The sequence below is a fragment of the Pinus tabuliformis genome, chromosome 7, assembly GCF_031772625.1.
Source record: "Pinus tabuliformis cultivar Carrire ecotype Pingquan chromosome 7, CPIR1, whole genome shotgun sequence".
Classification (NCBI taxonomy): Eukaryota; Viridiplantae; Streptophyta; class Pinopsida; order Pinales; family Pinaceae; genus Pinus; species Pinus tabuliformis.
The window spans coordinates 618,075,994-618,148,082 of NC_142293.1; positions in this window are offsets into that span (position 1 = coordinate 618,075,994).

Here is a 72,089-nt window from a genome sequence, read left to right on the forward strand (position 1 = left end):
TAAACAATAGCAAACAAGTGTTTTTAGGGCCTACCTTTGGTCCAATGCAAGCTTGTGGATTCCCTCGCTCCTTTGATCCAAATGAGCTCCTTTTTGCGAATCTGCAAACACAAACAAGGCAAACAAATTAAATAGCACCTGAAAAGCCAATTGCATAAAACATATTTAACATGGAAGTCAAGGAGTCCATGAAACAAATAACATAAGATACTTGTTGAGAAAAATGAGTTTGATTGTATTAATTCAAAAGAAGAAGAACTTTACAACCTTTGCCTTGAAGCTGTACAAGCTCCTCCCAGGGTCCAACAAGAAGTTTCCTCTACTTTGACAAGTTTCACTCACTCCCCAATGAAGCCAAAAAGGTATGTGATCTCTCCTCTTAAGCTCAACTAGGAAGTCTTAATTTCACCAGCATTTACCCTCAAAATGTTCAGCTTCTAACCTCCCTAGTCCTCACCCCAATGCCTGTATTTATAGTGCAATGGAGGGAAGTTACTAGGTCCTCCTTCAAAGGGATAAAGCCCTCCTTCAAAGGGATAGCTCCTTTAGTCAAGGGATTAGCTCCTTCTCTTTTGGGATGCATGAACCACCTCAGAGCGAACAATCCACGTCAAAATTCCTTCTAGAAAACTCTAGAATTAACCCAAAGTGAGTTTTTTTTAAGATAAAACTTGCGCCTTTTGACTTTCACAGGGGTTCACACCTACACCGCTAGGGATAGAGCGGGTAGGTACGCAGCTTTTGTACACAGAAGGTGCGGGACCGCAGGTGACCATGAGAGAAAGTGTGGAACCAGAGTTACATTGATTTTTAATGTCTTTCTCCCATTTCCAAAGCTTGATTTGAAGAGCTGAGGTCTTAGACTTGCTTAGGAGGACAGTACAAGTGATGATGGACCCATACTGACTGCAAATAATCATGGTGACGATATTTTTGTGTAACAGATTGCCCCCTAAAGTGCGAAGTCTGTAGTAGATGAGGATTTCATTTATCATATAGGAAGAGTGAAGTAATTTATCATTTCGAGGATCATCTTGTGGAGAGCCCGGTCGGAACCTGTAAAAACATTCAATGCAAGATATATATATGAGATCATATCATCGTTGAGGTAGGCATTCCCATACTCATATCAAAACTAACTAGAAAGCTATCTACTTCTCTGATATAGGAATGATCTTGCAAAACATCACAAGTATAGACTCGTGTGAACACAGTATGGACGCAGCCATCTGTTTATGAATAGTCCACAACATAATGAATACAAAATTCCTAGCAGCCTGGATGGTGGAAACTAGATCCAGGGTCTTCATTTCTATTTCCCGAAATAGTATGATTCTATCCATGCGAATAAATGTGTTGAAGTCGAACATGGTAGAAACCACTTGATTACCAGTCAATGATGTAAACCGTTAACAAGTGTGAGAGAAACCACCAGTGATGTCAATGGATCTCAAAGTACCCAGTACAATCCATGAGATGCGAATAAATGTGTTCATGTCGAACATGTCACGGAATCCTTTGATCGAAAGTCAATGATGTAAACTGTCGTCAAAGGCGAGAAACCTACCATTAAGGCATGCAGATCTCAAGGTACTGACGATTTCTAGATCATATTTCTAGATAATGTGCTGATGTCGATAGAAAGCGATCCGTCATAGGCAAGCCCACAACACGAAATCATAGATCAAGTTGAAGAAATTTCGTTGCAAGGACTGACTCAGGGATGGTCAAGATGGATGACAGATATTTTGCGGATGAATGGCTTATTGGCAGTGACCTCTTGAACACGTAACGACACGACAGATGGCTTGGTGACAATTGACCCAAAGTTAATACCTAGAAACCGGCTGAAGACTTTCAATGTGGTTTGACCAACTGTTAGGCAAAGGATTTCCCAACCCAAGTGAATGAAAGTGTCGTGTTCAAGAGTGGTTACAAAGCATGACAAACAGACTCATTTTTCTCTATTTTCCCCCACCATTTCTGGCAAGTACCTCTTTATTTTTGACAAGCTTGAGGAGGATAACATTTACTTGATTATAAGCTCATCCTTCAGACGAGTCCAACTTAGTTTAAATTCGAACCCTAAGAAGGAGTGGTTCGTTCCTGTTTGTAATTGAACAGGTCCTTTACTGTGAAATTTTAACGAGTCCAGTATAGGAGAAACTCGGCGTTTTTCAATTTTAGAGAGTCTGAAAAAACTTAAGAAGACTCCAAGGTTGGCCTTTTTCGTAAATTTGTGTCTCCCAAGCCCAAAAAAGTATAAAATAATACTTGAGAGAACCGCTTGATCTTTTACAACCAAGGAGTACTTTTCGTTATTAGTACCTTTGACCCAAAAAAGTAAAAAAACGATCAATGACACGTCGTTTTATAACCAATATCGAATTTGAAACGACAAAAATCCGGCAATCTTTTCATGTTTTTACAGTCGGAAAAGAGCTGTAAGTGGATCGTCTTTTAATTCTGCTTTAACGAGTGTAAAATAAATGCTCGGCAATCTTTTCATATTTTAGGAGTCAGAAAAGGGCTTTAAGATGACTCTACTTGTTTTTCGTTGAAAATGATAGATTTCGCCTGAATAATCCTTTATTCTGCACAAAAACACAAACGTTACTCATACCTGTTTGAAATGGATAAAAATGTCACAAAATACCTTTTCAAAGTGAAACATAAACAAATTTGCAATTCATTTACTCAAAAAACTTATAAAAAGGGCCTTTGTCAATTCATTTTTACCGTTTGAGTTTGGGTGAGAAAATAGTGCTTTTGCTCAGAAAACTTCCTGTGAAGATTGCAGAAAATCTTAACTTTGGAATCGAACGCCATCTTCTCCAGGTAATCCACATCATCCCACTCTTCATTTTTAACCGTTTAATTTTTTGTTTAAGTCATTTATTTCATTTTTGGGAGGGTTTTTAGGCGCAAAATCCGCGTGCGGGGGGTCCGCAGGTTTACCATTGCGGACCCGCGGACCCCGAATTTTTCTCCATTGGGAAAAAGCTCGGGCTCCGCACCTTCTGTGTAGACAAAGTGCGGTCCCACGCACTGTGTCTAACTCGGATGGTGCGTACCCCGCCGCAAGGGTTTTGAACCCAAAAGTTCTCAAAAATGGACCACACAAAATATTTTCTAGCAATTTAATTTATCCTTATACTTGATGCAGAGAGTACATCATGCTAGATTGGCGTGAACGAGAGCATCAGGACGTGGATGCTGCCGCATGGAATCATCAACCTTCACTTGATGCTTTGAGGGCATGCAGACTATACAAATTCTAGGCCATTCCTGGCATGAGGGCTCAGGTGGATTTCTTACAGTGGCTGGTTGACAGATGGAGCATACAGGACCAGTGCTTCTTCATTGGCGGCCACCAGCTCGAAATCGAACCGGCGATATTTATTTCTTGAATGGTTTGCCTAAGAGAGGCGAAAACTTGACTCTGCACGGGACTAGGCTAGGTGGCTAGTCTGTCGATAGCCTCCGGCTAGAGTACTGCAACAGCCAGGCTAGAGACAAAGGGATAGACATAAAGACCATATCCTGTCCTGAACTCATGGTGATTGCGTTTACTGTCAACAGACTTTGCGGAGCTGCCGCATTACATATTGCCACCGGATCCCAGATGCGTATGGCAGTTGATTGCTTTCGAGGCACCATCTTCAACTGGTGCGATGCTGTGCTGGCCAATGTGAAAGGCCAACTGACCAGGGCCAAGAGCGGACGACTAAAGAACTTTGGTTATGGGGCTTTGGTCGTGAGTTGTGGCCTGGAGAGGGTTCCTATGTTGATCCCACAGCACCTTACTGTTGGAGCTGGGCTTCCTCGAGAGCCCAAACTGATGCGATGGGTCGCAGTCATGGCCCGTCACCCGGACGAGAGGACAGAGGTTTCTCGATTCAAACCTGAGTATTTCCAATGGATGGAAAACCAAGTCTTTTCCATTCAAGATTTCCCTTACGCTGGGATAGATTTTTGTGGTGACCCAAACATGGCTCTTCCACCAGGAGAGCAGTGGGATGACTCAGGTAAAATCCTTTTCAACATTTTTCCTATTTTTTTTTATTTTATTTTTTTATTTTCCATCGTCTCAAAACTGATAGCAAAAGTTTCAAATGCAGATGTGGGTCCACAGCGACCAACCGCTCTCCGGCCTTTCGATAGGAAGCAACCAGTTGCACCCGTGCCTGCCCCGTAGGACGAATCAGCAAAGGTTTTGGCCGAGTTGGAGGGTCATCTCGAGCGTTTGACAGGAGATATTCCCGAGACCACTATAGATGACATTCCTCGTCGACTTCAGCGCTATGTGATTGGAGTCCCGAGACCTTTTAGGAGGTTCCTTTGCAAGGTGGCCCGGGCAGTGGTTTCTTATAGAGATCATCACCAGTGATAGGATGATTGCCTATTGTGGGCACATGTGACATTTTTGTTTTTTGTACTTATCATTTTTGCCGATCACAAGGTGTTTTTCAACCTATGATCGAGGACAATGTATTTTTTGACACACTCCTAGATATATATCACTATTACCGGCTTATCTTGTAAATCATGTTATGGAATGGTTTTAAATTTACATGTATGATTATTTCAAATGTCTATTTAACATTCGAGAAGCAATTGCATCTACTAATGTATTTAAAGACCTTGGAATATGCTGATATACAATGTAATCAAATTCACGTTCCAAAAGATGCACTCTCAAAAATAATCTCAGTAACACTGGATTTCTAATGGCATACACTCTATTAAGCTATAATACAACGAGTTCAGAATCTAACCTCACTATCAAACTCCGAATTCCAAATGAAATAGATTCAGATAATAACTCAATCACTGCACTATACTCTGGAATGTTGTTTGTTGTTTGACCGAGGCTTACCCCATGCATAGAAACTAACTCATCAGAGGGCGAATAGATAACCCAAGCTGCGGAAGAGATGTTCTGTGTATTACGACAAGCACCATCAGCAAATCCAATGTATGTTTGGAGAGGCATTGACATCTGCAATATCAAGAGTAAAACCAAGATAAGCAGGAATAATGACGAAAAAACACTCTCTAAGCTAAGCACACTTTTTAAACTAAAACACACCAGCTAGAAAGAAAAAACTATCCTAACTAAAAATCTCCATACCCATTCTTTTAAGCATAGTACCTCTTCAAGTAAAGGCCATTTCTGGGTTTACCCAAAGAGTCCCCATCGAAGTCTACCAATTCATAAGCCCCTTTGGCTAGCTTTCGCTTGACAACATAGGGACCATGCCACATAGGAACGAATTTTCCAGTGCCTAATTTATCATTAGCTTGATCATACAATAACACTAGGTCTCCTTCCGAAAAATTTCGAGGGGTCACATTTCGATCATACTGAGCTTTCATACGTTTTGCGTGAGTCTCGATCGCCAATGCAGCATCACGTTGATTCTCATCTAATTGAGCTAAGTATAACAAACGCTTTTCCTCTTTGGAAGTAGCTGGAAGTAACTCGATGGCCATTTGCAGTGACGGGATTTTGCATTCAATGAGTAACACAGCTTCCAAACCATAGACTAGTTGGAAAGGAGTGAACCCTGTTGATGTTTTTACTGAAGTTCGGTACGCCCAAAGCGCTGAAAATAGCATGTTGTGCCAATTCGACCGATGAATCCCAATGATTCATCGGATCATGATAACTAAAACTTTGTTGATGGACTCAGCCAGACCATTCGCTTGTGGATAATAAGGGGTTGAACTATCATGACGTAAACCAAGCTGGCCTGTAAGTTCAGTCATCATAATGTTTCGAAAATGACGCCCATGATCAGTGATTATCACTTGTGGGACACCAAACCTAGAAATTATATGATTGAACACAAAAATTGCAGTTGTCTTGTCGTCTACCTCGAATGTAGGCATCGCCTCGGCCCACTTAGTAAAATAATCTACCACAAGGATGATATACGCATGCCCCCCGGCCGAGTGAGGGTTACATGTAATAAAATCGATACCCCATTTGGCAAAAGGACCAATGGAAATTATAGGGTGGAGAGGAGCAGGTGGAGCGCGCATCTTACGATCAAAATTCTGGCAGTTGTGGCATTTTCGGACCGCCATAATACAATCTTTAAACAAAGACGGCCAGAAGTAGCTAGCACGCAATATCTTTTGGGCTGTGGCATACCCAGACATATGACCGCCACACGCTCCAAAGTGACAGTCATTTAAAACCCTTTCAGCTTCCTCGTGAGTTAAGCAACGTCAAAAAATAGAATCCGCCCCACGGTGATAAAGTGTATCTCCAATAATCCTGAATTGTTGGGACTGGAAACGAATCTTTCGACGTTCTGACCATGAAATTTCGGGCCGAAAGGATTGGGTCTGGAGATAAACGATGATATCCCCATACCACGGATCTAAAGTGCTGATTAGAAACAAGGATTCGTCCGCAATGGGCTCCTCTGCCACAGTTTCCGTGTCAGCACGCGGGAAGTCACACATTAACTCCGCAAAAACTAAAGATTTCTTAGACTTAGATTTCTCAAATTCCAAGTCGAACTCCTACAGGATAACGATCCATTTAGAGTACTTGCCCCCTAGCAATTGCTTGGTCAAAATGTAGATCATAGGGTTGCAATCCGAAATTACCGTAGTTTTGCGTAGTAGAATGTAGTGACGAAAACGTTGGACAGCTTGAACGGTTGCCAATGCCAATTTCTCCACATGTGAGTATTTTGGCTCAATTGAGTTTAACATTCGACTAAGGTAATATATCACATGTTCCGTTCCAAATTCATCTTCCTGAACTAAGACCATTCCAATGGTGGAATGGGAGGCGGCGAGATACAAGAAGTAATCCTGGTTGTAGTTGGTAGGATGCAACAACGGTGCATGGGTCAACGCGTGTTTAAGTGCATCAAAAGATTTCTGAGCTATCTCATCCCAATAGAATGGAGTGTTCTATTTCAACAACCAGGTAAAACCCTTTGTAACCTCGGTGTAGTTAGGAATGAATCGTCGTAAAAAGTTTGCTTTCCCTTGAAAACTTTGGAGTTGGCGAAGACTCGAAGGAGGAGGCAAATTGATGATGGCTTCGACTTTCGAAGGATCGACGCGAATGCTGGCTTTTGAAACTACAAATCCCAGCAATCGACCTGTTTCTATACAGAAGACACATTTGTGTGGGTTCAACCGAATACGATAATGCTTACACCTCATAAAGATTGCTCGTAAATGGACGAGGTGATCAGCTCGATGTAATGAATGAGCAGGCAAGTCATCGAGATAGGGTTGCACAATGTGCTTGATGTCATGAAACGCATAAGACATCGCCCTTTGAAAAGTTGCACCGGCATTCTTAAGTCCAAAAGGTAACTTGCAATAAGAAAATGTCCCCCATGGAAAAATGAAAGCCGTTTTTGGTTGATCGGCAGGTAGAATGTTGATTTGATTGTATCCCCAGTGGAGTCACCATTTTGTCACACGGGATGAGTCGATCTTGCGGACAAGATAGACCTTCCTAGAATCTAAAGAAGACCTAATGACAAGCAAACCAACCAGACACTATCTTTCTCTAAATATGCTTTGATAAACAATAGCAAACAAGTGTTTTTAGGGCCTACCTTTGGTCCAACGCAAGCTTGTGGATGCCCTCGCTCCTTTGATCCAAATGAGCTCCTTTTCGCGAATCTGCAAACACAAACAAGGCAAACAAATTAAATAGCACCTGAAAAGCCAATTGCATAAAACATATTTAACATGAAAGTCAAGGAGTCCATGAAACAAATAACATAAGATACTTGTTGAGAAAAATGAGTTTGATTGTATTAATTCAAAAGAAGAAGAACTTTACAACCTTTGCCTTGACACTGTACAAGCTCCTCCCAGGGTCCAACAAGAAGTTTCCTCTACTTTGACAAGTTTCACTCACTCCCCAATGAAGCCAAAAAGGTATGTGATCTCTCCTCTTAAGCTCAAATAGGAAGTCTTAATTTCACAAGCATTTACCCTCAAAATGTTCAGCTTCTAACCTCCCTAGTCCTCACCCCAATGCTTGTATTTATAGTGCAATGGAGGGAAGTTACTAGGTCCTTTTTCAAAGGGATAAAGCCCTCCTTCAAAGGGATAGCTCCTTTAGTCAAGGGATTAGCTCCTTCTCTTTTGGGATGCATGAACCACCTCAGAGCGAACAATACACGTCAAAATTCCTTCTAGAAAACTCTAGAATTAACCCAAAGTGAGTTTTTTTTAAGATAAAACTTGCGCCTTTTGACTTTCACAGGGGTCCGCACCTACACCGTTAGGGACAGAGCGGGTAGGTATGCAGCTTTTGTATACAGAAGGTGCGGGACCGCAGGTGACCATGAGAGAAAGTGTGGAACCAGAGTTACATTGATTTTTAATGTCTTTCTCCCATTTCCAAAGCTTGATTTGAAGAGCTGAGGTCTTAGACTTGCTTAGGAGGACAGTACAAGTGATGACGGACCCATACTGACTGCAAATAATCATGGTGACGATATTTTTGTGTAACACAACCACCTAAAAAAATTGATTTAATAAGTAGTAGAATGGTGTCTCAAAATTTAGAGGAAGAAGAATACTTGTGCGAGGAATCAGGATATGAGCCCAAGATTGGAGAATCATGGTAGAGGAAGTGATAACTCAAGGAAAGATGATTATTTTCCTGGTCACCTAAAGAAGTGGTCAGGCTTAGAGAGAGAAAATAATGGGTCTGGAACCTGCTCTTCCTAACCGTGATTGCTAGATGCATGGACCCTTATCTCATATGGATAGACCTATGATGAGTGAGAAGGAGATATGACCTCCTAGAAGGGTAGCCTTCTTTTCTCCCTACTGTCTTTTTTTATCTAATTAGTTCGATGACAAATTATTCCCCATTTCCTTTTTTAATTCATGCTTTTTTAGTGATTTCCTTAGCATGTGAAGATGAAGGCTCCATTTGGTTGCAGCTATTAGTAGTCCTCAAGCACTATGAGAGACATCTCTACCATCACACCATTCAATAAGTTTTAATACAATGGAAGGAAAGACCTCTTGAGGTGGCACCTTCCAGCCTGCTAACATTCTACACCAATTTCCACATCTCAACTCTCGAGGATAAGGTTGTTCTCTAAGGGGGAGGACATGTTAGGGTCCTTGCCTCCCTAACCCTTAACAAATAGATTAATATATGGTTATATAAGAAAGGCCATCATTATTAGACAATGATGGCAGTAGTGTGACTGCAACAATTATGAGAGGACTTGCTAGAAGGTTTTCCTCCTCTAGAATGTTCTAGAAGGTTAGAAAGTAGTATATATAGAGGTAAAAACATTGTCAAAAATGCCTTGGATTACTATTGTAACTAAGATTTACTCTACTAGAGGTTCCCTCCTAGAAGAGGCATGTGAACATTATGCTCCTAATAATCAAGGTATCTTATTTTGGTTACCATTACAATTGCATTGATTATTTTTATTACTTTATACTAAATATATGGATGTTATTTGCATTTATCTTTGTTTCTATAGGGTATATTACACTTATCTCATAATACAAGCTACGGAATCCTCAAACTCTACTTATAGATCATGTGAACTCCATTTACCATTACGACGTTATACCATAGAGCTTGTTATATTAATTTATTATCATAGAGTAGAGGACAACCCCTAGGAGCATTATCAAGGTTTGGAGAGTAGAATACAAACCTTAGAAGAAATATCAAACTCAAGTTATTAGCGTTGGTTGGTATTAGGTGAAATTACATACAAAGGACATTCTCAATTCACAACAGTGAAGCCAATGAAGTCAAGAGAAGACGCTGAGATGATGGCACTAACTAAATGCATCCCTTAGAAGGAAGCTATTATAGATACATCCATAAAATAATGCACCCAGAAAATCCAATAGGCTGGACTAGAAGCTTGTGTTTAATGAGTTCAACAGATTCAATGATGTTATTATAAGAGAAGTCCCTGAGTTGGAGCTCCTATTTTATTGGTAGGATGATGGAACCAACTCAGGGATGAGTTGGAAGTCGTGGTCAGTGAGTTTTTGTGGCCTTGATTTATCTAAGCACTGGCATATATATGAGTGTAGCAGAAGATGAATCTGTAGAGTACCAGAAGCCAGAGAGGCCTAAGTATGTGGAATCCAAGGAGTCCTCTTACACATCCTCTATGCCCAGTCTCTTTGACCCTCTATGTAGGTTTATAAAGGTGGAGATCCTATTGTATGATTGGGTTATAGCTGGTAGATTCCCTAGTATATTCCAGAATCTTTTGTAACCACCTAAGTTGCCTATATATATGAGGATTTTGATGTATCCAGAGAGGTTGTATAGGTTTTATCCATTGTGACAGAGATTTATTTAGTTGTTGAAAGGATTCTATGAGTTATGGGTTCTACACATGACTTATTCTATCATGTTTCATCTACTAATACACCTCAAACAAACCTTAGAAGATTCACATACCAAATTATTCTTAATGAATAAGTGCCTTGCTCTCTTGGTTAGGGTTTGTAACCTCAAGGAGAACTTCTTCTGCCCCATCTTCCATTGACCAAACAAACTGGAGCTTGGATACACTGCCCAACAATTAATAACAACCAAAATATTGTAACACACCCCCTTACATCCTGACCGAAACTAGGTCGTTATTAGGTTGACCTAACTCCCTAGGTGCAATTAAAAGAATGGGGTCTATTTTTTTTCTTTCTAAATATATAAATCTCCAAAATATCAGAATGCTTAGGGATTTCTCCCACACTCCAACCATGAGTACCAATGAGGAAATGCATTTCTATTTATAAAGAGATGTTCAACTAATATTTTAAGGGAAGTCCACTAATCTAACCAATGGAGAAGTAAAACAAAGTTCTCTACCATTAACCAATCCAAAACACATAAATTATGGGTTGTTCAAGCCACATGTACAGTAATCAAGTGAAACAAACCCCAAATAGAAAGTGATTGGATCCAATTGCATTGTTAGAACTAGTCTATCGGAATTGGATGCAGAAGGCTCCATTTGGTTGCAGCTAGAAGTAGTCCTCAAGCACTATGAGAGACATCTCTACCATCACACCATTCAATAAGTTTTAATACAATGGAAGGAAAGACCACTTGAGGTGGCACCTTCTAGCCTGCTAACATTCTACACCAATTTCCACATCTCAACTCTTGAGGATAAGGTTGTTCTCTAAGGGGGAGGGCATGTTAGGGTTCTACCCTCCCTAACCCTTAACGAATAGATTAATATATGGTTATATAAGAAATGCTATCATTATTAGAGAATGATGGTAGTAGTGTGACTACAACTATTATGAGGGGAATTGCTAGAAGGTTTTCCTCCTCTAGAATGTTCTGGAAGGTTAGAAAGTAGTATATATAGAGGTAAGAACATTGTAAAAGATGCCTTGGATTACTATCGTAACTAAGCTTTACTCTACTAGAGGTTCCCTCCTAGAAGAGGCAAGTGAACATTGTGCTCCTAATAGTAAAGGTATCTTATTTTGGTTACCATTACAATTGCGTTGATTATTTTTATTACTTTACACTAAATATATGGATGTTTTTTGCATTTATCTATGTTTCTATAGGGTATATTACACTTATCTCACAATACAAGCTATGGAATCCTCAAACTCTACTTATAGATCATGTGAATTCCATTTACCCTTACCACGTTATACCATAGAGATTGTTATATTAATTTCTTATCATAGAGTAGAGGACAACCCCTAGGAGCATTATCAAGGTTTGGAGAGTAGAATACAAACCTTAGAAGAAATATCAAACTCAAGTTGCTAGGGTTGGTTGGTTTTAGGTGAAATTACATACAAAGGACATTTCTCAGTTCACAATAGTGAAGCCAATGAAGTCAAGAGACGATGTTGAGATGATGGCACTAACTAAGTGAATCCGTTAGAAGGAAGCTATGATATATACATCCATAAAATAATGCACCCAGAAAATCCAAGAGGCCGAACTAGAAACTTGTGTTTAATAAGTTCAACAGATTCAATGATGTTATTATAAGAGAAGTCCTTGAGTTGGAGCCCCTTTTTTATTGGTAGGATGATGGAACCAACTCAGGGATGAGATGGAAGGTGTGATCAGTGAGTTTTTGTGGCCTTGTTTTTATGTAAGTACTGGCATAGATATGAGTGCAACAGAAGATGAATCTGTAGAGTACTAGAAGCCACAGAAGCCTAAGTATGTGGAATCCCAGGAGTCCTCTTATACATCCTCTATGCCCAGTCTCTTTGACCCTCTATGCAGGTTTATAAAGGTGGAAATCCTATTGTATGATTGGGATATAGTTGGTAGATTCCTTAGTATATTCCAGAATCTTTTGTAGCCACATAAGTTGCCTATATATATGAGGATTTTCATGTATCTAGAGAGGTTGTTATCCATTATGACAGAGAATTATTCAGTTTTGAAAGGGTACTATGAGTTATGGGTTCTACACATGACTTATTCTATCATGTTTCATCTACTAATACAATTGAGAACTGTTCTACTCATGTGTATGTGTTTGTGATGTATCTTAATGATCTATATGTTCTGTATTCACTATGCATGTTGTTAGTTTTGTTAGCCTGAATTATTGTTATTAGCGGAATTGTAGAACTCAAGTTTGTTTGTTGATCTGTCCCACCCAGGGCCAGCCTTAGAAAGATGGTTTCTCCATCAAAAGGCATCCATATTGGGCCTTAGCATGATGGCCCAGACACACAGTGTCGTGATGCCTATTACAACTAGGATTATCCACGTAATTACTTGTATATTACTGCCTCAATCTGCCATTGGAACCGAGTGAATTGCTTATGCCACTTGATCAACTGATGAAATATCTCTCTCGTACTTGACCTTTGAACACCTTCGATAATTTGAGATTGGTTTTAGTAGAGTGCCAATGGACATGATATTCTCTCATTGGATAGTCTCATTTATAAGAGGTTTATTTACCGTGGTCATCTGATGTCTATCCTTGCAATATAGAACCACATTTCCCCTCCTTTAATCAAATCCAAAAAACCATTTAACTTTCTTATAAATCAAGGCATCGCTCTAATATGACGTCATCTTCTCTAAACAAACTACATGCATGAACACTAAGCATTGTGAAAAAATATTGATTTTCAATCTTCTTCCATTGATTTTCCAACTAGTACTCCTATATTGGATCCTTTCTTGCCCATCAATCAAGGGAGAAGATAGATCATATTACAGTTCAATCTAATTTAAACTTGCCATCAAATATAGAAAATTTATTATTATCAAACCAATATACTACGAAGATGTGCCAACTCAAGGTTATATCTCCACTACAACTACTATAATTCGCATGTCAAAGATGAGCCTTGGTGTGCATTATTGAAGCAGAGGTCGAATTAGATTTATAGGCATGTTGTAATTCTAAACATGTTGTTTTTAGCTCACTTCCTAGAATGTTATGTTACAGATTTAATATGCACACTCTGTTCTTTGATAACCCTACTCATATTTTGTTTGTTCATTATATGTCTTCAATCATGCAGCTAAGTTTTCCAACGTCATCTGCATTCTTCAGAATTTAATCATTATTTCCAATAAACTACAATAGAGCCCTGGTTGTTACATTTAGTGCTAAAAATCCTAACATTTTACCTTACCTGGAAGGAAATGCCTCAAGGGCTTTAGTTCAACATTCTTGGATTCTCAATTGGCACATTGTTTTTCCCTTTACTAGTTTCTAGTTGACATGTATATAAACCTACAAGATCTTGGGATTCTATAGAAGTATTGTTGTTGTAACTGCCTTGATATTTAGAATTTATTTAAATAAAGAGATTTTTAATGATCCCTATAGTACTCAACATCCTTATGCAAGTAATATTTCTAAATTAACATTGCTATGCAGTATGATTTCATGCAGATTAAAGGGTCCCTTGATGCTTTGTTGATGCCTAGCTTGTTCCATCCTATTTTAATTTGATATTTGACAACAGAGTTGTTTTCCTACTTCAAGTTTGGTAAGATTAAAGCTAATGTAGCTTTCTAATGTGTTTCATTGCTGGCCTAGACAACATAGGCTTATTTATACTACCAAAACACTTTTCATTACGCATGACATTGTGGGCACTGTGTACCATAAAAAAATCAAATTTGAGAACAAACAACCTTGCAGATTTTTCCACTTGGACATTTGTTTGGTATCGTTCTGAGAGTTTTTTCAAATTGGACCATTGAAAATAAGCATTTAATATCTTTGTCCCTGAGAATGCGATATTTTTGATAACATAATGTGGAGCATGTATTAAGTCTCTTCTCTCATAGCTTGTGAAATTCTATCTCTAAGAGGTCTTTTCCAATTTCCAGATTCGTTGTAAATTCTAACCAACCATGAGCCAAGATTTGTATTATGTAATGTGTATGAATCATGCAAGGCCCTCCCTTCTTGTAGCCATCTCTTGAATCAAGCAACTAATAACATAAGTTTCTGCTTTTTCCTTGCACCAATAAAAAAGTTCTGAGAAGACTGGCCATTCATAAGTAATGTATTTGGGAAAGAATCTAACATGACTAGTAGCTAGCACTCTTGAAGTGTAGCCCATCATAGGCCTCTTTGTATTGTGTGTTTATTAAGGGGTGAATTCATCCCCATTTGGGAGGGAATCCTCATCCATTGCACGTTTATTATTTGGTTTCCTAAATGAATCTGAATATCCAAATTGTAGAAATATAGCATCTTGTCAAAATTGTGGTTGTAAGTTTCTTTGAGTATTACTTCAAAGTCTCTCTACCACAATCACTGTTGACTTGTTTTAAATTTGCTTCCTAATCCCTTGACATCTGGATCCACTGAGGATGGAAATTATATAGATATATGCATCAATGTGTTTGAAGATATTCCATTAAGAAACATGGTGAACAACGATCTTGACCTTCATATAGTCTAGGAACCTATTGCTGGTAGATGTTGTCATAGTTATCATGCTAGATGATTGATGGATGAACCTGCATCATTGAACTTCTCCCATCTTCACAAAAATCCCAGTTTTTTGTAGTTCAATGCAATATAACACCACAAGCAGAGCATTCTTCATCCTGCTTCACTAGATCTAGAATTTTCACGAGCTTATATTATAGCCTGAAATATAAATTAGTCGAGAAAGTGTTCAACATGTAGCATGAGCTAAGAAAACAACATAGAAAACAACATAGAAACTTGTAGGATACCAAATTTCACCATCACTATGTTTTTTGCATTCACTGCACTTTCACACAGTCATCCTATTGACTGAGTTTTTCATGTCAAAATATCTTGTAATTTGTTTTTATGGTAATTTTAAATATTATGAAGTATCCTAGGACTCATGGGCTCGATTTGGACTGAAAATTTAATGTAATATGTTTGGAAAAAGATTTGGTCAAACAATCCCTAGTTTTCATAAATCAGTTCTATTTTCATTGCATAAGTTAGAAACAGAAATCCCAATGAGGAATTCGGTTCCTAGAGGTGGGAACAAACTTGTATTAACCTATTTATGATGTGATTGTAATTAAGAAAAAGGTTGGTTGGCGAGGTTCAGGAGAAAGGATGATGTGTGCTGGACTTTTTTTATATATATTTTACAGTGAATAAAGACAGAGGTGGATTTTTACAGGGATTCTTGAGTTAGTTTTCTTTCGAGATGTGCATTTTTTATTTCTAAGTTATCTTCTATGACAATCACGATTTGAAATGTATCCTCTTGTTTAGTTAAAAAAATATTGATTTAGAATTCACTTCAAATAGTGTTCTATTTGAATTTTCTAGACATCTACATTTTCTGCTAAAATGATAGTTAGAATTCATCTTGGTGCTTGATGTTTTTTTTGTCATTCTCCATTTTTCTTCAACTCGCGCTCCTAAAATGAATTCAAACTAGAAATATATAAAGATAATACCTACCTTGCCCCTATAGAAGCTTCATTTTCTCTTCATTTCATCACTGGAAACATAATCAACTAGACATTACTCCATGGCCAATGGATTTGTCTTCTTTCTTACCAGAAAATATTTGAAAATGTATACCCAACTCAACACCATACCTAGACTAACATCCGAGTAATTGAATATTCTAGGTAGAGAGAGTGATACGAACTTAAACATGAAAGAAAAAACTTATAGATATAATCATAAACATAGAGATGTAGTAGAAAAACACTTAATTTCAGTAATAGAAAAATATTGAATTATGCTTACAAACAGAATGGAAATAAGATAGCTTGGGTGATGATAGCTTATATCTGAGAAGAGATGTGGTGCTACATGCCTCTGAATTGTGTTACAATGAGTTTAAAGGGCCTATTTATTATTAGAAAACATGAGAAAACCATAAACAACCAAACCTAACCCCAGGAGGTGTAACACCAAGAGTTTGTGGGCCTCGTTGGGGTTAGTTAGGTAGACAACTTCATGGGTTCATAACTTTGTCATATTATCTTTGTTTGGCTCGTACGATACCTTGTTGGAAAGGTCTCACTGAGTACTATAGATGTTTCCACAGGCTCTTGCCTATGGCCACAAGCATATTGTGGACCCCAAAAACATTGTTTAGTGGGTCAAACTGCTACGAAGTTCAGGACCCGAAAAAACTGCTAAAAATAGTAAATGTTGAAATGAACAAGGAAATAGATGAAATTGATTTGTGAGTCTAGGTAGAATAGGAAGGTGACCACCACTATCCACCTAGATCATTCCTCCCCCTTAGGAAGTAATGGTCCCCATTTCATGCAGAGCCTCCATGAGGTGAGGAAATTTCTGTTGAACCTGGTCCCTGGTGAACAACTTGCCCTGGTGAAGGAGTTGGCCTGCTTTGAAAACTCGATATAACTACATCCTTTATTGGCGAGTGTTCTTGATCTGTGTGTACATGATATTATTAGTTGTGGCTTGTTCCATGAAGTCTGGGTTGAGCTTTTTTAGTGTAAGCTCTATGTCAGATGTGTCCAACAATGGTAGAAAGTATGGCTGATGGTGATCAACATTGAACACTAGGTGCAGACCAAGGAACGGTGGGATTCTGAGCTCGAATGAATTATCACTGACATCCTTGGTGATGGTGTACGACCCATATCAGAGTGGGCGAAGCTTGTGGTGGGGTCAAGCAAGGTGCTCCTTCTACAAATGTAGCCAAACTTTATCCCCCACCTAGAACTTGTGCGACACTCGATGTTGATCATGGAACTGCTTGTACTTAGCATTGGCTCTGTCCAAGATATCATGAAACTGTTGGCAGATGTGTTGAATGCATTAAATAAAGTTGTTAGTCCTTTCAGCTTCAGAATGAATGTGAGCCAAAATCTACTTGAGTGGCATTCAAATGGTATAGCCACATCAATGGGGCATAATAGCTGAAATCCCAACCCTACTTGAAAGGGGTTGTGGCATGTTGAGCTATGGAGAGCTCTGTTGTACGTGTTGGACATAGGGGAGAGATTCATCTCACTTGTGTGGATTCTTCGAGTTTTACATGCGTAGAATGTTTAAGATCCTCCTGTTGAAAACCTCAGTTTGGTCATTAGTTTGGGGATGGAAAGTTGTGGACTTAGTAAGTTTTGTATCCAACATTGACCACAGACTTGACCAAAATGTAATCAGGAATATTCTTTCCTCATCTGAGACAATGGACTATGGGATCCCAAAGTGTACCCACACTTGCTGAAAGAAGAGCTTAGTAGTGGCCTCTGCTGTGATACTCTTCTTGCAGCCCGTCATGATGGCCATCTTATAGAATTTGTCAATGACCATGAAAACGCAATTGTTGTTGTGCTTAGTAGAAGGAATGCCTGACACACAATCCATGGAGATAGATTCCCAAGGTCAAATAGTAGTAGGTAGAGGAGTATAGAGGCCTTGCTTATTGATGGTTGGTTTGGCAATGACGCATGCATTTTAGGATCTATTGTACTTTCCAAGATCCTGACAAAGTTTCGGCCAATAAAAATACTTCTGCAATACTGCCACTGTTTTCTCTACTTCAAAATGTCCATCTACCAGACTGTAATGTGCATCCAAAATCATCTTGGCATCCTCACTTGAAGGAACACAAATGTGTCCCAGGTGGCATAACAGTGCATCCTGAAGGTGAAATTTGGAACTTGCTTCCCTTCCAGGAGTGTCTGGTATATGATATCGAATTTTGGATCGCTCTTGTAAAGATCCAGCCACCTCGATGTCTCGTGCCCACAAGAGTCGAGCACAATGATCAATGCCATGACTAGTGGTCGACTTAGGTAATCAACGACGTTATTGGTGTTGCACTTCTTATACTTAATTTTCAAATGGAAATGTTGTAGATAGGTGGACCATTTTTGATGGCGATCATTCCAGAACTTCTGTTATGTCTGTATGAACTATAGAGGTCGGTGGTCTGTGTGGATGACCGTTTCCTTCCATAGAATGTAATGCTTCCATTAACGGTAGCCTGGGTAATGTAAGTGGGGTACTTCTAGACTATGTCTGAAAGTCTCTCACTGTGTTAAGCCATTGGATACCCATGTTGAGTAAGAATCACACCAATAGCATAGTTGGAGACATATGTCTTAATCTCAAATGGTTATTGCGGGTCTAGTAATGTGAGCATTGGTGCAGAACAGAGGCAATTATTCAACTCAGAGAATGATTTTTCTTGGGTTTTCCACAAAAAAAAGATTTCTTTCGATCCATCCTTGGTGACTTGAATTAAAGGCCAAGTGATATGAGATAACCCCAACATGAACCTACGGTAGAAATTGGCAAGATCCAAAAAATTGCGGAGCTCTGTTAGAGTGGTTGGGGCTGACCAATCCCGAATGACTTGTATCTTATATGGGTCAACATGTACACCATGCTCATCAATGATGTATCCCAGATATTGAACCTAGGTTAGAACAAAGGTGAATTTTGCCAAGTTAGCATACAACTTGTGTTGTCGTAGGGTTTGGGGGACCAGTCAAATATGGTGGAGGTACTCTTCCCAACTCTGGCTAAAGATCAAGATGGCATCTAAATACACAACCACGGATGCATTTGTGAAGGGTAGTAAGATGTTTTCGATCAGTCTTATGAAGGTTGAACGGGCGTTCCTCAATCTGAATGGCATGACCAACCATTCGAAAAGGCTCTCCTTGGATTTGGAGGTAGTCTTCTACACATCGGATGGTTTGGTAGGAACCTGGTGAGAAATTAACTTCAAGTAAACCTTGTTGAAATATTTTGTCCCTTTGAGTTGGTCTTGAAGGTCATAAATACATGGTATTGGGTACCTATTCTAGACAATGATCTTGTTCAACACCTGATAGTCAATACAGAGCCTCCAGGGCCCATCCTTCTGTACCAATACGATCGGGCTCCCATAAGGTGATGAGCTTGGCTTGATGTGCCATTTTTGCAATATTTCCTTAATCTACCTCTTGATTTCATTGTTCTTTAGAATAGAGTGTCGATAGATTGATCCATTGGGTAGCGACATGCCTAGGTTCAAATCGATGGAGTGCTTGACCTGAAGGTGCAGAGGTACCCATGTGGGTGAGGCAAAAATATCCCTATACTCCTCCATGACCTTGTCCATATGTTGTTGCTATGCATAGGATCCCTGAATGGAATCCATGGCCACAACCTTCTTATTTCCCTATGGCGAATCATAAGGAAAAAAAATTCCTGGTGTGGGAAATGATCTTATTACATTACTTTGTAGTGATTAAAGAGATGACGGTAGGTGAGGCTACCTCTGGTATCCTGTACAACTTATTAGCCAAAGTAATAATCAGAGAGCGAGGTCTAGAATCATAAACATCATGTCACTTCCACAAGTATGGTTGTCCTAAAAATACATCACAAACTTCAATAGGAGCAACGTCACACGGTACCTCATTTGTGAAGGACTTGATGTTTTAGGGAAGGCATCACTGCTCGCTAACACAAAGATCTCGTCCTTGGTGAAGCCACCCGATGGTGTACAACTGTGGGTGTGTTATAGTCTTTAGGCCCATATGCTTCACCACCTCTACTAAAATGAGGTTCTTTTGGCTCCCGTTGTCAACAGTGAACCCTTCACCCACATATGTGAGTGGAAGAGGCGTTCCCCCTTCGCTAGATTTTTAGGCTCAATCTTCTGGATCTTGGTGGTGCCCACAGTGGCACTAGGCTCCACATCAATGATTTTCTTCCCTTTGTCAGTCACCTTATTAAGTTCTGATTCAGAGTTGAAACCTACGTCTGATTCAGAAGCCTTTAGCTCAGCCACTAGTGACTACATGGCCTAACACTCACTTGTATTGTGAGTGGAGATCTTATGGAACTCACACCATTTTCTCATGTCCTTCTATGTCTTCGTGGTGTTGTTCTTTGCTTGCGGCTTTGGTGGGCTATCCTGGGTAGCCCCGCCTTAGCTTGGTCCTTTGTTCTGTGGTTTAGGGGTAGATTTTCCTTGCTTTGGATTTGCAGATCCAAAGTCCTGCTTCTTTTGTTTAAACTTTTGCTCAATCTTGACAACATATCGATACGTTGTTCCGAGCAAGGAAATGTCCAGGAACTCCATCTCATCCAAGATGTACTTGTATAGACAGTCGCGGTAGTTGAGAACCAAATGCCGCTCAATATCCTTGATACCCAGCTTTGCGTGAAGGGTATGGAAAATATTTGTCAACACTGGCACATATTGGTCCCTTCCCTGCCATAGCGTGGTCCACTTTATGTATTTGTCTTCATAGATCCCAATAGGTTAATATTATTCCTTGATGGCATCTCGCAAAGAATTCCAAGTGGGTGCAGCTGAAAAAAAGTGAGGGTTCACTCTTTTCCTTTTGTTCAGAGTAGGTTTCCTACCAATCCTTGATGTGTGGGGAGGATTTGAGAAGTGTAAAAGTAATATTTTTCTGATTGGAAAAGTCATGAACTAAAAAATATCCTTCCAAAATATTTAACCACTTATCTACGACGTTTGCTTCTATCAGGCCTTCGAATATGGGAATATCAAAGTTAACTGTACCTTAAAGGGAGTGGCGCCTCCAGAGTGGATGTTGGATGAAGATGCATCACTTGTGGGTAGTCGTTAAAGGATCTAGGTAAATTTATCCATCATTGCGTCCCTCTGTATCTCGAGATACTCCTAGAGCAACATTTTGAAAGGATCTCCTACCCCCTCATCTTCCTTTTCTTCTGCCATGGGAGGTCGTCAGGTTTTGCGAGGCTCATCTTGCAATGGTTCAACCAGATCAAGCCCTAACTCCTTATACCCTAACCTCCTTAGGGACATGCAAAGAAAAACACGGAAAGAGTAGACCGCTTTGACACCACTGATCCGAACTTAAACAATAATGCAACAACTTATAGATATAATCATAAACATAGAGATGCATCACAAAAACACTTCATTTCATTAATAGAAAAATAATGAATTATGCTTACAAACAGAACAGAAGTAAGATAGCTCAGGCAATGGTACACTATCACTAAGAAGAGATGTGGCAGATACATGTCTCTGACCTGTGTCACAATTAGGCTCAAGGGCCTATTTATTATTGGAAAACATGTGAAAACCCTAAACAACCAAAATCCTAACCCCAAGAGATGTAACACCAAGTGTTTGTGGGCCTCATTGGGGTTAGTTGGGAAACCAACTTCCTAGGGTCATAACTTGGTAATATTATCTCCATTTGGTGCATGCAATACCTTGTTGGAAAGGTCTCATTGAGTAATACAAGTTTTACCACAAGCCTGTACCTATGGCTATTGGCCTACCATGGACCCCAAAAAAACGTCATTTAGGGGGTCAAAACGCCTGTGGAAGTTCAGGACCCGAAAAACTACTAAAAAGTAGTAAATGCTGAAATGAACAAGGAAATAGATGAAACTGACTAGAGTTACTAGGTGGAATAGGAAAGTGGCCACCATTATCCACCTAGATCAAAGAGCCCTCTCTAAATCTAGAAGGGCTAGATTCTAGCTTACAAGCGATTTTGTGGTTACCTTTGATTTTCTCTCCTCAACTTAGGGAAAACTACAGAGCCCTAACATGCACAAATCTTGAACTCAATTCATTTGCGGAATTACTACCTTAGCACCTATATATATATATATATATATATATATATATATATATAGATATATATATATATATATATATATATATATATATATATATATATATATATATATATATATATATATATATATATAAACATCTCTATCCTTCCTAAGTTCACAAGTTATAATGAAGGCCTATGGGTCATGTTATTTTTATATAGTCATTCAACTAATTTATAGAGGATGTTTACATCTTCATAAAAAGGTCATTTATAGCAATATGTAAACTCAAGGTGGATACAATAATGAACCTTTTCTAAAGGAAATCATTCAAGAGCATTTATAGATAGGAATTCATGGTCTTATTATTAACATGAACTAGTTATTAACACAATGACCAAATATACCAACACGCCTAAGAAAATAATTATTAATTAATAGATATTTTTATCTCTTCACACTCAAGCAATATTCGGTTACTTAATATACCCAAGATACATTTCTCTTTGTAAATTGGATAACATACCTCTGTAGATTAAATTCTAGTAAGTTTTCACATTTACATTTTTATCCATTTTTATTAAAGTGTTTAAGAACTCATAAATAATGGTAGGAAGTAACTCCTAGTAAGTATATTTATTTAAATATTTTTCATTATCTCATCTTTTATGAAAATAATTGCTCAAATTATGGTGGGTAGTAAGTTATGGTAGATCTGACATTTCCATGATCATGAGCTATTTTCAATGAATGGTCATGTCCTTAGAGACATGACTCTTCAACACTAATTATTAGTTAATTATTCTTTATATATATATATATATATATATATATATATATATATATATATATATATGTTCATAGAAGGCTATTGGGAAGGGGAATCATCCCCTAGTTGCACTCTCCAACACATCGTACATGTCTTGCACCACATAAATTTGGATCCCACCATGGGGTTTCTTGTATTACTTGACTGGGGCTACCTTCATTGTTGTGCATTGGGAATTCAATCAATCACTTTGCCAGATCTTCCTGAGGATTCGATTCATAGAGTTTCCCTTTGGTGCTCTTGTTGAGGCTTTGGGGACAAAGTGTTGGGGTAATCCAACGAACATGTTGCTCACTTGTCAACGACCCAAATTTCTCCCATTCTACCTAAGGTCATGTTACAGGGAAAGGTGTCTATTTAGAACTGCTCTATCCCACTAAGGTGTGACAGCTGCCTTAGAAACAAACAGAGAAAAACTACTTTTGTATTTCCTTTATGAACTATAGATAGAGAGGAATAGAAAGAACCAACCTGTGTCTTGCGCTAATCCTTTGATCCAATCCCTCTCTTCTTTGATAGTCTCCAGCTACCTGCTTCCTTACTTGCCCAACTTCACAAAGTACCTGTAAGATCACAGAAGAAGAAAAATATACAAAGACATGGATCTATATTCATAAACAACTTAGGATCAGATTTAAGTTAACCATACAAATGTAACAAGCATCAATGATACAAAAGCATGGAGGAAAACTCAAATAGCTTTTATTGATAAACAAGAAAAGATCCAGGAGGAGTTACAACCAGTGGTTCCTGACCCACCATCAACCTCCCAACAAAGAAGCCCCTCTTCACCTCAAACAAAGCATAGACCACCCAACAATCTGATGTTTGTCTCAAAAAACCAACAGCAATTCCTTACAATATGCAAAATTCCCACCTCTAGATCTCTGGGATGAGGGATCCATATATAGATATCTGTAAGGAGGATGAGTCAGCTTGTGAATTGATTAGTGTCTTCTCTCTGTCAGTTCTTGCTTCCACTTGGAGACTGAAGGCCTCTTACTCATCCTTGGTCGAATTCAGTGAGGCAAGTGTCACAGGAGAAGATTCTAGAAGCTTCCATTGTCTCTCCACCTCGCGGAATGACACTGCCATTTGTCATTTCTCGCCCATCGCACCCCACAGAAGGGACTTTTGAAATGCAACGCACCCTCACAGTGTATTTAGGTGCAATGCAACGCACCTAGCCAGTGGAGCAGCTGGAATGGTCCTCTTTTGACTTATTCTGAGCAGTTTCTGGTGGAGAACTTCTGGGAGAAGCTGTAATCTGTTGACCTTGTTCCTTTAGGGGTTAGAACAACACTTTTAGGTACTTAGGAGCCTTTGTTTTATGGACATTTCATGCTTGGAGTTGTAAGGCACAAAAATGTCTATAACAGTTTCCCCCTAAAGTATGAGGCCGTTAACCTTTTGGTGTCGGGTGAAATGCTTTATTATGAGGATCCGAAGTTCTTTCAATGCTGGGAGGAGACCTGTAATAAGATACAATACAATACATTATCTTCATACTGTTTTCATGATCTAGCTGAGGCGGGCATTCCCATGCTCAGCTTTATAAATTCATTTTCATGTACATAGGACAGACAATCGTCTGAGTGTAGACTGATGATTCTGGTAGAGCCATCATCCTTTTGAGTGGATGATTATCTGTGCAGCAATGATGTACATTTAATGTCTTTATTTTCCTGAATATATATCGCAGCCCGGATGGATGAAACTAGATCCGGGGTCTTCAATCTCGTCTGATCTTCACTCGAAGTACAAGTCGATCCATGTGAGAAATGTTCTGAAGTCGAACATGGAAAGACATCACTTGATTACCAGTCAATGATGTAAACTGTTAAAAAGCGCGAGAGGAATCACCGATAATGATAATGATCCTCAAGGTACTGCAGTACAATTCACGTGGTGTGAATAAAGGACTTGGCGTCGAACACCACACAAAATCTTTCGGTTGAAGGCCATTGATGTAAACCTGTTGCCGGAAGAGGGAAACTTGCCATTGAGGCATGCAAGCTTCAAAGTATTGAATGGGGTGTTCCTAGATCAACTTCTTAGATAATGAGCTAATGTCGACAAGAAGTGATCCGTCACAGGAGGGCCTTAATGAATCCCACATCAATGACACAGAACGGAGCAAATGATTTTAATGGAGGTGAAAACGATCTGGTGATATAAGGTTCAGGGTGGCAGTCATGAAAGAATGGAGTATAATGTATGGTAGTGGGTGAGACACAGGTGACTTCTCTAGATGACTTCTCTTGAACATATCGGCGACACCGATGTGATGGATTGGTAGCATTAACCCCAAATGTGGATGGTATGGCGTGACCATGGTGACGTTACCGATGAATGAAACAACCCAACCCGACTCGGACACAGAGTGGAAGTGTCATGTTCAAGAGCGACTTGCTACCAATAAAGTTTCTTTGAGTTTTCTTCCCAATTTTCCCCAGTCATTGCTTACCAGTACCTCTTTATTTTTGTCAAGCTTGAGGAGGATAACATATGCTTGTTCTATAATTTTCCCTTCGGGCAAACCCATCGCTATGTTTTAACGAGCCTAGCGATAGTGAAACTCGTTCTCGTCAAAGACAAGTTTGTCGCTATTAATCTTTTTAACGAGTTTAACGACAAAGATAACTCGGTCCTTTTCAATTTTAGAGAGTCTGAGAAGGAACATAAAGGAAACTCCAAAATTCCTTTTTCGTCTTCTAATCCCTTAAGTCTGAAAAGTATAAAACAATACAGAAGGGATGAATTTTCGATACTTTTAACGAGCCGAATAAAACAAGTGCTCGATCTTTTTGTGTAATAATCCCTCAGGTCCAAAAAGATTAAAATCTAGAGGAGGGATAGCACTTACTGTCCCTTTAACGAGCTGGAAGGCCAAGGACTCGGCAATATTTTCATATTTTACGAGTCAATTGAAAAGAGCTTAAAGGAGACTCGTCTTTTGAGGAACGAGTGATAACATGGGTAGCAGCTGATTCCAGGTAAGGTTTGGAATTTTCCAATCACGGCAGTGTCACAAGGATGGCTAGTGAGATCACTCTTCGCAGCTGTTCCTCAAAATGGGTAAACAACCAAATGGAGGTGAATGATCAGCCAATGAAAAAGTGGAGGTGACGTTGCAAACACAACCAAGGCTTTAATGGCTGAAGTACTACATTCACGATGGTTATTTACCGGGGAATAGTTCATTTTTTAACGAGCTTAAACGCGGGTAGAAACATTTGCTCATGTCTTATGTTTATTTTTTAATGAGCTTGAACTATGTGCTAAAACTGCTTGATTAATCCAGTCGTATGATAAGAATGTCTCTTATAAAAATGGTAACTTTTAGAGTTTTGCCCCACATCCTTTCTTTATGCAAGTTAGGAAATGACCAATCCAAAAAACAGATAAATGATCACTCTTTGCTTGCACTCCAAAAGGTTTACATGCCCCCAGGTATAAAACAGAGTTTCAAGGTCACCCTCTATTCGAGCTGACAAAACATTTGTTTTATCAGGAAGGGTATACCTCTTTCAGGCTACCCAAAGATTGCTCTATTCACAGCGCAAACAAAACACTTCTTTGGCGATGTCTACCGAAATAAAAAAAGGTGAGCGGATGGTATGGCGTGACCGTCCCTAACATAACTTTGACAAGAGGATCTTGTTCCAGTCCAACTCCCCCTTCCAATCACAGACGGGAGTACGGAGGTCATATTCTCTCGCGAAAACCTACCTTATACCCGAAGTTTTCCTGCCGAAGCAGACCAGGATGCATGCCCCCTGGGTTTCAGTCATGTCCCCCCGAATCACTCGCACTCATCGGGTGGATGGACTGGAGATTGAGACATTTATTGCATGAAAAGACCATTCAGGGATGGTATATGACTATTTGCTATGCGTGATCCGGGAAATGAAAGCTGGTTTACGAGCTTGACCACTCTTCCTTCGTGTGGAAAACACATTACTCTAAAGAGTGAGGAGACAATTGATCCCATGCAATAAATATAGTCTCGTCCAAGGAGTAGGTTGTAATCCAGGGGTCCTTGAACTACCATCACGTTCATGTGAACGGTTTTCCCTGTCAATGTTATGGGCACATTGGGAAGGATCCCTAACGGTCGACTAGTTCCTTTGTCAAAGCCTGTCAGATTTCTCATCTCAGGCAGAAGCGATGGCGAACCAAGCTCTTTCCAAGCAGTCGAGGAAAGGATACTCACAGAAGCCCCCTCATCTATGATGGTACCAGCCATAACCATTCTATATATTTGAACAATAATTTGGAATGGTATACTAGCTGGTAAACGGGGTCTGCCTAGTTGATTCCAGTCGAAGGAGACAACTAGGTTGCTTGGAGGTGGGACCGAATAGACGGCCGGGTACGACTCTGAAGAACTTCCTTCCTGCGGTAAAGGAACGGGTAAATTGCCCCCATGTTCGTTGGAGTCTGTGTTTATGAAGAGAATTTGGACGGTGTCATCCTTGTTCTCTTCAGTGAGTGTATCATCTGAAGATGAAACCTCTGAAGGCAAGACCGGGTCAACTGCCGCCTCGACCTTTTGACTTTCGTCTGGTATGGATTTAGATGGTTTATCTTCAATGATAGGTGCTTCAGCCGACCACCTGAGCGGGCCAGCCGGGTTTTCAACTGGTGACGGACTCGGCAAGAGTTTTTTATATCCAGGAGGAAGTCGTGACGGTGAAACCGGACGATCGTCCAAAACTCTTTTAGCCTCATCTAACAAGGGACAATGGTGGACGACATGATCGCCTTCGTACAGTTTACAAGGAAATCTATATTTTCCTTTTTGTCCTGGGGCTTCACTTTCACTAGTTGACGGTGTGTTCTCAACATGATCATCAGAGGTTGACGACACCGGGTTGTGAAAACGGGGAGACCAGTCCCTTAAGTTCCGAGGGATGCAAGGACAATCTCTGTGATAGTGGTCTCCCTTGTAAATGACACATGGCGATTTAGGCCTGGTCGGTGCAGTGTGTGGATTTTTGTTAGATGACACTCGTTTGCCCCCATTCGCTTTTGGCTCCTTCTTCTTCTTCTCTTTCTTCTTCTTTTCCTTCTTCTCCTTAGGTACTTGACTTTTGGCTTTAGCAGCCCCATCAAGCGAAGAGGAAGTAGGAGAGGAAGAATTAGAGGAAGTAGAAGGTTGGTGGGTAACTCTGGACTCGTCTAATTGCTGATTCGATTGTTCAGGAATAGTGGTGTTCTGAACGACAGAGGTTGAGAAGAGCCATACAGGAAAACCAATTGTCAGTCCTGGAAGCGACAATGTGGCCATATGGGGTGCACCAACATCTCCCCAAGAGGAGAAGGGACTAGGATTTCCTCCAAGGGAAATTCCTTGGCTGGTGGACTCCATTTTCTCAACCCAAGGTCAACGTAGGAAAGGGGTAATGAATATTCCGTTTAAAATAAATTTTAGACGCTTTGACACAACTTGTTTTTTTAGTTTTTAAGAGTCGAGAAAAAACAAAAGATGACTCTAGTCCCTTTCGATTTTTAATGAGCCTGAAGTGACAAGTGCGCAGATGGACCTTTTCCGTTAAGGAGTCTGAAAAGGAACGAAAGGGACTGCTCTGGAAGTCTAGGTAGAGGGAGTACCAAACCAATCACAAAAATGCAGAATACTTTTTACGGTACGGCAGTCAATCTTCCCGAATGCTGTGTTCAGTGCATTGCGATCAATAGGGCGGCAGACACGGCTTCCTATGGATAAAGGATTTAAGCCTATAGGGGTCTCCCAAAATATACTCGACTGTACGTGGGAGCACAAGTCCATACTGGCACTTATCGTCTCAAAGTAGAGGAATCACCCAACCAACAGTGAGAACAACAGTTACCAGGCTTTACGACGCCGGAATTCGTCTCTAGCCTAGACCTCTAAATGTTGTGCATTAAGTTCCAAAGCGTTGTTAGATTCATTGAATTTATTTTAGGTTGATCTTGCTTATGAAGTTTTCCTTTTGGGTTCACCAAGAGATGTAGATGTCATTCCTAAAATGCAATCTAAAGATGATAAACAAACTTTTTATCTCTTTTATGCAATAAAAATCCTAGCTACTAGGGAAAAGAAAGACAGAATCTTTTCACAAAAAGCAAAGAGCACACTGTAAATGCACTTTCCTAAATCAAGCCAAACAGACTGTCTACATGCTAATGCACATGCATGTATTTGTTTTCGACTTTCTTAGTATATGGATGCTAAAAAGAAAGTTGATGCACAAATCTGAATTTGTTTCCAAGCGACAAACACAAACAAGCTTATTTTCAAAATAAAAAATAGAGATGATTACGACACCTTACGATTTTGAAATGAATACTCGTTTTTTGACACTAGAAAATCACAAATTCAGACCAAAAGCAAAAGTAACAGGATAATCAACCATCAACGGCAATCAAACTCTTTCCTACGATTGAAATCGACACTTACGACATATTCAAATCAAAGGACGACAGTACGATTACGCTACTTTTGCTAAGGAGGACTGTAAATGACTCAACAAACACACAAAAACATCTACAGTTCTTTTGTACAAAGGAGGCAGAATAATAGCAAGGAAAAGGGGTTTCAAACAGACATATACTGATCACAGGCAGCAAAATTCAGAGATAGAACTGGAAAGAATGAAGCACAAGAACCACAGCTGGACAGAGCTAGTCTAATCAGCGCACCTGTAACATAGAGAATCTGAAATGCAGCGCAGGTTGCCCTTTCGGGAAGTGCGCTGAAATTCAGGATCTCTTAATAGTACCTGCGCTGGGCCAGAAACGAGACTCTGTCCGGGTTCCAGGTCACAGTTTGCAGCTCAGTCTTTGGTTTTTGGCCGCGTAAAAAGCAATCAGTAATTCAACAGTCAGGGGTAGATCTAAGGAGGATCTAAGAGCTATCACAAGGGAAATAAGATAGTTTGTGAATCAGTTGTTTAAATCATAAATAGATCCAGTGAATGGATTGAAGCAGCAGATGTCTACTTTGCATTTGTTATGGCAAATGCAGTTCGAATGCCACTTATAAGTTTATGAAACAAACAAACAAAGAATTATAAACAAACAAACTAATTAGATCCCCAACGGAGTTGCCATTTTGTTACAGGGAAAAGTGTCTATTTAGAACTGCTCTATCCCACTAAGGTGTGACAGCTGCCTTAGAAACAAACAGAGAAAAAATACTTTTGTATTTCCTTTATGAACTATAGATAGAGAGGAATAGAAAGAACCAACCTGTGTCTTGCGCTAATCCTTTGATCCAATCCCTCTCTTCTTTGATAGTCTCCAGCTACCTGCTTCCTTACTTGCCCAGCTTCACAAAGTACCTGTAAGATCACAGAAGAAGAACACTATACAAAGACATGGATCTATATTCATAAACAACTTAGGATCAGATTTAAGTTAACCATACAAATGTAACAAGCATCAATGATACAAAAGCATGGAGGAAAACTCAAATAGCTTTTATTGATAAACAAGAAAAGATCCAGGAGGAGTTACAACCAGTGGTTCCTAACCCAGCATCAACCTCCCAGCGAAGAAGCCCCTCTTCACCTCAAACAAAGCATAGACCACCCAACAATCTGATGTTTGTCTCAAAAAACCAACAGCAATTCCTTACAATATGCAAAATTCCCGCCTCTGGATCTCTGGGATGAGGGATCCATATATAGATATCTGTAAGGAGGATGAGTCAGCTTGTGATTTGATTAGTGTCTTCTCTCTGTCAGTTCTTGCTTCCACTTGGAGACTGAAGGCCTCTTACTCATCCTTGGTCGAATTCAGTGAGGCAAGTGTCACAGGAGAAGATTCTGGAAGCTTCCATTGTCTCTCCACCTCACGGAATGACACTGCCATTTGTCATTTCTCGCCCATCGCACCCCACAGAAGGGAATTTTGAAATGCAACGCACCCTCACAGTGTATTTAGGTGCAATGCAACGCACCTAGCCAGTGGAGCAGCTTGAATGATCCTATTTTGACTTATTCTTAGCAGTTTCTGGTGGAGAAATTCTAGGAGAAGCTGTAATCTGTTGACCTTGTTCCTTTAGGGGTTAGAAAAACACTTTTAGGGACTTAGGAGCCTTTGGTTTATGGACATTTCATGCTTGGAGTTGTAAGGCACAAAAATGTCTATAACAGGTCATCATGCGAGTCTCTTACTTGGTTTTTGAAGGCCAATCCTCTTTTCTCCTATGGGCCTTGATCTCCAACTCTCAACATGTGTAAGTAAATGGTATGTAGATAAATCCTTGTCCTCACGGTTGGCCATGGTGATTCTAATTTCTATAAAACAATTCACCGTAGTGCTCAGGTGTTAAGAGTACTAAGTCCTAACTCCCGCCCTATTCATATGCATAAAGCTTCAACATGGTGGCTATTAAGGAATTATTACCTTATTGTGTTTGTGTGTGTCTATATATATATATATATATATATATATATATATATATATATATATAAAACCTTTGATATACTTCTTGAGCTTACAAACTATAATCCATGTGTAACACCCTCTTCCCACATCTACCCAAGCAACCGGTCAGATGGGGTAAACATACGACGAGAGGCCACTATAATATGATCCAACCTCCTAAGTCACATTAAGGAAGTGGAACCAATGGAAACACACCATATAGACATTAATTATCAGCTACAGGACCCTCATGAGACATGTCAGCCACCCAAACAACATATCCTTGGGTCCCACTTATGTTCTGGATTTCTTAGGCCACAGTCACTCTCATGCTATGGGCAAGGGAGGGACTATAAACTCAAAGTCACTCTCACAGTCTTGCTTGCCAGCAACCAGAGACCAAAGTTGACAATGTTATGCCAGTGACTTTGGGATTTGAGCCACTTTTTCAAGGCAAGAGCCCAGGTCGCTGCCTAAAATTTAACCATCTCTTCAAATCAATAAAATAACATGGAAATGACAATATTAAAGCAAATACTTGTTAAAGACCTTGACTAGACCCCTACTAGCCATGACAGGAATTTTGTCAAACATATTGCAAATGTGTAATATACAGGTGTAATTAATAGTTCTAAGCATAGGGGTCTCATACTTAGCTGAGAATCACTAAGAACCATTGATTCCTCAACACATCAATTGCCATTCCATCCATTAGGTCATAGATACATTGATCATTCAATTACAAGTAAAAACATGATGAGATCCACACATGGTTGTTATCATAAAACACATACATAGCCAACATAATAGCAGCAAAAATACTCATGAAACTCAATCCATATAGTCCACATACAATTCATAAAAATTCTCATAGAAATACAAGGAGAAATAAACTTTCATTAATGATGAAAATTCCAAACCCGAGATGGGACTTCCACGTTCCACTCGACCGTAGAATGGGTGAGCCAAATCTCTCTTCAACCATTCACCCCCGTCCCATATTCCAAGCATGAATGTGGGATATGATAGAACACATCAATCAAAACTCATCTAGGCCTTCCAGAGGCCATCCACCTCAACCCATAAAATAGTCATTCCACCTCATGGTAAACATATACCCCAACCTAATGTGATCACCCATAAGTACAAATATCCTTCCAAGTAGATAATGTATCCACATCTTCAAAGCATGTATGAACGCTCCCAACTCCAAATCGTGTGTTGGGTATTTATGCTCATGGTCATTTATTTTCTAGGATTCATAACATACCACCTATCCATCCTACATAAGGAATCAACCAAGTCCTCTCTTGCAAGAATCTGTGCATACCACAAACTATTTGTCCAGATTTCCAATATGTAGCATTGATGCATGTGTAAACAACTAGTTGAGTTGCTCAAAACTAGCTTCACACTCCTCATTCCATTCAAACTTATTACCTTTCCGTTGTAATGATGTGATAGAATAAGAAATATGTGAGAAGTTCCTGATGAACCTCCTATAGTAGCCCACCAAACCCTTGAAAAATCTCACCTCATCCACACTCTTAGGAGCTACCTACTCCATGATGGCTCTTGTCTTTTATGGATCTACTGAAATGCCATCCTTGGAGACAACATGCCCCAAGTGGTGTACCTCGGTCTGGAGATCAGCTTACAACTAATTCTCTCTCAACAACCTCAACACTGCTGCTAAATGCTTGGCATGCTCTTCCTCATTTTTAGAATATACCAGTATATCATCAATGAAAACAATAACAAACTTATCCAAATATGGATGCAACACGCTATTCATCAAACACATAAATGTAGTTGGAGCATTAGTTAAGCCAAATGTAAGAACAACAAACTCATAATTCCCAAACCTAGCCCGAAATAGAGTCTTGTAAATGCCCTCCTCTTTGATGCGTACCTGATGGTATCCAGATCTCAAGTCGATCTTCAAGAACATTGTTGCTCCCTTCAGCTGATCGAACAAGTCATCAATCCTTGACAAAGGGTACTTGTTCTTGATAGTCATTTTGTTCAACAACATGTAGTCAATTCATAATATAAGTTTTCCATCTTTCTTATTTACGAAAAATATTGATGTGCCCCATGGTGATACACTTGGCCTAATGTATCCCTTGTCCAACATTTCCTTCATCTACAATTTTAACTCAACAAACAAAGGTTTTCTCATCCTGTAAGGTGATTTTGATGATGGAAATGCCCCTGGCACTAACTCAATAGAAAATTATACCTCCCTGTGAGGTGGTAACTCTGAAATGTACTCAGGAAATACATCTATGAACCACTATAAACTACGTACTTGCTCAACACATCCATATCCTCAACTTCCTTACCCTTGTCACTAGAAATGTGTACTACGAATACTTTACATCCTTTCATGCAGTTACAGTTTGCTTGTAGAGCTGTCACCTCCTAACTGATGTATAATTCTTCTTACCCTATAAGACTCTCGATTCTCCATTGTCATCAATATACTCAATGTATTTGTCATAACAATCTACCTTAATTCTATGAAGATATAACCAGTCCATACCCAACAACATATTGTATGAACCCAATGGTAATACATTCAAATGTGTTGCACTAGGCATACCATTCAAGTCAAATGCACAAGATCTTACCCAATGATGAACTCGTTTCTTCGTACATGTATCCAACTGCACTAACCAAGACTTTGCATGAAATTCCTTACTCAAAGCACACTTATCCACCAAGTCAGGACTAACATAGCTATAACTAGATCTATGGTCAATAAAAATAGAAATAACTTGATCACAAAGCTTACTGTCCATCTCAATGATAGATGCTTGATACTCTTCCTGTTTTTTATCCAACGCTGCATAGATACACAAAATACTCTAACCAACATCCCCAACAATATGTGTCTCTTGCACACTGTATATCTGAGATCTACCACCTCCATTCTACAGAGAATCTCTCCTGCGATGATCATTGCCACAAGTCCAACACTTTATAAGTTTCCAACCTATCTCCTTGTTCTGTTCTCTTGAGTGGAATCCTAGTCCTCTATCTGATGTATGAAACTTCTTAGCTGGTGCAACATTCTCTGTGTTACCTATGTAATGTGGTCATACTCACTTCTTGTCCCATTTTCCTTTGTTCTTTGCATTACCTTTCCAATCCAGCTTAGTCTCAATTATGTGCTTCAATTGTTCATAGCAATGCTTTAGTTTTTGATGGCCTCCTCCAATGATCTAGGCTCATCGAACTTAATCCTATATTTGAATGCAACCAATAATCCACTAACGAATCTTTGAATCCTAGCCTTCTCCTCCTTGAGGTAAGGCACATACCTCAGTAACTCCAAAAATATGTTAGTGTACTCATCATCTATCATCGTTTCCATCTTCAGCTCATAGATTTCTTTCGTCCTTGCATCAAAGTATCTTTCTGACAAATACTTCTTCTTGAATAGCCCCTCAAACTCACTCCTATATTTGAATTCAACCATTAATCCACTAACAAATCTCTGAATCTCAGTCTTCTCCTCCTTGAGGTAAGGCACATACCTCAGCAACTCCAAAAATCTATTAGTGTACTCATCATGTATCGTGGATCCCATCTTTAGCTCATAGATTTCTTTTGTTGTCATCAAAGTATCTTTCTAACAAATACTTCTTCTTGAATAGCCCCTCAAACGCACTCCAAGTCAAATATTCCTCATTTATACCTTTCACATTCTTCACGTATTCTCACCAAATGTCTCCTGTTCCTTTGAGACTAAAATTAGCCACTCTAGCTTTCATGTTCTCTGAATATTCATGCAATTCGAAGGATTTCTTCATGCCTAGAAATGATGCCTCTGCATCTTGTGATTTATTTACCTCTCCATCAAAAGTAGGTGGATTTTCTTTCTTAACATCATCTGGAAAATACCCCTTATCAGTCCTCCTATAAGGATAATACCAATGACGATCATAGTGTTTATCTGAATTAGAACTAGAATTATAGCTATGTCTATCCATTCTCCTATCATGAGTGTCCAACTGTTATCACCCCAAGAAACTCTTCTAGGTTGTATATTAGAGATGCTCAAGAACATTACAAACTCAACAAGATGTTGGAAAATGGTGGATGAATGAAAGGAAATGATGCATATCCAAGCCAGATAACCACTTCTACTATGCTTAACCCCAGACATGGGTGAACATCCCCAGACTACAAGGCTTTAGACCACCAATTAGTCACAGTTTGAGAAACAGGTGAAGATCGAGAAGACTGATCACACCAGTAGATGCATAGGACCCTGTGATGGCCAGCTACAACCAGTAAGGAGGTCTGTAAATCTATTTCCTAATGCATAGACAGGATGCCAACTCTCTGGCATTAAAACAACAGAAATCTGCATACACATTCAATATTACATACTAGATTCTAACACAGAGGTGGGATGACAGCCCCTCTAATGCTAAACATCAAGAGCAAATGAAAAATATATAACAGGCACAGCCTGGAACAAAGAAGAAGTGGAAAGTGAGCAATTAACAGCAAAAGAAGCTTGTATTAGCTGAAAATGAATACCAGAAGCTGCAGGTATCATAGTAGTTATAATCTCCAGAAGTTGAAGCTTACATCAAGATAACATTAATCAACCTCATTACATCTTGTTTATGGGTATCTATGGAGTTTGTTCACAAAATTGCTCTGATGCCCTAAGCGTGGAGGGGTCATAACTAGCCACCAACCACATTTACAATCAGATATGGGCTTTGATACAATTTGATTGTCTTAATGGATCAATTTGACATTTACTGGTACTTTGTTGTTCTTCCTAAATAGGTGAAGTATTATTTGAATGAATTTCAATAGATGCTGCAGTCATTGAACTGCTCGAGGATCATCCTTCTCGTCCTTGGCTGTGTTATTCTTTAAATGTGTTAGTTGAGGATTTAATGTGCAGATTGCTGGATCATGTCCTCCTTCCTCTTACGAGTGCACAGAATAGGCCAACAACACGAAAACCATATGGAAACTAGACGAGGGCTTGGGAATGAATTTTAACTATTGGATGGCTCAGACGGACGGCTGAGAACTCTTGGCGGGTGGCATCTGGAGGGACTGGAGGCTAGATTTGGCAGATTGGACGGCAGTGAATGAATCACGTGGGCTATCGGAAGGTAAATGCATGGGGAGGCTGTAGACAGTTGGATCTCGTAAATGAACGATGGAGATTAGATTACGGAGGCCATTAGGAGGTAACGCAAATGGAGACACGTGGGTTGTCAGACCGCTGTCGGGCAGATACGACGGCTATCGGGCGGCGGAGGTGATCAATGGTTAACGAGCGAGAGTCGTACAAATGGGTGGTAAGCGATTTCCCTACACTGCTCATGGGAGACAGGCAGTTTTTGTACATGGAGGAGCGATCCAGTACCAAAGCGCCGCGTGGCAGGTAGGTTCGACGGGAAAATGCCTTCCCCGCTGACTAAAGGACATGCAGGTTGTGGGAGCGGGGGCTATGTATGACATTGGATTGTGGAGACGGATAATTAGATGGCCAAGGTAATAAACACATGCTTCGGGTGATGTGACAGGTGAGGGCTCGCTGATATTAAATTTCTTTGTATGGGCGCGGCTATAATGGGTTAAGACTTTAGTGATGGAGGATTATACAACCATGGTCTCGTGGGTTAACCTTGCGCCCAGGACCCGAGGGAATAGGGTAAATATGAAATTTATAAGGATCATAGAGGAAATGACAGGTTAAGGGAGAGAAATGAGAATGAAAGGGAAGCGAGGAATGGAGAGGTTTAGGAAGGAAAATAGAGATAGCAGAGTAAAAGGAAGTGAGCGGGAAAATAGGGAGAGGCAATGATAACCATTATAAACCATCTCTGAGCCAGCAACCAAGGACCAAACTTATTCCTCCTCCTGGAAAATCAACAACATGTAGCAGAGCTAACACTGGCTCCTTCTAGGGATGAGATCCTCCCTGTGAGGTCTCAAGAACCTGCAGATCAATGCCTTCCTGATGAAAAACAAAATAACAAACTTCCTAGTGTTCCATTGGGCATGGAGTCTACTGCACCTCTACTAAAACTGGAAAAAAAAAAACAAAACAAAAAAACAAAAAAAAAAACAAAAAACGCAATATTTACAACTTTAAGGCCAAAGGACCTTAAAACAACATAACTTTTTAGAAAACGCCCATTAATTGGGCCATCAAAAACTGTCTCTCCTCCCATACTTTTTAGTATGAAGGTGTTATTCCCTTGAACCTGTGAAATTATAAAAGGCCCTGTTAAGAAAACATCAAACTTCCCATGATTGCCTTTCTTTTCCTTCAATGCATCCCATTTCAGAACCAAGTCACCAACCTGAAAATTAGTTGTTTTTGCCTTCTTATCAAAGGCTTCCTTGATCTTTCTCTGATGTGCTGCGGCCTTGTCAACCAACTGTTCTCTAATCTGATGCAACTCTGCCAAATTAGTGATCCTCTTTGCCATGTCTTCTTCTTCATTTTTCTCTCCTTGAAGGAATTTTGCCACACGGAGAGTTAGGTGAATTGGAAACACAGCCTAAGTGCCATATACCAGCTTGAAAGGAGAATTCCCTGTGGAACTCTTAATGGTCACTCTGTCAGCCCACAGTGCATGCTTGAGCTTTGAATCCCAATTCTTTTTATTGTCCTCTAGCATCTTCTTAATTATCCTTATCAGGATTTTATTAGAGGATTCTGCCAGACCATTTCCATGTGAATAATAAGAGGTGGAATGAACTAGTTTAATACCCATTGAATCACACATTTCCACCAATTCCTTTGCCCTGAAAGTTGCTGCATTATCTGTGACTAGTTTATGTGGACAACCAAATCTGCTGAAGATATTTTCTGTCAAAAACTTCATGACCACATTATGATCAGCCTTCGTTGAAGGGACTGCTTCAATCCACTTAGTGAAATAATCAGTGGCTACTAATATCCACCTATGCTAGCCACTGGAATGTGGATTTATTTCTCCAATGAAATCCAAACCGCACTGCTGAAAAGGTCCTTTTGCAATTATTGGTTTTAGGGGCAGGGACTTCAACTGTTGCTTTCCTTCAAATCTTTAGCACCTGTCACAAGATTTAACAAAAGAAAATACATCAAAAAATAAAGTGGGCCAGTAATACCCAGCTCTGAGAATTTTATGGGTTGTAGTTTTCCAATAGTGATGCCCTCCACACATGCTGGAATGAAACTGCTGCATAACTTCTTCTGATTGTTCTTTGTCCAGACACCTTAAAAGCACTCCAGATGGATCCCTCCAGTAGAGCTAATTTTGATTAATGCAATATTTAGCTGCTCTATGTTTTAAAGTTCTGACTTGACTTTGAGTAAATCCTGAAGGGATTTCTAGCGTCAGCAAGAAATTAATTATTTCAGCATACCAATTACAAGAAGCTACATTCTTAGCCACTGACTGCTTTCTCTCCATTTCAGTTGTTTCTTCCTTTTCTACTTGACCATTTTCTGCAAGTGTGCATAGGAAATCGATATCCAAAGATCTGCAATTTTCTTCAGCTAATAATTTGGCAAGACCCTGTCCTCTGACCAACTTAGTGGGCTTCAGCTCTATGTTAAATTCTATCATCTTTGCAATCCATTTTTCCCTTCTTCCATTAGCATCAGGTTGTGTCAAGACATCTTTTATTGCAGCAGAGGGCACATATGGAATTATCTTGGAATCCAGAATGTAAACTCTGAAATATTTCAAGGATTTGATAAGAGCATATGCTTGTTTCTCAATAATATCATACCTTAGTTCAGCATCCCTCAAGTTCTTGCTGAAAAATGCTACTGGATGTTTTGAACCTTCTTCATCTGCCTGCAATAAAACTGCTTCAATGGTGTCTTCGGAGGCAAATGAAAATATATGGAACTCCTTGCTGTAATCTGGACTTATTAGTGTGGGAACCTCCATAATGGCCTTTTTAATGTTCAAATGATTTTCTTGATGCATCAGTCCATCTAACCTCTACTCTTTTCTTCAACATGGAGGTAATATGCTTCACCAATTTTGCAAAATTTGGAATAAACCTCCTCACAAAATTTATTTTGCTAAAAAAGGATTGGACATCTTTCTTCGATCTTGGGACAGACAAAGTTTGTATTGCTTTTACTCTTTCTGGGTCAATCCAGACACATGCAACAGACACAACATGTCCTAACAACTTGCCTTCTTCTAAGGCAAATTGTGATTTTTTGGGATTGACTGAAATTCCAAACCTCCTACACCTCAGAAACACTTTTTTCAAGTGCTACAAATGATATTGATGGCTACTAGAGTAAACTGTTATATCATCAAGGTAGATGAGGACAAATTTATCCTTCTCCCCCACAAATGCTATATCCATAGCTCTCTGAAAGGTAGCTCCAGCATTCATCAATCCAAAAGGCATCTTAGCATACATAAAAGTGCCCCGAGGAGTGGTGAATGCAGTCTCCTCTTGATCATCTGGGTGCACAACAATCTGATTAAAGCCTGAAAAACCGTCCAAGAAAGACATTACTTTAGCTCCTGAGACATTTTGCAGCAAATGCTCCATTTCGGGTAAAGGATGGTTGTCTTTCTTGGAGCATTTGTTCAAATTTCTGAAATTAACACACAGTTTGATTTCTCCACTCTTCTTCCTCACCACCACCAAATTGGCCACCCATTTTTAATATCTTAGAGGGACTATGATCTTGGCAGCCAATAACTTCTTAATTTCTTTTTCAATTAGAGGAAGAAGCATAGGGTTTATTGGTCTCAGCTTCTGTTTGAAAGGAATAGTTTCTTTTTCAAGAGGGATTTTATGCTGGATTATGTTCTTATCATATGTTTTCAGATCACTATACTCCCAGGAAAACGCATTATCAAATTTCCTCATTAATTTGCAGTATTCAACACTTTGATCAGCTGACAAATGAGTGGACAAATTTACATATCTAGGCTGACCTGGACTTCCTATATCATGCTTACAAACTGCAGATTGATCCTCTTTCTGGGCAGCCTTGTAAGGCACATCATTTTGGTCAAACAGTCTTTCTAGAGGAATTAGACCCTTTGGAATATGGTTGCTAGGAAGCTGCACAATGCTTTCTTTACCAATTTTATTTCTAGGCTGGAACTGGTGATTTTTAAACAAGGCTTCATTTTCTTGGTCAATTTGCATTTCAAAAAACTCATCAATGACTTGAGGGAACCTATTTATCTCATCATCATCATCAAAAACTTTCCAATGGTGGACATTGTCAGGCAAGGATGGTCTGTATTTCACTTGAACTTCATACACTAGTCTGGGAAGCATGGGAGGTATAAATAGACTAGCAGAAACAGCAAGAGAATCAACAAGCTGATTTTGGGTTCTAGGGATATATGAAATACAGAAATAATCAAAAGAACCTCTGATTCTCCATACCTCATCTCTGTATGTTTTCAGACTTGAGTGCATTACTTGAAATGTTTTATTTACTTGTTGAATGATCAAATCAACATCTCCAAACACCTTCAGATTCTTGATTCCTCTGTCTTTTGCTGCACTAAGGCCCAACAGCAAAGCTTCATATTCTATTATGTTATTAGTGACTTGAAAAACCATCTTAAAAGACAACTGAATGCTTTCTTGTTGTGGAGATATTAGCACCACCCCTGCTCCTGCAGTCTCCTTGGAACATGCTCCATCAAAGAACATTTCCCAAACCTGACTTCCTTGCTCTTCTTCAGCCTGAACTGTTGGTTTCCTGAGCTGCAATGAGGCCTTGTGAAACTCTTCTATTTGGAGAAGACATGCTCCAAAATCAGTGTCCACTGCATATATGGGATGATTGGTAGGATTCTTCTCATCACTTATGATGTATGCTAGCTATGCTTCTCTATACAATCTCCTGCTTTCTCCTCCAAAAATTGGAACAGTGGCATAAGATAGGTCATTCTGTAGTCTCCCACCTGGTCTCCTAATCCATCTTCTAGACAGCAGCATGCCAAACTTAGGAGGGACATCTGCTACCAAAATTTCCATCATCATACTCTTCATGGGAAGCCGAGTTAAGGTAATGGCCAGATCTTTGATTAATCCTAGGCACTTCACTTTCCTTAAATCAAAAGAGAATAAATCATGATAGGGTCTGGTGATATCAAGGCCTAACTCTTCCATGACAGCTTTAGGCATTAAATTGTGGCTGGCCCCTGTCTCTAGCAGGAAATTGTGGAGGATTTTATCATGAATGGTCAAGGAGACATAAAAAGATGGAGAATTATTATCAACAGGTTCAATCGTGGCACTAAGAACTATGGCAGGATTGTCATCTTGCAAATTGACAGAGTCAGTGGAGGCTTGCATGGTTTTTAGCTCAAGGGCTTCAAGGATAGGCTTTCTAAATGCTTCACTCTTTACCAACTCTACCAGAGACACAAATATTTTCAATTTCTAAACTTCTGACTCAAAGCTGAAAGAAGAAGGTAATTTATCAGAACCTTTTACCTCTTGAACTGGAGCTTTGAGGATGACTGGATCAACTGTTGGTCTTCTCTGCCTAGTATTCCGTGACTCTGTTTGGACAGTAGCTCTTTGGGCAGAATTTTCTTTGACATTTTTTGCATTCGACCTCACGTTATATTTCTGTTGTTGTTCAGTTTGTAGAACAGCTTCTCTGTCCCATTCTTGACTGTTTTGTTCCTGCAGCAATGATTCTTCATACTCAGCCAATGTCAAAAATGCAGCGCTACCTTTATCTTCCATGCAGTGAATTTCATCCTCATCCTCTTCAAATTTTTCCTCCTCCATGACTACATTTTGGAAAGGAGCTTTAACCTTCTGACCTTCTTTTGATTCTTCACCCCTTTGAATCATTTGTAACTGCTCATTTTCTCTTCTGAATGGATTGGGATTTCTTGGAGCAAGTGTGTTCTGCTGCTTTGTTTTTCCTGAATTCTGCTCAACCTTTAGCTTAGAAATTTCAGCAGCCAATGACTCTATCATCTTAGTCATTTTATCTAATTTAGGCTCTGAAGATGATGTGGAGGAAGTAGAAGGTTAACCTCTCTGCCTCCTTCTGTCAGCTTGACTTTTTAGCTTTTCTGCAGCCATAATATTGGATTCTACTTCTAGGGCTGCATCCTGCATGTCTGTCAGGGTAGCACATCTCCTTTCTCTCAATAATGGGCAAAAATCAGAGTCAAAATCATTGGCATAAGTGAGTTTGGCAAAGGTGGGGGTAGGCTTTACTTCAACTGGTATCTTACTATACATTCGATTGAACTTTTTATTAAAATCAGGCAAAGATTCACCATTTTACCTCTTCAGACTGCCAAACTCAGTATGATAATACAGCAGGTCCTTTTTATCTCCCCAATGCTTCAAAAATGCATTATCTAATGTTTCAAAATCTGTTATAGATCTCTGGGGTAATTCTCTGAACCACCTCCTAGCCTCTCCATCAAGGCTCTGGACAAAAACTCTCATCCATACATCATTTTCACTTATATCTAGGTTATCAGCATAACTGTAAAAAACTTCTAAGTGTTCTTCTATTGTTACTCCATCTATGCCAGTGAATTTAGGCATATATTTATGATATTCTCCCACAGGCATAGGATTTAAAGGAACAGGCAAGACTAAAGGTCCATATCTAGTAGCAACAATTCTTTCTATCTTCGTAGGTGCTTGCTGACCTGCCATGATTAGGATATGTGGAAGGATACTAGCAGATTGAATGATAGGAAGTAATGTGATGGATGGCATAGACAAAGGGATGCTTTGGACTGAATGGGAAGTTTTCTTTGGACCGAGATTCAAAGGGGAACTAACTGAACAAGGAGTTGTATTAATCTTTGAAGGAATTTCCTGATTAACAATGCTAGGCTCTAAATCTTCAAACTGTATTTCTTCAGCTACAACTTCATCTTTCAGAGATTCATGTGATTTCTTAGGCATACCTGATCCTGATGCCCCTTTCTGTGAAGCTTTCTTTGGTTTGATAGTCCTCTTAGGGTCAGGCACTGGTTCAGCTGGTGATTTCGGAGGATTCCTTCTCACAAACTGAGCCAGAACTTCAATGTGGAGTCGCCAAAGGATGGTCTTCCCCAATGGAGTCGCCAGATAGATGATTACAACCAAAAACTGTGTTCAAACCTTGTCTATCATCAAAACTTGAAACTGTGTCGTTTTCCCAGGGAAGCTGAGCTTCAATTCTCCTCTCCCCGGCAATAGCGCCAATTAATGTTATCACCCCAAGAAACTCTCCTAGGGTGTATATCAGAGATGCTCAGGAACATTACAAACTCAACAAGATGTTGGAAAATGGTGGATGAATGAAAGGAAATGATGCATATCCAAGCCAGATAACCACTTCTACTATGCTTAACCCCAAACATGGGTGAAAATCCCCAGACTACAAGGCTTTAGACCACCAATTACTCATAGTTTGAGAAACAGGTGAGGATGGAGAAGACTGATCACACCAGCAGATGCACAGGACCCTATGATGGCCAGCTGCAACCAATAAGGAGGTCTGCAAATCGATTTCCTAATGCACAGATAGGATGACAACTCTCTGGCATTAAAACAATATAAACCTGCATACACATTCAATAATATATACTAGATTCTAACACGGAGGTGGGATGACAACCCCTCTAATGCTAAACATCAAGAGCAAATGAAAAATGTATAACAGGCACAACCTGGAACAAAGAAGAAGAAATGGAAAGTGAGCAATTAACAGCAAAAGAAGCTTGTATTAGCTGAAAATGAAGACTAGAAGTTGCAGGTATCACAGTAGTTATAGTCTCGAGAAGTTGAAGCTTACATCAAAATAACATTCATCAACCTCATTACATCTTGTTTGTGGGTATATATGGAGTTTGTTCACAAAATTGCTCTACTTCCCTAAGCGTGGAGGGATCATAACTAGCCACCAACCACATTTACAATCAAATATGGGCTTTGATACAATTTGATTGTCTTAATGGATCAATTTGACATTTACTGGTACTTTGTTGTCCTTCCTGAACAAGTGAAGTATTATTTGAATGAATTTCGATAACTGTTGCAGTCATTGAACTACTCGAGGATCATCCTTCTCGTCCTTGGCCATGTTGTTCTTTAAATGTGGTAGCTGAGGATTTAATGTGCAGATTGCAGGATCATGTCCTCCTTCCTCCTGCAAGTGCACAGAACAGGCCAACAACATGAAAACCATATGGAAACTGGACGAGGGCTTTGGAATGAATTTTAACCGTTGGATGGCTCAGACAAACGGCCGAGAACTCTTGGCGGGCGGCGTCGGGAGGGAACGGAGGCTAGATTTGGCAGGTTGGACGGCAGTGAATGAATCACGTGGGCTATCGGAAGGTAAATGTGTGGGGAGGTTGTAGACCGTTGGATCTCATAAATGAATGGTAGAGATTAGATTATAGAGGCCATCGGGAGGTAATGCAAATGGAGACACGTGGACCGTCAGATCACTGTCGGGCAGATCTGGCGGCTATCGGGCAGCGGAGGTGATCGACGGTTAACGAGCGGGAGTCGTACAAATGGGTGGTAAGTGGTTTTCACTGCACCGCTCATGGGAGACAGGCCGTTTTCGTACATGGAGTAGTGATCCAGTACCAAAGCGCCGCGTGGCAGGTAGGTCCGGCGGGAAACCGCCTTCCCTGCTAACTAACGGACGTGCAGGTTATGGGAGTGGGGGCTGCGTATGACATTGGATTGCGGTGATGGATAATCGGGCGACCAAGGTAATAAACACATGCTCCAGGTGATGTGACAGGTGAGGGCTCGTCGATATTAAATTTCTTTGTATGGGCGCGGCTATAATGGGTTAAGACTTTAGTGCTAGGGGATTAAACAACCATGGTCTCGTGGGTTAACCTTGCACCCAGGACCCGAGGGAACAGGGTAAATATGAAATTTATAAGGATCATAGAGGAAATGACATGTTAAGGGAGAGAAATGAGAATGAAAGGGAAGCGAGGAATGGAGAGGTTTAGGAAGGAAAATAGAGATAGCAAAGTAAAAGGAAGTGAGTGGAAAAATAGGGAGAGGCAATGATAATCATTATGAACCATCTCTGAGCTATTAACCAAGGACCAAACTTATTCCTCCTCCTAGAAAATCAGCAGCATGTAGCAAAGCTAACACCAAAATTCTACCATTTATGATTGTGCCATCTCTATCTCAGAGGTGACCACCATGCAATCTATTAACATATGCCCCATTAGGTCTATCCTCCTGTTCATGGTTGATCCAAAGCGGTCCCTGTTGTTGTAATTTCGACAAGCTCTGAAGTATGACTACATTTACCTTCACTAACTTTTCCCGTGCATGTATGATTATGTCATTATATACCTTATTAATCCTTATTTCTTCCTTTAAACTTCTCAGTGTCACTACCAAGTTGGAATATTTCCCAACACCATACTACTCTTTTGATTCATACGGAGAGTCTTTGTAGTCAACCATCTTGCTAGCCATTTGATATTTCTTCCTGCAAGGTGCCTCATGTCAGCTAAACCAAATCACAATAAACCAACCTACCTTAGTATAGCTTGGGGAGGATACCTGGTTTGCAATATCAACAAATCAACGTGATACATGTATAACACAATCATGAAAACATATAGAAAAATAAAACATAATCATACGACCATGCAACCATCATTCTAGCTAGGGTCTAGTCATCAATGCATGATCTCAATAACAACACACACCATGACCTTATGCATCGCAACCACCATCATTACGTCATTATACACTTGACCACATGAAAAGATGAGCATGCATAAGTGATGCATAACCATTCACACATATGAATAAACACATATGACCAAGCATGAATGAATAATACTTGAAATCAAACCTGAAATAATGATACATGCAACCAAGAATAAAAGAATGTAACCAAACATGCAAGAATGTAACCAAGCATACTACAATGATACATGTAAGAGACATAAATCGACATGTAATCAGTCATACACTCAGAGCCACGCATTACATAATAACACCTCAAAATTCACATGATGACATCACTACAACCATGAACAACATCATGTAAATGCAACAAGCACATGGAATGTAAGGGTGAGAGACACACATGCAACTAAAATTCATGCATGACCAACACATAGCCCATCTAGTCCGAGGTGTGAACCATGTTCTGATACCACTCTGTAACACCCTCCTCACACATCTACCCAAGCAACTGACCAACCAAGGTAAACATGTGACGAGCGGCCACTATGATATTATTCAACCTCCTATGTCACGTTAAGGAAGTGGATCTGATGGAAACACACCATACAAACATTCAGCATTAGCTATAGGACCCTCATGAGACATGTCAGCCACCCAGACATCCTATCCTTGGGTCGCACTGATGTTTTGAATCTCTTACGCTATAATTGCTCTCGTGTTATGGGTAAGGGAGCGACTAGAAAACCAAAGTCACTCTCACAAGCTTGCCTTCCAGTGACCAGAGACCAAAGTTGCTAGTGTCCTTAGGATTTCAGCCACATTTTCATGCCCAGAGCCCGGGTCACTACCGAAAATTGAACCATCTCATAAAATTAGTAAAATAACATGGAAATGACAATATTAAACCAAATACTTGTTTAAGACCTTGATTGGACCCCTACTAGTCATGACAGACATTTCATCAAACATATTGCAAATGTGTAATCTACAAGTGTAATTAACAGTTCTGAGCATAGGGGTCTCATACTTAACTGAGAATCGCTAAGAACCATTGATGCCTCAACACATCAACTAAAATTCCATGCATTAGGTCATAGATACATTTATCATTCAATTACACGTAAAAACATGATGAGAGCCATACATGGTTGTTATCGTAAAACACATACATAACCAACATAACAACAATAGAAATACTCACAATAGTAGAACCATATAGTCCACGTATAATAGATCAAAATTCTCACAAAAATACAATGAGAAATAACCTTTCATTAATGATTCAAAATCCAAACTCAGGATGGGACTTCTAAGCTCCACCTGACCATAAAATGGTTGAGCAAAATATCTCTTCAGCTATTCACCCTTGTGCCATATTCTAAGCATGAATGTTGCATCTCATAGAACACATCATTCAAGACTCATCCATGGATTATAAATTTCATCCACCTCAACCCATCAAATAGTCATTCCACCTCACGGTCGGACATCACAAAACCATCATCAAATTGGTCTCCATCCAAACCTTCCAAGGCTTCCAAAGCGTTTGTCCAACCAAGGCTTCTAGGACTAGTAACTCAAACCACAACTTATTCAAGGCTTCCATACAATTTTCCCAACCAGGGCTTCTAGGACTAGTAACTCAACCCAAGCTATTACAGGGCTTCTAGAGTATTTGTCCAACCAGGGCTTCCACGACTAATAACTCAACCCAAGCTAAGGAAACATGAGAACCAACAAAACAAAACAATGAAAGTAAACCTACAATCACCATGGCTATTCAGGAAATGGCAAGGCTAGGCAATCCACTGTGAATCCTAGCCATCCTCCATTCCAATGAAAAATCACAACCAAAAATCCACATGCATAATCCATGCATGCCAAAACTAGTGAAGGAAACATATATGCAACTCGGTACCTGCAAGAAAATATGATATAGCTACTGATCTCGATGCCCTCTTGCACTTTCTTGCTCTTCCTTTTCCTCCATGCTCAAAAAACCCATGTATGCCACACCCTCCAAGAGTGCTCCAAGAAAACTCTAAGTCTCCAAGAGTATGAGAAAGAGAGAGAGAATAATGAGAGAGCTCCAAAGCTAAACTGACAAAAGGTTACCAACTGATCCTTTGAAGCTTTTTATGAATGTGGCCTCTATTTTCTTCATTTTCCATTATTTTCCTTCAATTTCCTCCTCACATGCAACCTGTGACCATTCACCTCCCTCTTCTCCTAATTTCTATTATTTTCATAAATAAATGTGCCAAAATGCCATTTTTCCTTTCCAAAGCCTAAGCCATTGCCTTTTCCAATTTAAGTAGCCATAAACAATCACAAGTTATCCCCATCACTAGGATTTTGCCCAACATTCAGTTTGGAGTAAGTGTCCTATCATCCACAGTTATTATTTTGCCTCTATTTACTTTTATACATGGAATTTTCACAAAGGTTGTTACACCAAGCCCTATGGGCATCATTTTTTTGATATAGTCATTCAATTAATTAACAAATGGCATCTACCTCTTCATACACATGTCATTTATACCAATCTGAAAAGTTAAGGTGGATATAAGAATGAAGCAAATCTGAAGGAAAAAATTCAAAAGCATTTCTACATAGGAATTCACACATTATGTTGTTACCATGAGCTAGATATTAAAACAATGACAAAATATACCATCAAGTCTGAGCAAATAATTCTTCATTAATAAATATTTATATCTCTTCATGCTTAGGCGGTCTTAGGTTACTTATAGGCTCAAATTATCCACAGGAATGAACCATTCCATCAAATATTTACACAATATAATAGCATTCCTTGCTCATTGTAGGAAAACAACACTCCTTAGTATTAGCACAATGTGTTTTAACACAAAAATTAGAAACAAAATAATCACAAGCATAGAACATGAGAGTATATTTATCTTATAATATATCTAGAAACTTAGAGTGGGACTCTAATCCTCTACCCAACCATAGACTAGCTACAACCATTGTTACTTGTAGTTTTCACCCCTAAGCCAAATTATAGTGCCTTTGGTAGAGTGCCATTGAGAGGAAATGTTAGCCAATATGACAATAGAAATAGGATTTCACAAGGCCACCCTACCTTCATCCACTAGCTACACAAGCTTCCACAGTCTTTCTAGATTCATTAGACAAAATCAACATCCATGCCAATATATCACAATACAAAGAGTCTCAACTCACTTTCTAGAAAATAGAGTTCATGTCAAGGGAAGGTTCATTTTTGGATAAGCTATTGATGGGTAAAGGGATCACCTATCTAGGTGGTTCATCAATGATTCAAGCATGAAATAATTATCTGAAAGGAAACACCTAATGGTTCATCAACCCTCACAAGCACCTGAGTGTCTCTCCAAATCTGGTGGGTTCATCAATCCACAATCTTCTAGTGGGTTCTTCAACCTTTAGGCAAGTCGTTGCTCTCTATAATGGTTTCACCTATCAAGCCTCTCTTTTATGGTTCCTCAACTTGCTCACTTTCTCTGGAGTTTCATAACTTTCATACCAATCACCATTCTCTTTGTGTTTTCACCTCCACCCTTGGATGATTTTTTCATTCAATGCTCTTTTTACTCTATGCTCTCTTCCACTCCTTGTGCGTGAGAGAAAATGTGATGTTGCATTTGCTTTCTTCCTTACATATGTGTCTACGTGAGAGTGTGTAAATCCCCCCAAAATAACTATTTGTCCATATTTTTCCCATCCCCATAGATGTCAACCACCTCAGAAAATGCAACCCATGTTGCCTTCAATATTAAGTCCTCTTCTTCCTTGTTGTTAGAGCTAAAGGACACATTTTCCTTTCCTCTTCTTTTTATTTACATTTATTTCCCAGTCAACCCTTTTAAAACTACTCATCCTTCTGGGAATAATATTTTAACAACCCATTCATCAAGCAATCTCCCTCCACGAGAAACTGAAATCTTTGTTCCTTTTTTGTCAACCTTTTAATTAGTTACAATGATTTATAATGAGGTTATATTAAACAGGGCATGTCATAGACCAAAAGTATCATAGAAAAACAATGAAGAAGACAAAAAACCATTGAGATAGTGGAAGATATGGGTTTCCACTAATATCCACCTAGATCAAAGGGAAGGGTCCACCTACCCTTGTTTGGGATATCCCTTGCATGAAAATAATTTGAGGTGAAGGATTAGATAAGGATTTAACTAGATACCTCTCAACATAAATACCATCCCTTAGGGAAGGTCAACTAACCCTTCTCCTTGATCCCATCCATGAGAATACTATTATTGAAGAATGAATGGTTAAAACTTCTATTGGATAATACCCTGCAACATGAACACCATCAATAAAACAAGGATTGGTTATCCCTTCTCGATAACCCCCTACATGAGAATGTTATTGTCAAAAAATGGTCATTTAACCCATCCCTAAGACCCTCCTATTTGAAAATTGTACTCAAAGAAAGGTCAACTAAAATTTCCATTGGATACCTCTTGGAATGAATACTATCCTTCAAGAAGGGTTCATCAACCTTTCTCCTTGCTAGCACTCCATGATAACATATTTCTTGAAGAAGGGTGAGTGGAATTTTCATTAGATACCATGCATTAAGAGTTCCATCATTGGGGAAGGGTTAATTAACCCTTTACCATGTTCCACCTTAATGAGAATGTTACGATAGTGGAAGGGTCATATGACCATTCCTTTAAACCTCATATTTGAAAACTAGCTTGAGGAGTGTTTAAATGACTATTCCAATACATACACAATAAAACTCTATAGCTTGATAGATTTTGCAAGGAAAATGGAATTAACATACATATGAAAACTACATATACCCCTCAACAAAATCGAGTAGAAGAATGAGTGATAAAAATGTTGATGGAGATAGCTAGGAGTGTGCTAAATTACTAGTATCAGGGAAGCCATTGAAATTGGAATGCACCCTAATAATCAGAACAAAGACGATGGGTGAAATATTAGTGAAAATTGGATTCCCACTCTCATCTCAAGAGTTGTCCCCAACTAGTCCCTACCCTCTCCTTTGTCCTTTATTTCTCTTCCTTCTCCTCTTTTCTTGGGTCCATCCCTTTCTTTATCCATCATTTTCCTCCCCTTTTTCCAAAATATATACCTTTTCTATGAATTTCTCATCTCCCCTCACACCACCCTTTTTTAATTATCACCTAAATTCTAAGGTATTAGGCACATCTTAGGAATTAATATTAATTTTAATATTTATCGAAATATCATTAAATTTAATAATTTCTACATTCCTAAGTTTCTAATTATAGTTCATATCTCTAGGTTATAAAAATTATATATACATGAATATGTATGATACATACATCAATATATATTAATAATTATTCATATTAATATCAACATACATTTGATATTAGTATTAATATTAATTTAAATCAAACTCTTTCACACTAACTTTATGTTTTTAGCATTATTATCAATAATAATTAATGTTGTTATTAATACCAATATGTAAACCTTATTTATATATATTTATAGATTAGGGTTTTGTTGATTTTTTTTATTTATACCTCCTCATTTTTCATTTATTCTAAATTGGCATAATTCTATTTTTTAACATTCTCATTCTAGTGATGAATCTCATAAGCACATTCTCATAAGCACATTCAATACTTTGATCATTGTAAACTCTCATTCAGTGTATTTGGAAATTAATAACCAATAAAACTCTCTCATTCGATGTATTTGCAAATTAATAACTAGTAAAACTCAAATCACACAAGGCTAAAACTTGAAGTGGGGAGAAGTGTTTCATACACCTTGTAGCCCTGTAGTGGAGAAAGGAATAAATGTTGAGTAGAAAAGAGTAACTATGGGATAATGGTGGTAAATAATTAGAGATCACTGGTAGACAATGAATGTTAAAAAAATGTACTTGTTAAGTAATTATCTAGCATGTAGAATTGGAAAAACATAAACGGTTTATAGTTTTCTTATGTTTATTTATTGAGTGCTAAGGTGGGGGAAACAATGTTTCAGTTTTAACTTACTATTATTATAAAATTTATTTGGAATGATATGCTACCCCTAAACAATTTTGTTACGAGCATGGAGACTCCATAGTGGATTTTAACTATTACGAGTATGGAGACTCTGTAATGCATTTTAACTATTTTGTTGTTAAATAATAGGCTGATCTTAATTTTGAGTGTAGTGTTTTTGTCCAATAAGGGTTTATGTCTATAAGAGTGTCTATTCTGGAATGAGGGTTTTATAATTCTAATTTAATTGTCAATAATTATTAGGTGGATGGCATAGATTTGACCTCCATGAAATATTCTAGAATATTTATAGTAGTAGTCATTGATCAAAGGTTGAGATTTATTTCAAAGGTAGTTATATCCTTACTTCACTTTCAATTAAATTAATTAATTAAAAAATGTCATATCAACAAACACAATATGAAATGAGCTATGATTTTATGGACATGTAGGATTGATAAGCGATGATATTGGCCCACGGTATATCCGTGTTAAAGTGGAAGTGAATATCCATGGATAATTTTTTTTACATGTTTTAAATGTATATATGTTTAAATTATATATTAATTCTTTTTATACTTAAAAATAATAATTTAAAATAAAGTTATGGTTAGTTTTATGATATTTAATTTTTGGCAATGTGAGATATGTTATGAAGTACGTTTTCTTGACGTTTATCGTGGATAGATGGATGTTTATCTACTTTTACAGCTATATAATTTATACTATTGTGATAGTTTTTCTTTGTTTTCCCAACCCTATAATTTATATAGTTATCCTAATTTTTACTCTTCTCTTTTATTACGCCATAAGTCGTTCCCTCTGAAATGAACTCATCTCTGGTGCTAAGTGTCTTTGTTATGCATCGTGCGATGAAATGTTAGAATGTTTCCCTCTATTGATCTTTGTTAACTGATTTCTTGATTTACGTTGTCAACTAAAACTTTAAGTTCAATCGTCCCATATTTTTTATTGTGGGCTTTTAATGCAATTGGAGTCTTGACATCCACCGATCTAGATGCAGCGTCTCAAATTACCGGTTTCTTGATTGAATTAGCAAGCATTACCAAGCAATTCGTTAGGTACTCTACTTCTTCCTTTGGGCGGTTACATGATGGGGTCGCTTCCATTATATCTTCGATGAATCAACGTTGTCTCCTTTATCTGGCTGATGAATCAACTGGGTGGTTGGTCATTTCATGGGCAAGGGATCATTTCTCCACGCCACGTGAATGTAAGGAAGGAAATATTATTTTTTACCATGAACTGCCATTGAAATAACATCGATTTCCCTTCCTAAGATATTTAGCATTTTTGGCTACACGATTTGAGTAGTTTAGAGTTTATGGCCTTGGTTTGAGCAACGGAGAAATGAATTAGCTTCACTAATTCTGTGTGAGATTTGAGCAGTGGAGTAACGAGGTAGATTTATTGGCTCTGCTCCAAATTTTAGCAGTGGAGCACCCACGTTATGATTTGATGACAACAATTGAATGGTTTTAGTGGTGTTATTGGTATGTTTTTGCGCCATTATTTAATCTTGTTTCAAAATTTTTATTTATATGTTTATGATATGTTTTGCATTTTGTAAGCAGGTTTTCGATCGATTCTATGACCATCCGGGCGTTCAAGAACATTGAAGAATCTGCAGATATTCCATGCCTGAGTACTCGACCCAAGAGGATCTACTTCAACCTTTGGAATGAGGACAAATTAAAGTTGGAATGAGGACAAATTAAAGGGGTCACCTAAGGAGGAAGGGTTAAAACAGATTGGAGCAAAACTTCGTTTGTTGCCTCTTACCAATCCGTGAATGCATGCAGGGATATGGAGCTCCCTGAGTTCAAAATCATAACACTACCACTGCCCATAATAACAACAATGCTAATTTTGATTTTAATTCATTGCATATTTCGCATGAAATGGTGAAGGATAGTCACTGGTGCAGCATTGATTTTGGTGGCAAGAAATGACACAAGCGAACATTTATTGTAATACTCCATTGTGTCACATTCTATGTGATAACAAGTAAATGTTTATAATGTGAACAAGTCAGCCAAAAATTGGTTTCTTAGGAATATGTTCGTGTGTTAAAAGCATAAGTTTTTGGGGTTTTTATATGCCCCTCATTTAATATTACAATCAGGCCGTATTGAAATATTGGCTAATTAATGCAATGTTTTGGCTTTATCGCAGGCACATGTTTTAATTTTAGGCGTAAGTCATATTTACTAGACCTCGTAATTTTACCAAGAGCTTCGAGGTTCATACATTTTAATTTGTTGCAGTAATGAGAAGGATTGTAACCATTTCATGTTCTATTTTATAACGCCCTATTTTCAACTTGTCGTGACCCTACATGATAACAAATTGTAAACACAATTTACATGTTTAATCATGCATTCACCACATTATTTTCCAAATTTAAAAATATATATAACATAGTATTATGAATGTTATTGACATATTAGACATTCTCCCTTTGCCAACCAACGAAAGAAAATGTGAATATTGGTAGAATTCCCATGGAAATTAAAATTTTATTCAAAATAATATACAAAATAATGTTAATTATATGATATTTATAAATTTGAAAAATTTTATAAATATATCAATAAACATTTTAGTGAGATTCACCAATGTTTTTAAATTTCAAGAAAATTTGCCATCCTTAAAAAATTTCTTGATGAGTAGTAACACTGAATTTTAATATTTTCATTAATTACTCTTATCACTTTGAAAATTAGGGCATCACCCTTCCTAACTAAACAATTGACAAGTCAACTCTCGCAATTAGGAATCCTTATACTTTGTACAACAACCATTTCTATTTCAGATGAGTACTTTTTCTCTACACATATATGGAATCATTTTACCCATCTGACATCCATGATCTATGATCAGGATTCAATCACTAGAATTTTACCTGCTGATTAATTATTAATCAAACGTTGTTTTTCATGTTTACCTAATCTTGAGTTTTTGTACTTGTGTATTTCTTTTTAGTATGTTAACTTGATCTAAGTTTTTGTTTTTGTACCTATTTATGAGTCAGTAATTCAAATTATTCAACCCTTGCTGGAAATCCCTCTACACTATGTTGGATACCATGTTCTCTAGTAAACTACATCAAGAATATCATGACAATGCTACCTTTGCTCATAGCAGATAGTCCCTTAGTACTATGTTGTTGCCAACCTTCAAAATTTCTTAAGGATACTTTAGCTATTTTTACATCATAATTTTGCATATCAAAGTTAATCTCTTTGTGATGTCTAGACTTTTGTTTTGTGCAGTTGAAATCTTCTTTGCAGCTTCATATTGATGGCACCAATCCTATAGCTGAAGATATTACCCGTGAGGTATAGCTTTATTTGTGACATGATGTAGAAAATAGATAGTACTTTTAATAAGATATCAATTGACCCATGCTTTTTTTTAGCATTTATTTTGTATCATTAATTAATTTTTAGTTCTCATTTTTCAAATATATCATTCCAAAAAAATTCCTAAACAATGCACATTAAGTGTCATATGGAGTGAACATTTGCAAAGAATTTGCAGAGTTTTTTAAACAATTTTCCTTTTGCAATTTTGTTATATTCTTCAAAAGATTGGTTTCTCCTATTTTGTAATGAAGATTTGTTTCTATGTTAATATGTTTTGTTCTAGCATGAAATTCTCTATATTATCACATCTATTTCAAGTGATACAGTGCAACAAGCAATGAATTCAACATTTCTTCATTTCATTCTATTTAGCCTTACAAAGCCTTAATTTGCTGAAGTGTTTCACAATTTATTCTTTTTATTTTGCAACAAATTTCTTTTAAAATCTCCTAGAATAAATTAAAACAACAATGAAGAATCACTTTGAAAGAAAAGATAGTTTCCTCAATATAAAGAATTACCTTTTAGTATATTTGTATAAAATATAGATCTGTTGGATGAACAATAAGATCCTTGTAAGAACCTCCAATTCGAGTGAATTTTGTAGTACAAAAGGATATTTAAGTTTTGGCTTATCGAATCAAGAGTCCATTTCTACTAGAAGCTGAATTGATTAAACATAATTGACAGTATAATATTTTTTTCCTTGAACAAATTGTTTGGTAGAATTCATTTGTAGCCTTTGCACTTACAAGTAGTTTTTACATTTGGCATTAACACAACCTAATATGTCTTGGGTTTGCGACGTATGTCATTTTTTACAAACATAGATTTACTAACTCTTATACTGTTTAGCTAGGAAATTAATACTATGTATCCTTTTAAAGTTGCTTCTTGTAATATGTTAGACAACAATATAACTGACCTAGAAGGTTAGCCACTACACATGGCTTCCTTATGTCGGAAAAATGGCCCTTGAGACGTTTATCACTAGAAACAACTCTTTGCAATTTAGTTTTAGCAATTAATACTTGGCATTTGTTTTGATGTGCTTCCTTCAAAGCTAAACATTATAAGTGCTTGGAGAGGTCCAAGAGGTGAACCACTGAGCACAACTCAGAGCATAGATTTCTCCAGATCAGGAATGCCAACTTATATGATCCCTTCCAAATTAAACATCTCAATCTTAATTTCATCATAAAAATAACAAATATTTAAACATAATAATTATAATCTCTGTGGAATAATCCTGAAACCCATTGTCCACCTCAAACAACTAGAAAAAATAAATCTTGCTCTGAACCAATTATCGAGTAGTATACATGAAACTCTTGGGAAATGTTACTACAACTAGCCCTATCATATAATATTCTCACAAGGCACATACCTCATGAAATTGGGGGTCTCCATTCACGTAGGCCCAGGTAAGCCTCTTGCAAAGCTAAATTAATTTATTACGTATTGTTATAGGCAATAATTTATGTTGCAAAGGAACAGTTCCAAACTAGACAACATCTACATCGCCTAACACAACACATCTCTCTTCATCTATGTTCTTCTTCCATATGCTACCATCTTATCATGTTTCACTGGAGAAGGCCTCTTTTCCTAGTTGGTTGTGGGAAGGAAAGGCATGTATTATGTGGATTAAAGTCTCGAGGAGTGGGAGAATAGGATAAGGTGGTTTCTTCTTCATATCGTCAATCTTTCCCATTCCTATTGCCTTCACCATACATCCCTTCTTTGCAATGATTCTCTGCACTAATCTGAAAATTTTGGATCTTAGTTTACAACAGTAGATGATTTATGTTTGGCTATTATAGCAAGTGGTGCCAAAATTCTCAGGCATTTGAGCTTGGTAGGGTTTTTTGTGTGGTAATTTATTGAGATATAGAATGCACACCTTTGATTTTGGTTGGTTGATGCTAATATTACTACATATATGATATTAACATGTTAGCTTGTACTATAATTTCATTCCACTATTTGAATTCATTTTTATTAATCTAAGATTCTTGGATTAGGATGCCAATTAATGTATATATGGTGATATGTGGTCTTAAGATGAGAAGTCTTTTACACTCAATAGAAATTTCATTATTCAATCATATAAGGAATGAAAAAAAGGTTGCCACAAAATGTATATTGAGACTAATCATTCATATTTAAAATAGATAATGTATATTCAAATGATAAAACATTAAATCAAGCTATCTTGAGTATAGAGAAAGTAATTTTAGCAATGAACCCATCTTGCAATTATAATCCATGATATAGCTCAATTTTGTAAAGCTTAAATTTCAAAGTTTTGAACTTCCCACAAAATGTATATTGAGATTAACCATTTAGATTTAAAATAGACAATACATATTCAAATGATGAAACATTCAATAAAGTACTCCCTTAATTTTAGAGAAAGTAATTTTAGAAATGAACTCATCTTACAATTATAATTCATGATATAGCTCAAGTTTGCAAAGTTTAAATTTCAAATTTTTTCTGTGAAACACCATTAAATAAATAAAATTGCATAAATTTTTTACTTCTATCTTCTATGTTATTCTTTTTGACCATCTTGGCTTACAGCGGCGTTTCCTTTGCAACATGTGATGCAATTGCTAGTTATGTTATACAACACTATCAAAAGAAAATCGCTTTCAACATCATATCATTACCTTTAAAAGAAGAGCAACATAACATCATAATATCACTACCATTAAAAGAAAAACAACATTAAAAAAACTCATTTAACATCTCATCATTACTTTGCTAAATAAGGCCAAAATACTTTCTCACATGTCATCATTATTCCTTGTGCTATCTTGAGAATGTGATGACAATTTTTATTTTTTTCCCAACCCTATAATTTATATAGTTGTGTTAATTTTTACTTTTCTCTTTTATTATATTATACAACACTACGAAAAGAAAATCACTTTCAACATCATATCATTACCATTAAAAGAAAAATAACATAATATCACTTTCATTAAAAGAAAAACAACATTAAGAAAACTCGTTTAACATCATTGCTGCCTTAAATAAGGGCCAAAACACTTTATCACATGCCATCATTATTCCTTTTGTTATCTTGAGAATGTGATGGGTAAATGTGGTATCTACAAAGTGTTCGAGAATCTAATCCCAACCACGTGATAAGTGTTATACTCATCTATCTAAGTGTTATAGTTAGTTGAGTTTAGATGAATTTAGTGTAGCTATCTTAAGTTCATTTTAGTCTCACCCCACTCATTTATTATTGATGTCTCCAATGTAATATTATTTAACTAATTCATAAGATTGACAAAAGACAACTCTCTTTCACAATTTTTTTTTTTTTAATTAACATGGTATCAAAATTATTTTGGATAAACTCCTGGAAAGAATAACAACTTGAGTGAGGTGAGAGCAATAGTGAAAGTAAGTCAACAATGTGAAGTCTTTGTTAGAAGAAATTCATTGCTATGAAAATGGTGAAGCAAAAAAGTTATCGAACTGAGAAAAATGAGAAAGCTGGATTTAAAAAAAAAAAAAATCGGAATACAGTCACCAAGTAAAAAAGTTTTAAATTTGTATTTTACTTTTAAATTTGAATGATCAACACACTCAACCCACGGACCAGGTGCGTTGACCCTGCCAGCCTTGTGAAATTAACAATTGTGTTGCGTTTCAACGCAGCACTCCTCCATGGAGAAGAGAGAAGAGCTCTAACGGCAGACCCGTGAACGAACCAGCAAGGAGAGGGGAGGTTTTGTCTTCAAAGCTTGCGGAGTGAACTTACGGTTTTGAAGAGGTCAAACGAAAGATCGAGTCACAAGTCTGCATTAGCACGAGGATTTGATTGGTAGTTAATTTTTTTAGAGGGCGAGCCAGGTTCCCTTCAATGCACAGAACGTTAACAGATTTGGAGCTCGTCGCCAGAGCTTTATTCTAAAAAGGGAAAATTCCTTTTAAAAAAACACAAGTTCTAACCACCAATGTCAAGCAGGTCAATAGTTCGAACCACAAGGATTATCGGAAAAGGAAAATCCTTCAATGATAAAAGTGAAGGTTTCGTCTTTAAAAAAACACAAGTTCTAACCACTAATGTCAAGCAGGTCAATAGTTCGAACCACAAGGATTATCGGAAAAGGAAAATCCTTCAATGATAAAAGTGAAGGTTTCGTTTGGTATGTAAGAAGATATATTTTTTTTAAAAAACACAAGTTCTAACCACCAATGTCAAGCAGGTCAATAGTTCGAACCACAAGGATTATCGGAAAAGGAAAATCCTTCAATGATAAAAGTGAAGGTTTCGTTTGGTATGTAAGAAGATATATTTTTTATAAGCTTGTGGAATAATTAAAAAGGGACATGTGCGTAGGTTAAAAGACTTTTTAACCGGGGTTTTTTGAGATTTAAATTTTTTATTAGAAAGTTTAAAAAAAGTTTTATTTATGGTTTTTATTTTAAAAGAAAAATTATGTTGTTTGGAGTGTTGTTTCAAGCTATATAAAAGAGAAGCTATATCATAAATGTTGAAGGGTTTTTAGAAGGGTAAAATATTTTTTTAAGGCAATCACTATGTCTATAAATTGATTTTCTTGTTGAGTCATAGTTAGCTATCGTTCAATAAATGGAAAAGTTAAGAGGCTAAGAAAGTTGAAGCATCACTTAACAAATGGAAAAAGCTAAGAGGCTAAGAAAGTCCAAGGAGATGTATGAAGGTTTTTTGAAAGAATTGGAAGTAAAGAGGTAAAATGACGCCTTCACATTAAAATGCATAAAAGAATGTGTGAATGACAACATTTTTCCCTTGATTTCAAATGTCAAGACAACCAAAGAGGCTTAGAATACCCTTGAGAGGAGTTTTGGTGTAAGGGAGGCCATTGAAGTTTAAGATGAAGAGATTACTGAATCCCACTATGCTCAGCCACAAGTGGATGATGATTGTGAAAAATTTGCAGAAGCGGTAGAGAATGAGCACTCGGATGCTTGTGATTCCTAGTGTGCACAACCACAAGTGGACTAAAATTTAGTGAATCCAACTACAGACCTTGATGAGAACAATGAAGTTGTCATTGGAGCAGTCAATACTATGGTAAATCCACCAATTAATAGTGTTGATGTAAATTTTGACGATGATTTGTTGACTAAAGATGAGTGGTTGAAGATGATGCAACAAAAACATCATACTAACATGATGTTATTTGGTGATATAATGCCACTTGAATCTAAAAACCAAGTGGAAGACAACATGTCTGTAGTAGCACAAGTTAGTACAGAAGTGGAAGGAGAAAGCTCTCATTGCGGAGCAGAATGAACAAAACCAATGCAAATGTTTCTAATCTTACCATTGATTTTCAATATGTAGGTACACAAAACAATTATGAAGAAAATTTAAATTTCCTTGAAGCATGACTTGCAACACCATGCCTTGATAAAGTCTGCATAGAAACTGCAAAAGTGAACCTTGAAGACAACTTGGATGACGTACAAATTAATGAAATTTTCAGGTATTGGAGTCCCGAAGAGATGAAACTGTATTATGGTCTTATGTTGCAACAGATTGATCATGACAAAAGATGACATGTGGCAGCAGTCCACATACAAGCTGGTTTTTGAAGAAGTCTCGGACATGCTTAAACAGTCTCGAACAATGGAAGTCTTGCACCAACAAATGAAGAAACTAAGGTTTGAAGGATACAACAAAAACAAAAAGCTGAATCAAGTTAGAGGCTACGGGATCTTGAAGAAGAGAAGAAGAAAACTAAATGCAGTTGAAGTCAATGTTTTTAAATTGTAAGCCTAGCTGAGACATAGCCCAACAAATATCTTAATTAAATTTTTATGTGGTTGAAATTAGGGGGGAGTGTTGGAAAATCTAATTCCAATCACATTAGAGATGTCATAGCTATCTATCCAAGTGTCATAGTGCAATGATTTATCAATCATTACTCCAATATAATCTTATATTTCCAATGTAATCATATTTAAATAATTAGTAATATTGAGAAAAACAACTATTTACTCTATAAAAAAATTAGTTTTCACAGTAATCTAATCCATATTTTGTGTGCAATGTGACAGCAGATATACAAACCAATAGGCTACAAATTATGAACATGCATGAGCGGACATATGACGGAGTTTACATCAAATTATTTACTTTTTATGATTGGACATACGAGCGGGCGTTTGCTGGTAAAGGATATTTTTCTTTTTATTGGTTTCAGAATGGACACGAATGAGTCCAGTATTCATCTTTCACAACGGCTGGCGGAATGAACGTACAACGACGCAATGTACGGGGTGGTGTTTCAGGGGAAGTAGTGCAGATACTATATCTTTGTTTACCAAAATAGTATGGCGGTGAAATGGCTAAAAACGTGAAAGGTTTGCAACAAAATATGACAAATCGATATGCAGTTCCATCAGTAACTTTTTATGACTGGAAATTTAGAAATATCAGGGGAATTTGGTATCTGCTTGTAAAGTTTAATTTTGTCTTTAGCATACAGCCCGTTGGTGTTAGTCTAGGGTTTACGATTCACAACATCACTAAAAATAGCATGGCGGTGAAATGGCTAAAGGTGTGGAACAAAATATGACAAACCGATATGCAGTTCAATCAGTAACTTTTCATGACTGAAATTTGGAAATATCAGGGGAATTTGGTATCTGCTTGTAAAGTTTTGATTTTGTCTTTAGCATACAGCCCGTTGGTTAGTCTAGGGTTTTCGCTTCACCATATCACTGTAAGTACCTTTGTCAAATCTGCTCATTCATTTAAAAAAGTCAACTTAAAGGCGCTTTTATGCCATGCCATGGAACGAGACGCGATTGTTGCGCCTAGGGAGGAGATTGTGGAGTCAGGAAAAGCCAGCTCAGCCCTGATTGGATATATCTTTCGTAACTGCAACTCACTAAAGGGACGTTCAATGACCGGTCATATGCAGTGAAATTTCGGGCCACGTAGTAATGTTACTATTGTTTCGTTGAAATCGTCATTTAGCGTTCACATCTACGTGTGTTTGGGGTTCCTACTCCCGAAGAAAAGGACTAAATTTACTTTAAAAGCAATATTTACAGATACTACGATCACAATCATACGGAATCAAATCCAATGATTGGTCGTTTGCCATGTGTAACTTTGGAAAATAGAAGGCTTATGGGCTCCATGCCTTCGCCATCGCTCTAATTGTGAATTCGTGTTTATATATCTGCCACGAGTTGATTCCCAAGCCAACATCAACCCTTGGCGACCAGTAGGAGAACTCATCGCCAGACTCAGTTACTCGCAGAGAAGATCCATTGGCAGGCAGGTGTAAAAATGAGGTACACAGAAGGGCAATTAGATGGAGTCCCCATTTCCTCCAAAGCGAAGATAAGAAAAGGTCTCTGGTCAGCTGAAGAAGACGAGAAACTAATCAATTATATGAAGAATAACTGCCACATCGGCTGCACCTGGAGCTTATGTGGCCAAGCATGTTGGTAATTAATGAAGTACCCAGTTCCATTTAAATTTCAGTTCTACTGTGCTTTATTTGAGTCAATTTAATGTTAGAGGTGCAAATTCAAGAACGAATATTAGTATGTAGTATGCAATGTTGGTAGTGGAGGGTGTGTAGATGGTCAGATTCTTAGTATCTTCAAATCCAATTATTTATACACTACTCACATCAACATTCCATACATAAAGTTTATAAAGTACTTTTTTATTTAAAGAAAACAGCCACACTTTCTTTTAACAAGTTTGTTTTTGTAGTGAGTGCGTTATCCTGTATATAGCATTAGCATTTCAGTGAATACCCTTTCCTTGTATATACAAATATAGTACTCTCAGTGAGTACCGTCTGCTCTTGGTGCAAGATGAATAAGAAGTTAATTTTCCTTTTTAATAATCAAGAATTTTGAAGTGGATGGTGAATAATAAATTATTTTTTTAATATTTGAGAATTCAATTCCATAGTAAATTTTGGAATTTTGGAAATTTATGGATGTAAATAAAATATGATAATTTCATATTTATAAAATTATCAAAACATACATAAATCTGGAATTAATCAGCTGTTCCCACCCCACCAAAGTAAAACACAATACACTAATTCGTAGTCATGTACATACAGGTCTCCAGAGATCCGGAAAGAGCTGCAGGTTGAGATGGATTAACTACTTACGACCTGGCCTTAAACACGGCGCACTTTCACTCCAAGAAGAACAATTGATCAGACACTTACACTCTATTCTGGGCAACAGGTTTTCTTTTGATCCATTCCTGCACCTCTGCTCTCTTCTATTCATTGGATATATTAATAATTGTTCCATTTAACTGCTACTTTTTGTCCGTCGATTTGGAAAAGTGAATGGCCTTGACGACGCAGGTGGTCTCAAATTGCCTCCTATTTGCCTGGACGCACGGACAACGAGATCAAGAATTATTGGAACTCCTATATCAAAAAGAAGCTCAATGGGTTTCCCTGCTCCTCCACCGAAGCCAACGGCAACAGCAGCACAAAATTTAACAACCCGTCGCAATCCGATCCCACATACAATACCAATACAGTCCCTGCTCAGGCTTATGATACTTATACCGGATTTCACTCTGGCAAGCCATTGGACGTCATTGCTGAAGGGTGCCTGCAGTCCCTTGATAACATCTTGAATTCATTGATCAGTGAAGAAAATCAGCTTTATGGTGTTCAGAACGGATTGGATTTAAAGTATGAGCAAGTACAAGAGGAGCAAAACAATGAGTTTGCAATTGATATAGACCCCACCAACAACCAGCTAATTTCTTGCTCTCAGCTGTGGACTGATTCTACCTCCACTCAGTCCAGTGAGTGCTTCTCTCGGGCTTTTACATATCCCAGTCTGCACGCGCAAGGGCATACTTATAAGACTGCAAAATCATCCAGATGCGGTCAATTCATAGACCCGTGGATTACATTGCCATCTCATGAAACGCCTGTCTGTGGCAGTAACTCTGTTGGCTATACCAACATCATCCCCGCTGTTGATGGGATCAGTGACTCGAGGAAATGGGAAATTGCGAAAGATGGCGAGATCCTTAATAATGAGAATGAGATGATGATCGACTATTCTTCTTTGACAGCATCTCCTGCCCATTCCTACTCTAATGCAGCTGACTTTACTAATGTTTATCCAGGAGCTGAGTCATACCCACCCCATCATTGCCGCTTCCAATTTACTGCACCAGAAATTCTATGGGCCGACGTTGAACAGTACTTTAAAATCCAGTCTCAGGATCAGGATGATTGCAATGATTTTGGAAATCTGGTATATGATGAAGTAAAATTGGGCGCACCAATGTACGTTAATAGTGACAGGCGGAAGAGGTATCAGTTGCCTCCCGTAGGAGGAGTGCAGGTTGGTGATAAACAGGACGATTACTACTCCACAATTGGGAATGAAGAAGCCATAGCAACACTAACTCCAACAGTGTTGGGCAGAGGAGGAAGAACGCTTGGCTTTGAGACTGAACACAAAGCAGAACAAGTTACTGTTTGGGCACAGGACAACCCGTTGTTTTCTGAGGTTACAATTTTTCAACCGCTTTATCTTTTCAAAAAAATTGAATAAATAGAGTGTTTGAATTGTTTCTTAGGTTACAATTTTTCAACCTGCTTTATTTTTCAAAAAAATGAATAATAAAGTGTTTGAATTGTTTTTTCAGAGTGGAAATAGATTAATATTATTAAATTTTTGAATTATTTTTTCAATAATGGAAATAAATTGAACATTATAAAAATGTATTAATATTTACCATTCTGAAACATTAGAAAATGCAATGCAAATGCGTCCGCGTGTCGTACGAAATTGACTTGAACGTTTTAAATTTTCTGGTACGCAAGGTGAGTGTACTGTCACGTATGCCGAATATTCAAATTATCAGAATATTGGAATATTTAATAGTTTTTTATAATAAAAATAAATTTAGTACTATTTAATATTAAAAAAAATTGTAACCTAAATTTTTACCAAATTTTATTATAATTTTACCAAAATATCTAAAATATTTATTATTTTCGAGACTAATTTATAAACCCTAACAAAATACTATATAACATAATCTTACAAAAATATCTATTATTTTTTAGACTAATTTATAAACCCTAACGGAATACTAGATAACATAAAGCATTGGATTTCACAATTTCCAACTACTGAGTACGACAATTTCGATAGGACGGGTGACTTAGATGTTTAGGCAGCCCATCATACAATAATATGTCAAAAAAGCTTATTGACTTATAGTAATCTCGTTTCGAAGCGGGAAGTAGAGTAACCCATAAGAGATTGTTTTTTTATATGAATTTACAGTGAATCTGAAGCGCAAATCCTTGATAACCGAACAGTATAACCTGTTTTTCAAGTTTTTGGTGTGGTCATTTTATTAGAATGCTGCGATATATTTTATAATGAAATTATGTTTTTTTTCCAAATATATAAATAGAATTAAGGTTTTGGAAAAATTTGAGTTTTTCCACTAAAATTTAAAATTGTAATTTAAAAAAAAAATTAACAAAATTAATAATAATCTCATTTATAAGGAGGCAGTACAATAACAGATTGTCAATTTAAAAAAAAAATTAACAAAATTAATAATAATCTCATTTATAAGGAGGCAGTACAATAACAGATTGTTTTTTCTAGAGGTATTTATTTAAAGTGAGAAAGTAAATATTTGAAAACAACGAAGTGTGACTTTTTCAAGTTTTGGTTCTTTTATTTGAATATGGTGATGATTTATAACAAAATTGTGGTTATTTAGTGGCCATGAAAATTTTAACACTTAGAATTATATAAATTTATCTTAGGTAGGAAGTATAGTAATGCATAAGAAATTCTTATTTTTTATATTTATTTATTTAAATCTAAATAGCAGCAGCCTAACTTTTTTACATTTTGGTTGTTTTATGAAAATTTAGTAATATAATTTATAATAAAATTGTATTTCTTTTAATATATAAATGTATTTGATGCTTTGATAAATTTTAGAACATTTAAATTATACAAAAAAAATATTATTTCAAAGATAAATTTATGATTTTGAAAATATTTTACAAAATAAATTAAACATGACATTTATATAAGTTATGTATTCATATGATAAGCCTGTATTTTTTTTTGTTCTAAAGTACAAATTTAGAATTTAAGGTTTTGGAAGGTTTTTTATTATTAGGATTTTAGGTTTTTCCAAATTTTAATAGAATTTCATATAAAATCAATTAAAATATTTTTATAAAGTTAGGTTCATTATATTATTAGTATATGATATTTATTTAATTCAATGGGGTAAATTCATAGGCCTCTAACTAAATATCAAAATGCTATTACATCGGATTAATCTTTTCTTAGGAGGACTTTTTTTTTAACTTTCAAAATTCAAAGGTCTTTTTTTTAATAATTGTACTTATATATAAATTTTATAAACATGTTAATAGGTATAAATATGTTTTATAATAATTTCTAGATTTAAGGACAAATTTGGACAATTTAAACTTGGATGTATTAGATTACAATTTATAAAAAAAAGATTGTTTCATAATGATAAAGTCTTTTTAGGTTACACTAATAAAATATTGTAATTTCAAGTACATAATGATTTTCATCTATATATATATATATATAAAAGATTATAAATTTTGGAAAAATAGTTGTGCACAAGAAGGATTTGTTCTCTACAACTCCATAATTTTTTTTTATAGGATTGCATCATTTAAATACTCAAAGGTTGTATTAACAAAAACATATGCATGATATTATGCACGAAATTCCTACCTTTCATATTTTACACCATCTTGAAATTCATTGCAAGTACCTCTAATCATCTCTCCCAGTTAACATATTGTTGTTTTTCCAGGGTTGCATTGCCACTAATACTTCTCGAGAGACCATCATTGTCTTGAACCTACTCATGGGTTGGGATGACCTATAAGTTTGTTGACGAGCTCTGGTGCAAGGAGATTTTTCATGTGAACCTCATTCAAACAAGGCATCAATATTTGTAATCTTGACCTATATTTTTTTATATGGAAAATTTTGGTCATATCCTTCTATTCTTGTTGAAGGCTACTTGAATTCACCTCCCAACTTCGAAAATTTTCTCGGCCATTTCAAAACTACCCTCCAACTAGAATCTAGGGCTATGAGAATTTTTTTTCTTTGTATCCTTCCTATGATTCTATGAGATTTTTTTTCTTCGTATTTCTTATGCTTCTTAAATTGACCTTGTACAAGCCCAAATAAACTCCACAATGAAAGAACACAATGAAGGAGCACAAGGAGAAAGCGTCATATTAATGATAAAATTACTTATTTATACATGTGAAATCTAGGTACGAGACAGTTGTGTCTCGGTAACTTATTAACCATAAAAACGGAATGTAAAAATAATTATATATTATACAATATACAATAACGACCCCGAAGGATTAGTTAACATTACCCCCTTAATCTGAAGGGACATCTGACATGCCGAGTAACATTCTAATTTTTTGAAACTTTTCATGTCCTAGTGGCTTTGTAAATATGTCTGTGATCTGCTCTGAAGTAGGACAATGTGTCAGATGAATAACTTTGGCCTCTACATAATGTCGAATCAAGTGATATTTGGTGTTAATATGCTTTCTTTGATCACGAAACTTGGGATTCTTGGCCAACTGAATTATAGAAGAGTTGTCGACAAGTAGTGGAGTTGAAGCCTTTTGTTTCTCCTGCAAGTCTTCAAGTATTTTGCGAAGCCAAATGATTTCTTTTGTAGCTTGAGCTGCCGCAACATATTCGACTTCGGTGGTAGAATCAACAGGAATAGATTGCTTTTGTGATCTCCAACTGATGACTACTGGCGCAAGACTCATCAAATAACCAGAAGTATAGACTCCATTCTCCTTATCTCCATCAAAATTAGAATCTGAATAGCTGGTGAGATGGAAATCTACAACTTTGGAATATTTGATGCCATATGTTTGAGTGACTTTCAAATACTTGAGCACTCACTTTGCTGCATTCCAATGACCTTCACATGGCTTATGCATGAACCTCGAAAGTACCCCTACAACAAAAGCTATGTCAAGTCAAGTACTAGTTAGAAAATTCAAACTTCCAACAAGTTGCCTGTACTTTGTTGGTTCTTCAAACATACTTCCTTCAGTGGAAGTAAACTTCAAATTTTGCTCCATAGGAGTAGTAACAAGATTACAATCCTACATCCCAAATCTACCCAATAACTGTCCAATATAATTTTTTTGAGAAATGAAAATATGTTTGGGTTTCTGATCAACTTCAATCCCTAAATAATAATGTAATAAACCCAATTCTGTCATGTAAAAAACTTTCAATAATTATCTTCTAACGGATGCTATATAGTCATCATTGTTTCTTGTGATCATCAAATCATCTATGTACACAACCAAATATACAACTGACTTTCCAATTTTCTTAACAAAAAGAGTTGCATCATCCAGATCAAATAACTTATAATTCAACTTGAGAAGGTGTTCAGTTAACTTTTCATACCATGCACGAGATGCCTGTTTCAGTCCATACAAAGCCTTAATCAATTTGCATACCTTTTTCTCTATGCCTTTAACAACAAAACCTTCAGGCTGAAAGATAGGAACATCCTCATTCAGATTACCATTTAAAAATGTTGTTTTAACATCCATATGGTGTATCTTCCAACTATTCTGAGTTGCAAGAGAAAACAGAGTTCTAATTGTGCTCCATTTTGTTGTAGGAGAAAATGTCTCTGTGTTGTCAACGCCTTCCTTCTGAGTGTAGCCTTTTGCTACAAGTCTTTCCATGTATTTATCAAGTGAACCGTCTGCTTTGTATTTGACCTTATAGACCCATTTGCAACCAATGGGTTTGACACTTACAGGAGGATCCACTAACCTCCAAGTTTCATTCTTAATAAGTGCATCATATTCCTTTTGCATTGCATCCTTCCATTCATCACAATTAGCAACTTCTTCAAAATAATTAGGTTCGCTAATTGTACAATGATTGAATTCACAATCATGAGAAACATTACCTGAATCACCTTTAGAAGACATTCATGTTTCAAAATCATCATACTTGCTTGGAACTTTTCGAGCACATGTAGATCTTTATAAAGGTTGTTGAAGTGGTTGTGATGGTTGCTCATCTTGAAAAACAGGCTCAAGAATAGGCTCTTCAAGAGCAATTTCTGGTCCTGCAGAAACATTACGATCATCTCAATTTTCTTCAACGATAACATTCTCATGAGTCAAACATGGAAGAACCACAAACTGGTCCAGAATGGGAATCCCCCCTTCCGGGTGTGGAACAACATTATCATATTCAAAATAGAACTTCTTAGATGAAAATTTCTCCAAATGAGCCAGTTGCTTATCAACAGTGGAATTACTTTTATCTAATTCAAGGAAAATAACATCTCTGGAAAGAATGAACTTCTTGTTCTCCTCATCATACAATCTATAAGCTTTGGAAGTAGCAGTTCCCAAGAAAATACATTTGTGACCCTTAGAACCAAACTTGTTGTGCTGATGTTTAGGAATTAATGCATAGCATAGAGAACCAAAGACTCTAAAATTTTGAACAACAAGAAGACAATTATACCACATTTCACAAGGAGATTTATTATTCATGATAGAAGAAGGACAATGATTGCGAATATAAGTTGCACAAAGCATTGCTTCTCCCCAAAACATCAACTTAACATTCTTAAAGAACATCATAGATCTAACCATATTAAGAAAAGTTCTATTCATACGTTCTACGACGTCATTCTATTGTGGATTATAAGGTATGGTAGTCTGATGACTGATTCCGTTGTCCTTCAAGTATTGTTCAAAAGCATGAGAAGTGTACTCGCCACCATTATCAGTTCTGAGAATGCCTATATTCTGTTGAGTTTCATTTTTAATCATCAAATGAAAATTTTTAAAAACATCAAACACTTGTGACTTATTCTTCAACAAATACACCCAACACATTCTCGAGTAATCATCAATAAATGTCAACACATATTTATTTCCATTTGTAGTTGCAACAGGCATAGGTCCACATAAATCTGAATGTATGAGACCTAATTTTCATGAAGATCTGAAAGAAGAACTATGAAAAGGTTGTTTACAATGCTTTCCTATAATACAAGCATCACAAGGTGTAATATTTCTTGGAATTGTCGGAAGACCTTTAATACCTTGCTTTTTCATAATTTTGATGCTTCCATAATTGATGTGACCAAATCGAGCATGCCACAACAAGCTGAGAGACGGGATATTACTTTGTTGTGCCAAAAGAATAGAACTTTCACGAGAGTTAGTAGACGAAGTACCGTTTAATTTTAAAAGTGTACCTTCTTCCGCACCGGTCATAAGAACTGCATTATCAGATGCTCTCCTTATCTCGATGATGCCATCAAATATTTGAATAGAATGCCCGTGCTGGCAAATATGGATAAGAGATATCAAATGAGATATCAAATTTTGCTGAAACTGTGGAATACAAAGTACATCCTGTAGACATAATCTGCAAAATTCGGTATCTTCAAACGAATAGACCCAATGCCATATGGTTTAATTTGAGACTTGTCAACAAAGTAAATAACACCATCAATATCGTCACTAAAAGTTTCAAAAAAATCTCGCCTAAATGTCATGTGACAAGTGGATCCTGAATCCAAAATCCAAGTATCTCGCCATGAAGAAAATGCAGTGTTGAAAACATCATTCATATTAAAATTACAGTGAGCAACAATGTAATGTGCAGACTCTGATGATTTTCCCTTATCTGGTGGTGGTTGATCTTTCTTTTCATTCAACTGTTCTCTCCTTTCACTGACTTTCTCCCAAGGGATTTTACAGTTAGTAGCAGTATGACCAATTTTACCACATCTAAAACATTTGATAGTTGGTCTATCATTAAAATTCCTTTGTTGTCTGTCTCCTTGATTATTTCCCCCCCCCCCCCGCCTCTATAATTTCTCCTACCATGACCTCTACTACTTTTATCACCTCTAGAAGTTTCAGCATGAGACTTTTGATCCTTTTGTGCAAGGCACAAAGTTTCTACATTAGAGTTAGGTGGAGCCTCTTTCTTCCCAAAGGCTTTTTCTCTCTCAGCTATTTTTCTTACTAGTTTATCAAATGTAATGTCTTTTAGCTGCCCACTAGCTTGGAGAGATTCCAAATAATTTGAATAGACAGGGTGAAGGACTTTTATAAAAGTTGTAAGTTGTAAATCTACTTTAATTCCAGTGGCTTCTATATCATGAAAAATGACTTTTATTTCAGAGGCACTCTTCAAAGGATCACTATCCTTCATCTCTAAAATTAAAAACTTTAACAATAACTGAATAATTGCGAGTTCTGAGTGTGAGTCATATAATTCTTTCAACTTCTTTAGTGCTTCGAATAAAGTACCACAAGAAACGATATATTTTCTTACCTCTTTTGTCACCAAAGCAGTTATTAATGCATATGCCTTTTTGTCTTTTGTCTCCCAAATTTCATGTTTCTTCTCATTATCAGGCGACTCTGGTGCAATTTCTTTTCCATCACTATCCTTTTTGCCTTGACAAACTTCCCACAAATCATTAAAAACAAAGGCACTTTTAAGCTTTCTAAACCACTCTTGGTAATTTTCCTTTCCATTAAGAACAACTCCAACTATGGAAACTATTGAAGTCATAATTGCTATGTAGCCAAATATTATTCAAATCCTT